This window comes from Lactuca sativa, chromosome 4 (genome assembly GCF_002870075.4).
Source record: "Lactuca sativa cultivar Salinas chromosome 4, Lsat_Salinas_v11, whole genome shotgun sequence".
In the NCBI taxonomy this organism is placed as follows: Eukaryota; Viridiplantae; Streptophyta; class Magnoliopsida; order Asterales; family Asteraceae; genus Lactuca; species Lactuca sativa.
Window position 1 is genome coordinate 4,987,915 of NC_056626.2, and position 53,144 is coordinate 5,041,058.

The 53,144-nt window shown below is 35.0% G+C and overlaps 5 protein-coding genes across 6 annotated transcripts; 2 read left to right on the forward strand and 3 right to left on the reverse strand.

Annotated features, from left to right (window-relative positions):
• The first annotated feature begins 22,850 nt into the window (after positions 1 to 22,850).
• On the forward strand, positions 22,851 to 25,435 carry LOC111906270 (uncharacterized). Of its 2 annotated transcripts, none has more exons than XM_023902031.3 (4): positions 22,851 to 23,600; positions 24,126 to 24,557; positions 24,649 to 24,946; positions 25,032 to 25,238. In XM_023902031.3, exons 1-4 carry the CDS (start codon positions 23,115 to 23,117, stop codon positions 25,034 to 25,036), a joined length of 1,221 nt encoding a protein of 406 aa, XP_023757799.1. In that variant the 5' UTR covers positions 22,851 to 23,114; the 3' UTR covers positions 25,037 to 25,238. The 2 variants fall into 2 exon arrangements, with proteins under 2 accessions (XP_023757799.1, XP_023757798.1); XM_023902030.3 differs by having other exon boundaries at positions 22,859 to 23,600; positions 25,018 to 25,435.
• A 1,471-nt stretch (positions 25,436 to 26,906) lies between these two features.
• LOC111906268 (remorin 1.4) lies at positions 26,907 to 29,013 on the reverse strand. Its single transcript, XM_023902029.3, has 3 exons — positions 27,765 to 29,013; positions 27,569 to 27,650; positions 26,907 to 27,391 (listed from the first exon to the last, which is right to left on the reverse strand). Exons 1-3 carry the CDS (start codon positions 28,430 to 28,432, stop codon positions 27,182 to 27,184), a joined length of 960 nt encoding a protein of 319 aa, XP_023757797.1. The 5' UTR covers positions 28,433 to 29,013; the 3' UTR covers positions 26,907 to 27,181.
• A 7,060-nt stretch (positions 29,014 to 36,073) lies between these two features.
• Positions 36,074 to 37,827, reverse strand: LOC111906267 (uncharacterized). Its single transcript, XM_023902028.3, has 5 exons — positions 37,268 to 37,827; positions 36,813 to 36,969; positions 36,663 to 36,713; positions 36,478 to 36,570; positions 36,074 to 36,406 (listed from the first exon to the last, which is right to left on the reverse strand). The coding sequence occupies exons 1-5, from the start codon at positions 37,450 to 37,452 to the stop codon at positions 36,329 to 36,331; spliced, it is 564 nt and encodes a 187-aa protein (XP_023757796.1). The 5' UTR covers positions 37,453 to 37,827; the 3' UTR covers positions 36,074 to 36,328.
• Positions 37,828 to 44,990: 7,163 nt separating this feature from the next.
• On the reverse strand, positions 44,991 to 45,941 carry LOC128133356 (elongator complex protein 4-like). Its single transcript, XM_052770750.1, has 5 exons — positions 45,809 to 45,941; positions 45,488 to 45,714; positions 45,278 to 45,385; positions 45,139 to 45,233; positions 44,991 to 45,042 (listed from the first exon to the last, which is right to left on the reverse strand). The coding sequence occupies exons 1-5, from the start codon at positions 45,939 to 45,941 to the stop codon at positions 44,991 to 44,993; spliced, it is 615 nt and encodes a 204-aa protein (XP_052626710.1).
• Positions 45,942 to 48,445: 2,504 nt separating this feature from the next.
• Positions 48,446 to 50,227, forward strand: LOC111906273 (uncharacterized). The gene has a single exon (XM_023902035.1). The coding sequence runs from the start codon at positions 48,446 to 48,448 to the stop codon at positions 50,225 to 50,227; it is 1,782 nt and encodes a 593-aa protein (XP_023757803.1).
• Positions 50,228 to 53,144: the final 2,917 nt, after the last annotated feature.

The following is a 53,144-nucleotide window of genomic DNA, read 5'->3' on the forward strand; positions in this document are numbered from 1 at the left end:
TATCGATCATCACTAGCACACGAGTTGAGGTTTACAACCTATCGTGTTGACATTATTTTGTTTCTGTGTTGTTCCGATTGAGTTAATTATGCATGTGAGTTCTATGAGTTCTCATTTTGAACGCATAAAAGGCAAAGCACCTTAATCAATGAAAGGTACATTGATAGGAAAGGGTGAGCTGCTTAACTGCTTGGAAGACATGGTGGGCAGTTGTGCTACCATAAGGCAAGAAATCAAGATTAAGAAAGATCGGTCCATATGAGTTTGAATTTGTCGTAAACCTTAGTTTCAACAAATTCACATGGATAGGAACACATACACCGCTCAAATCTAAGTGTCATAAGATTTCCTCCTTCATGAAAATGATTGTGAGGAAATGCTTTCACTAAGAAAGATTTAAGAAGATAGTGATTGTAAAATTGCATTCTCGAATTAGATTATGGATACGGTATCCCTTTCCATAATTTGAATTGTGAGGTTTGGCAATTAGTCTTAATTATTTAGACACACATATGAACTATCGAAGGCAAAGGTGTATAAGTTCATGAAACCTTGATAAAAGATTATCAAAGCACTAAGTATTAGAAACATGAACTTAAGAAATTCAATAAGCATTGTTTTTCTGAAAGTTAAGATGTTTATGAATACATGTCGAAGTTAGTGGGAGCATAAGTGTTATGTTTTATAATAATCATCATGATAGTGGGAGCATAAATGTTATGATTGTATGATTATTAAGGCACGTATTGCAAGATGGCAATATTAATTATAGAAAACAAGAGTTATAACTTCCAAAGTAGTAAGGGTTATAAAGTTGTTTTGCTATACTTAAGGGAGAGAATATTATGCTTCATTTCAAATCTAAAGGTTTAGGTTGAGAAATGTTAATAAATTTAGTCAAAGGTACATATTGTGTTCTTAAAATTTCGATTATGATTACGGCATTCCTCTTCACAATTCGAATTTTGAGAACATAGAAAATAAAACATTATGCGTCGTGTCCCATACGCTTCGGGTATAGGATCGATTGCAAATGCTTTAATGTTTGACCATTCTAAAATTTTCCAAATGTCTAGCGCATTTAGAGTGAAAATGGACTAGAATCGGTTTTGACTAAAATAATTAAACAACTATCAAAGGACAATCCAAAGTTCGACAAGGATTAGTCGCTTGTGACTAGTTGGAAGTATAGTATTGGAATATATGGAAATGTTTCCATATTGGATGGACCATATCGACATCATTACGAATAGATAAGATTCTATTAAGAATGAGTTGTCATATGGAACATATGGAAGTGTGTCTATATTGGGAATTGAATATTGAAAATCTATGTCTAGATTAGAAACTCTTATGCAAAAGGATGTTCAAAGGAATGTACTTTGAGTGAGAGACATCATATCTAAGGAATTGTCTTGTAACAATCTCCGATAGAAGACTTTGTAATATCATTGGCAATAGTCTTTGTGACTTTGGTGCAGTGATATTACGAACGGATCATTGCATAAAGTGTAAGAATCTAGCATATTTTATAAGTAACAAGAATTTGATATTCTCACACTTATGAAAAAGGATTTGGAGTTGTGAAATGAGAATGATTGGAAATGTGTTCAATTTGATCTATTTCACAAAGTAAGAACCATAGGTAAACATTGTGTGCATGCTAGGAGCATGGGACAAGTGTTGTAATTCAAGTAAGAAGTTGATTACCCGAAACGACAAATAATGAGTAATCAATATGGTGATAAATAAAAAGTGTTTTATTTATGCTCAAAGGGTTGAGGCCATATGGAATTAGTATTATTCTTGTGTTTCACATTTGCATGTTTTGACTTCCAGAATAATTGAGTTTATTAAGAATAATCGAATTATTCAAACGGGCCACAGTCGTTCATATGTTGGAAGTAGATATGAATGAAGACTGTCGTGAATTGGTGTGTGGATTGTCTAAAAGAGTATTAGACATAAGCAAATGTTTGCTGCAATGTTCATGTGTGCTTATGAATATGATTTGAGCATTGGATTAAACCCACGCTCACTTGGATCACTCCATGGATTGTATCACGAGTGATTGGTGAGACGATAACATCTTATATTCTTGAAACTGAGATGTGTGAGTTGTATCTTGCAAATCGGTTGCACATTGATAATATGTAAACGCACTAGTAACTTGGTGTTATAAAACATATTGTTGTGTGTGATTCGGTGAGTGAGTGCAAGCAAGCATTGTATCAAGGTTTATCCGTTCCTTTTATCCAAAGTAGGATAAAAGCGATATCTGTGGGCCCCTCGATGGCTTAGTGATGACAAACATAAATGCTCGGCCGGGCTAGGGCTAATTTGATTTGTTCAATTAGTCAGTCGTCATAAATCGGAAATCGATATATAGTACAAAGAGAATGATTTGATATCATATCTCATATGATATCTAGAATGGAGGAATATATGATCTCTTATCTAAGGACACGCGTATCTGATATGATCAGAGTTGACAGCGACTTTGGAAAGCTACGATTGCAGATCAGGATCTGAAGTCATACGCATAATAGTTGTTAGACTTATCCAAGTGGGAGACTGTTGGATTAGTGTCTAAGTCCATAACTATTTTGGTATGTACTTGACCCGATGGTGCATGGTCCTTTTGGGTTGCCTTCACCAAAGCAACTTGATTGGAGAAATAAATAGAGAGAGAGGTTATTATGATTTATTAATATGTTATAAGAATAATATATTAAAGGAGAAATCATATTTGTTTAATTAATATTGGTCAATAATTAACTAAGAATTAATTTTGTGATCAAATGTAATTAATTAAACTAGAGGGGCTGAATTGTAATTATGTGATAGTTGCAATATAGGGAAATGGTTATCCTTGTTGAAGGATGGACGAATTCAAGGATAAGGATATCCTTAAAATCGTCCAAGGTCCAAAAGATAGGGATTTTCAAGGCTTATCTTATGGTTGCTTGATGGGCAAGTAACTAGATAAGGATAAGGACTGAAACCCTAATCCTAACCCTATATAAAGACCCCAAGGCTCATGAATTCGTCTAAGCCTTCCCAAGAGGTCCTAGAAACGAATTCAATACCTCCCCTCTCTCCTTATACCTTCTCCGTTTGCTCTTGGTGTTTGTAAGCCATTAGAGGAGTGACACTTGTGACTTTAAGCCTTCCAAAGTCAATTCAAGGAGGAATTGGGATTGTTATTGCTACATAACAATCAAGGTAACATTATAAACCTATTCTCATGTTAATATGATTATTTGAATGCTAGAATTAGGGTTTATAGTCTTGGATTCAAAGCATGTACAATAGAGAAACCTAGATCCAAGCATTAGGATTTGTATGAGCACATAGGATGTCTTATGACCAAAACCCATCAGCAAGAGCATATTCATCACCAACCAAGTCATCACCACCGCCACTCTCAACACCAACTTTCTCCCCACCACCAATGTCCTTGCCATCACCCATGCCACCACCAGCACCCCCAACAACACAATCATCAACACCAACGACAACACCATGGGTATCCTCTCCAACGACATTTTCACCAGCAACCTCATTACCATCACCTACCATACCCTCGGGGTGCATTCAGATCCAGAAAAAGCACAAAGCTCTCGAACCCCTTGGATGTCCAAATCTCCTAACCCCAGAAGCGAAGCGTGATCCATGCGAGAAAATGATAGAAGAGCCTCATTCACACTCACAACATGACCAGAGGAAGGGGAGCTAGCAACAAGGTTTTCAGGCCCAGCGCTTTCCAGAGTGTTGCGGACAGACTTCTCCCCAGCAATGAAAGCAGAGTGACAAATGAGACTCACGGCACTTGTAAAGTCTGGATGTTCAATTAGCTTGTCAACAAATCGCACAAGACCCACCCGTAGTAGCCAATCCAAGTCACGATGTGTAGCATCAGAACACGCCTGTAGTGCAGCAATCAGTCAGTCACGATCAGCAACATCCCGCTCGAGACTCTCGACTTGGATCATCAAACCTTCATTAACCTGAGTAAGAGAGTCAACTTTCGCCTCCAAGGCATACCTGACCTCCTCCACAGCAGCCTTCTCGGTGGCAAGAAGATGATACCTCTATTCTGAACGTTGAAGGTCATCACCAAGCTCAGAAACACGATGCCCCAATTTAGTCACGCGAGAATCGAACCCAGCATGTGCAACCTCCATCTCTCCAAGAAATTGGATGCATCGCGCACCTGCAACAAGATAAAACATGGCCTGCGCAGCAGCATAAGACATATTGTAAGAAAGAGCAGGGCTCACCATGGCCTCCATGTCCGCAACGGCAGCCGGAGGAAAAGCATGTCGGGAAAACTCCACAACATTAGCACGCACGGAGAGGCGAGACTCGTTATGAAAGCTCCAGGTAGTAACAAATGGGGAAGGCCCAGAAGAACCTTCGCCAACGCCCCCACCTGGAGAAATGCGAGCTTGTCCTGGATCACTAGGACCCTTTGAAGGCGGGGAGTTAACAGGAGTAGAAGAAACAACTTGAACAAGAGCAACAAGCTGTTTAGACGACCCACCGACCCCTTCGGACTGTTGAACGTCACCATCAGGGATCACAACAACGGCCGTCGGCGCTAAAGAAATAGAGTTCAGAAGGCGGGAGAAACTGCGCCTGGTCTGGACCCGTTTGGTGACATTAGGCACATCGGTAACTGCCTCCCCCATAGCCAAGACAACCTTTCTTTTAGCATGCATACGTCGAGCATCAGAGATGATACCATCCTTGTTGTACTCGTTGTCCTCAGCAGAGGAGCGGTGAGCACCACCCAGCGTCATGAAGTTCGAAATAGGACGAGCGGCCAAAGGGTTCCCCTTAGCAGATGACGAACCCTCCCCAACCACCGGAGGAACGAGCATGGCGGCGGTTAAAGCAAGTTGATCTAGCCGACGAGGGGGGGAGGCGTTCGTCCAAGTCTACCTCCCGACATTCCAACTTCTCCCGGTAGTGCTTCCGCAGGACCTCGTCCATGGATAAGGGGGATTCGACACCTGAAAATGTTAGAATATAAGGAGATACATCAAAACATAAAGAGCCTAAAATAGTAAAACCCTAACCCCAACGAGCACACCTAGGAAAATGAAGAAGAAGCAAAACGCAAGTACTTACCATCGACGTCGCAAAAGAAAACCACCATTTTGGCACGGCGCCTCCAGGAAGGGCTCATCCCCACAGCGGATAGCATAGCTTAAGAATAGTCCTCGGGAGACACCTGGACACTCTACAGAAAATCAACAACACCCTGATTATGGGGAAACAGCTTGGGAATAGTGTCAGAGAAGGTGTTAGCACTGTAACGACCGCTGTCGGCTAAGCCCTGCTTCACCCATAACCATTTGTCCAACCAATTTTTTGGCGTTTGCCTATCAGGAACCAGGGTGTTCCATCCCCGCTGGACATAAAATGTGCACTTATCACCGGTACAGCAAAACCTGAAGAAATACTTGAACACGAAATAGTCGGGGAGGTAACCATTGGCACGACAGATCATTTCGAACGCCACCACCTTATTCACAGCATTCGGAGTCAGCATTTGAACACTACAGCCGTCCTTTTGAAGGAACTCCTCTTGGAATTCAGTTAACGGGAGACGAAGACCAGCGTCTAGGGTTTCTGATAAACCCCAACTTTTCCGAGAGAGGGGGATGTGATAGAAGAACCGTGCGATGGGAACTCCACACCGTCCAAAGGAGTGAGACCATAGGTACACTCAAGCAGTTGATACTTATTTGCAGAAGGAAGAATTCCTGGGGGACTCGCCATAAGAGAAAAGAGAGGAAGACAGACTTGGGGAAGAAGAGCAATAAAGGAAAGGAAGCGTAATAAACGCCCTTATAAGAGAACAGAAACGGCGGGATATTCAAAATGTCTGACACAATGACGTACCCATTGGCCATCATGAGCGGTCACATCGTCGTTAAAACTGAAACGTCGGGAAAATAGGGAGTCAACACGTGTAAAGCAGTTAAGTACAGAACATCGTAACTAGCATTGCAACGCTACGACTACCGGACTGGGGTGCTTGATGACGTGCCTCAACTGGCACGGAAAAGTCACGCCTGGCCAAGGAACCCAGGGCACTGATAGAACCAGGCTCAGTGCCTGCCAGCGCCCCTAAAGAGCAGGGCATTCGGGTGAAAGGCTTGCGCTCGCTAGCACCCCTAAAGAGCTGGGTGCTCAGGTGTAAGGCTCGCACCTGCCAGGGAAGCTCCCAATACCAAGACAAAAGATACAGTCAGGCGACAAGTCACAGGATCAGACCATTACCGTCGGAGCCAATGATAGCGCTCTGATAGATAGAGGCGCATAATCCTCCAATCAGCGCCTCTAACCTTGTCTCATCAGAAGCGATCCTGTCTCGTACGGACAGACAGGGTCGCTAGGTATAAAAGGGCACGCTTAGGAGCTCAAAGGATAAGCTATCTTCTTCCAGTAACAATCACACAAACCCTAAATCCTATCTAACTTGACCGTCGGAGCGTCTTTCTGGGAGCCTCCTCCCGGGAAATGGTTGACGGCCTTTCTTTCTTGTGATCTTGCAGAAATCACTCGGTACCCATTAGAAGAGCTCAGAGGGGATTAGTAGCAAGGTCGCATCAGCAGGCATATCTGGGTGCCCGACCTACCCCTTCGGTCTTATCGACCGGATACGGGGTCTATTTCACCCCTACCGCCACCACATAATATCATAGCATACTAGCACATAAATCATAACAGATAGTGTCATAACAGATAATTATCACAAAGAAAATCATCTAACTATAAACAACTACTAGTGGGCCGGCATTGACGCCTTCGACCCACTTTTTTACAGGAAGGTAACTCACCTCACACTGCTGAAGTTCACTACAGGAAATCCTTAGCTGTTGTCCTGGCAACTCCTTGAGCTATCATTACCAAAATATCACTCGATTAGAAAATGGGTTCCAAACCATGATCCATAATCCTTACTTGGGGACCGTTTCACCCCCGACCCATCAAGGCCCAAATTATAAAATCCATCAATGGCCCAATTTTCCAACTTGGGCCTAAACCTTTACATGAAAACACCCTTTAGAACCCATTATGTACTTCATAACCCTACAGGGGTCAACCTTGGTCAAAGTCAAGTCAAGGTCAAAGTCAACATCCAAGTCAAAGTCAAAGTCAACACTCCGAGTTAACTCAACTCGTCGAGTTGTCATTCAACTCGGCGAGTTCCCATAAACCACATAATCGTGATACTACGAATCAACTCATCGAGTTATTTCCTTTTCAACAGAATCAGGATATACTCACATCAACTCACTGAGTTCCTTTGTGAACTCGTCGAGTTCTTCAGTCTGTTAAGCATTCTTAATGCATTAAGCCATTTCCCTCGAATCCAACAGCTCCAAACCTCAGGTTCTTTCCGTTATAATGTTTAGAAGGGTAAAGTTGGTCTTCATCCATTAAACCCCCCTAAACTCCTACTATAACCCACCAACATACAGATCTGATGTCCCAAGGTGGACAAATCATGTAAAGTTTCCACCTTTACGTTCATGCATGTTAGAAACATCCTCAAATGTCCATTTTTGGCTTCACAATGGACATATTGCATGAATGGGACATGGAGGCCATTAAAGTTTGCAACTTTAAGCCTCAATAGGCCATCTAGGGGTTAGATTTATCCCAATAACCCCTGGAAACATCTTCTCTTCGGACCATTTGATCAAAGCCCCAAAACTCAAGCTAAAACTTCAAGAAAAGAGATCTAGTAAGCTATAGGTTAAGGTGATGACTTTATACCTCAAAGATGCAGCTCTTGATGAAGGGTTTCTGGATCTAGAGTCACTCCTCCAAGCTAGGTGCTTCCCTCTTCAAGTCTCCTTCAAGAATCACCAACAAATACTCCTTATGAACTCATAACACTCAAAAGTGGCCTTAGGGTCTCGAGGTTAGGGTTTTGGATGATGGAGGCTGGAAATGAGACCGAACCCTAGAACTTAAGTTTTTTAAATAGGGTGCAAAACCCCGAATTTAGGGTTTCTCAAACCGCGACCAACTCGTCGAGTTGGTCCCCTCCAACTCGTTGAGTTGATCTTCGAAAATGCGTGTGACTCATAATTCCTACACGTTGAGTTTATGCCTTAAACGCGACGAGTTGACTTTTTAGAAATAAGGTTTTATTTTCCATAATTAGCCTTCTAGATTCCGGGTGTTACACTCCTTGTTTCGGTCAAGATGGTATAACCAAGAATACATAGTTTTAAACAGAAGCTCTCCCACCCAAACATTAAGCCAAAATCGTTTAGTACTTCCATCTTTCACCCTTTTCCTTAGACACGAAAGAGGGATAATTCGCCGTTCATGCATGAAATTTATCTTACCAATAATACGAGCCCAAAACATCAGCCCCCACTAATCCGAGAGAAATTAAAATTCCTCCCACCCTCTTGGCACACATGAATCGTAGAAATAAACCTGGACCAAAGAGCATCTTCCTCGTTAACATATCACCATCTCCTCTTTTGTAACTAATCAAAATTTAAAGCCTCAAGACTTCCAATACTAATCCCACCTTTGACTTTTGAAGTCACAACTTGATTCTAAGAAGTCCATGGGATCTTATGAATACTACCATCTGACACCCAAAAGAAATTATAACGAAGTTGTTCTAACTTCTTAATCCGAACCAACATCCAAAATAGAGAAAGATAATAAATACCCAACGACCCTAACACCGACCAAAACCAACCTTCCACCGATAAATAGCATACTAACTTTCCAACGAGACAGTCTTTTCTTACACTTCTCTATAATTGGCTCCCATCCTTTTAGTCTCAACATACTAGTCCCCATGGTATACCCAAGTATACAAAATGAAGCTTCTCTGACTTACACCCTGTAACAACGGCCACACTTTGAACTGGACAATAATCTATTTCTACACCAAACACACTAGGTTTGTGAATGTTCAACTTAAGACCAAACACGTAATGAAAGCAAGACAACAAACTAACAGAGCCCATAACATTATCCCGAGACCACTCCTCATATATAAAGTCTTTGTATGTTGGGACCAATCATATTTATACTTAAAATATTATAGTGTCTATTAAAATTTAGGAAGAATTTTACATATGTTAGTCTTAAACATCAAAATATTATATTTATCCAATCTAATTTATAAATATCATATGATCTTTACAGGTGTAATAATAACTAATTAAATTTTAATATTATATCTTTATTATTAATATATTTTTTATGTTATACTAGTACATATATATTCTAATGCAACACACAATAACCATGAGTTTTTTATTTTCATAATTTGTCTCTAATCAACATTCTTAATTCATTCTTCTTTGATAAATCTTCGACGATGACAACTTCACATTGGGTCATTCGTGAACCGGCTGAATGATTGTATTTCGTACCAATAATGAAAGCTTATAAGAAATTAGAGTTTTGACTTTTGAGAACTTGGAATGACTGACGTGTTTGTTGCTGCGTAGGCGGATGATTAAGAAGACAATGAACGATGTTTTGATGATTTCAATTGTAAAATAGCTTTGAATATAGGAAGTGGATGCGTGATAGAAACGATTGTGCGATTGTGGGTAATGATATTTTTTTTTTCTTGCACAAACACCCTCAAAAAATCATATTAATTACAATATTACCAACGTAACTATCCAGTAATTAGATCCAGTGCTTCGGTTCGTTCATGACATTTGATACGTCCCTTTCTTTTAAATCTAGTGAAACACGTTATTTATAACTAAAATAAAACAATATTTGAAAAAAGAAGGTATGCTTGTCACGCCGTCGTTTTAGCATGCGGGAAACAACAAATAAATTAACAAAAATAACTAACCAATGATTGATTTATTTATTTCTTATTTAAATTGTATATGTTGCAACTTGCAAGTAGCTCAATTGAATAATGTTATACTTGGATCTTAATTTTAGTCACGGACGGACCTACATGATGAACATGAACCGATATCCATGATCCGCCATTTTATGGTAGTTTTATATTTTCATCTCTTGAATACTTATATCTGTCTCATAAACGATATTTAAGACTCTATTATTGGATGAAAGTTTAAGTGTAAAAACTATAAACTAATAACAAGATCCACCTTAAAAGATTTAATTATAACTTATACATATAAACCTTATTATTTTTATGGACTTTTTGTCTCAAGATCCATCGTTTTCTTCAGAGTCAAGAAGTCATGTAACATCCAATGTGGCATATATTTTTTTATAATATTAATGTCAATGTCATTGCATTTTAATGATTTTGAATATATTAATCATTATTATTTATCCTTTTGATTTCTACTTTATCCTTATTGGTTAATGTTTCTATCGATTTGAAAGAGTGGGTCAAAATTATCCAAATACATAAAACATTCAAAGAGTAGGATTATTATAATAACAAATCATATATAAAAGTTGTAAATTTTGTGTTTAATAAAACTAAAGGGTAAATTTTGTGTTTAGTAAAATTAAAGGTTCTATAGAGAATCATAACTAACAAGGAACCAAGAAACAAATCGTGAGCGTCGGAAATCATAATGATCAACGGCCAAGGAAATAGATGTACACTTTATATTGGACGTACACATACCGGATTATACCAAAAAATTCACCTCTTTTTTTCGTATAAAATTTAGGCCACATTTTTTATCAAAAAAAACGAATATACCGTTGTTCTCGATTTTTTGTCCTTTTTCCATAGAGATCCATATTGATATATAACAACTAAACTTTTTTTTTCGAAAAAAAAAATCACTTCATATTGTTAGTTTTTTCAATGTTTAAGTTTATTTTTATCAAAAAAAATAATTATACAAAAAATATTAATTTTTTGTACTCTATTAATAAACATCAACACCGATTACAAAAAAACCATCGAACAATGTAGATTCGCACTTTGAATCTAAACTGTAAATATTTTAATTTTTAACATTTACAATGTGCAAAAGCTCAAACAATTCATATGCGCATTGTGAATCTGACTTACTATTATGAACACTATGAATCTGAGAAGGTTAAAAAAAAAAAAAAAAAAAAAAAAAAACCTCGATCGTTGTAGATTGACACTGTAAATCTAAACTATAAATATTTTAATTTTTAACATTCACAATGTGAAAAAGCTTCGATCAATTCAAATTCGCACTATAAATCTGACTTACTATTATGCACACTGTGAATATGAGAAGGTTCACAATATGAATCTGAACAGGTTCACAATGTGAATCTGAACTGAAATATTGTTTTTTTTTTTGCATGAATATGAATCTATGTTTAAAAAATACAAAAAAAAAACATGAATTTTGATATATTTATTAATTTTTTTCTATAAAAAAATAGACTTTAACTTTTCAACAAAGAAAATGAAGTGGGTTTTTTTGAAAAAAAAAAGTTAGTTTTTTATATATGACCATGGATCTCTTTGGAAAGTGGATAAAAATCGTGAACAACGATATACTCGGTTTTTTTTCCAATAAAAAAACATAGCCTAAAAATAATTTTAAACGAAAAAAAAAAGCGTGATTTGTTATAATCTGGTGCATGTATGTCCATTGTAAAAGTCTACAACCATTCCTTATGCCGTTGATCGCTTTAAATTTCGACGCTTTGGATTAGCTTCTTGATTAATAATGGTTCTCTATTGAACTATATATATATATATATATATATATATATATATATATATATATATATATATATATATATATATATATAGGGATCATGAGATTCAACTTCAACCATATATTTCACATCTGCCGCTCTAACCTTCCAGCGTACCGGCACGATAGACCTATTATAATCATAAATGATTATATAGTGTCGTTCATACCTTTCTCTTCCGCCATCATCCCCACCACAACCACCGCCACCGCCACAACCACTACCACCACCTTTGACACCAGCTAAGTTGACCCCACCACTGTCACCTCCGTCACTTATACTACCGTCACCTCTATCACAACCACCTCTTTTGCCACCAACTATTAGAATCATTTATGATTACTCAGTTTATGAATAGAAATATATGTATAATCATTTATGATTAGGCATATATGTATAATCATTTATGATTAGGCATATACGTATAAACATCCATAATCATATATGATTATACCTCTCTGTCATATAATCATTTATGATTAGGCATAACCTGCTGCCGGTACGCTGGAGCGTTAGAGCGACAATGAGAAATATGTGGTTGAGGTTGAATCTCAAGATCTCTACTATTTTTTTTTAATCTCAAGTGAGCCGTCTCATATATATATATATATATATATATATATATATATATATATATATATATATATATATATATATATAGAGAGAGAGAGAGAGAGAGAGAGTAAATTACATGAATTGTCCCTCGTGCAGGTGCCAAAAGGCACGTTCAGACCCTATTTTCAAAACTTAACTCGGTCTGTTCCTCATTACTTTAAAACTTACATGCTCCATCCCTCTAGACATAAAAATACAATTTTACCCTTATTCATTTCTTTTTTGTTTTATTTTATATTTATTTTCTATTTGTTGTTTTGTTAATTTCCTTCAATAAAAAAACACGCCCTAAATCCTAAGCATGTCGTTTCTCTCTCACCCCATTTCTTCTTTAGTTCTCTCCACCAGTATTACTACCGAATCCGACGACTTCAAGACATCTCCAGTCACTCCAGACACCTCCTGTGATGCTATCAAACCCTTACCCACCACACCTCAACCCACTTTCCCTATTCCTTTTCTCCTTTTGTCCTCATTAAAACCAGGTCATCGGACCAAGTCACAACTCACAAGTCCACCATTCAATATTGGAGAAGAGGGAGATTCAAATTAAAGAAGCAAGTTCAAATCGAACCCAAATCATCTCCATTGACGATCCTCCTCTGCGATGTGACGATGATACGAACCCTAGATGATGCGATGATGGCGGCGCGATGGTGGGGATGGCGGCTCACAAGTGAGGATGGTGGCTCACCGGTCCAACAGAGTGCAAATTTGCAACCCCCTCTAGCAATATTCCTTGGTAACAAATCAGATTTGCAGGGTCAGTGAATCAGATATGCTTTCAATTAAAGAACCCTAAATCCTTTGCTTTCAATCAGGTCTGTATGGGATCAGATTTGCTATATCCCTGATTCTTCCTTCCTAATTTGCCTTAATATTCTTTCCTGATTTGCAAGTGGGTTTTCTGATGGAGGTTGATGGTGGTGTTAACAGTGAATGTGCACGGGTTCAATGGTGGTTTTAGTATATGTTGCTGATTCGGTGAATGGAGTGGTGGTTTGTGGTTATTTTTAGTGAAACATGTGAGCTTTAAACGGATGAGTGGGTACGGTGATGTGACATCCCCAAATTTCATGGCCAGAAAAGACCGATTTGTTTATGCTTTGTTTTATAAAATCAGAGTAATCTTTTTAAGAAAACTGTTGAGGAATTTGTTCCCAAAACAAACTATGATAAGAATTTATCAAAACATTTTTTAAATAAAATGTATTTTCATTAAATAACAAAACCTCGGGATGTCATGTTCCGATACAGACCAAAAGCATAAACAATACAATACAGACCTTACAACAGTTAGTTACAACCACTGGCCTATAATCAAAATATCTTGATAATTCATCCAACTTATGCTCTCACGCCACTACCTGTAATACAAATAAAACTGAGTGGGTCAGGCTTGGGAGTCTGGTGAGCACATAAGGTTTTCAACTCACAATAATATCATTATTATTTATAATCATCAGACAATCAATCATAAAACAATCAACCCAATTACCCATCCCCATTATTTCGATTAATTCTTAAGAATTTACCCTAAGAATCAATTATCTTTCACTCATTCATTCCTAAGGATTGACCTAAGGAATTGGCACAAAGTTCATTGATGCCCGAGGTTCATACAACAAGCACTAAATCCATAGCTGCCAAGGTACTAAGTCCATAGATACCAGTGTTTATCTACACGGTACTAAATCCATAGCTACCATCGTACTTATATAAGGCACTAAGTCCATAGCTGCCAGGATTTTTAGAGTACACCGGTGAGCATATGTTCACAACACCTACAAGTTGCGAGTCTGCTAGTGTTCCACTGGACTGTCTAGAATAGTCCGTGGTTGTCATTCATACTCTGCTGAATGACGGGGCCATCGTTTGGGTAAAGGCTTTTCTCACTTTTCACCTCTCACCCTCATCTCATCTTTCATTTAATTTTTTCAATCATACACCAACTATTTCATCTACCCATATATTACCCAACATATTTGTGGATATAAAATATATATATACAGTTTAAATCATTTAAAACATGTATAAAACATTCATTAAATATCCATCTCAAATAAACAAACAATATATATACACATAGCACGTATTTTTGTAACGCCCGTAGATCAGGGCTAGTCAATTTAGAGACGATAGGCGTCAAAAATGAACTTTTGATGAAAGATTATTTAGAATGAATAATCTTAACTAAGTTGTAGTATATGCTACAAGGATTCCTTACATATAAAGAACGCCGAAATCCGAGTTATAACGAAGAAGTTATGACATGTCGAAGTTTCGCGACAGAATCGGCATGACACAGTGCGACATAAAAAGTGAATTTACGTTAGAGTGATATTTAGCCTTAGCAATCTAAATGAAAGTCGTATAATACATTAAACCATGAGCGTGCATAAAAAGAACGCCCAAATCTGACTTCGTATGAGGAAGTTATGATTTTTCTAAGTTTCGACTTAGCGGTATGCAGCCCGAAATACTCGATTTGAGATCGAGCGGTTTTTAGCCGAAACAATCTAAACGAGAATCGAAGACCTCGTTGTTGGTATCGAAGCGATGAAAAGTTAGGCGAGAACGGACGTCAAACAAAGAAGTTATGAATTTATAACGAAGTTTTCCTGTCCGGGCCTACTAAAAATAAATAATAAAAATAAAGTCAAAATTAGCCGACGAAGTCTAAACGAAAGTTGTAGAGCGTAGTCTCACCTACGCGTGGATATAAAGAACGTCGAAAACGGAGTTCATATGAAGAAGATATGAATTTCCGAAGTTTATTAAATAATTAATATTTAAATTTAATTATAAAACCCGGTATTATCCGAAGGGGGAGTCACCGGGCATATCCGAAGTACGCCCAGTGTACAGCGAAGCATGACGACCTTCGCACTCGAGTTCTTCGGATGACGAACGCAATGACGATTTCGGACCAGTACGCCCCGCGTACTATAAATAGGATGCGAGGGTTCCGGACTTATTTGCTCATTTCTCCTCGTTTTTGTGCCGAAGCTCTGCGTGTAAACCCCTGAAGCCATTCTGACACCCCGGATCTCATATCCAAGTTAAGAAGGAAGTTTTACGCTCCCAAGATCCCGTGAAGTGCGATTCCCGAGCCGAAACTCTGCCCGCAAGAAGCCCGGTTTTTGTGGAGATCTTCCAGATCTACCGAAGAATACTACTTCTGCAAGTCGTAGTGCTGTCCGATCATCTTCTGATCAAGTGAGTGTATACTACTTTTCATAAACACGATAATAATACAAGTATGGTTTGAGTGTATTAAGTATATTGTGGTTTATACGTGTGAGTGTGTAGTTATTTTCTTCTAACACATAAATATGAAGTATTTGTTATTAAATACGTGCTATGTGTTTATATATTGTTGTTTATTTGAGATGAGTATGGAATGAATGTTTTATATAGTTTTTAAATGAGTTAAACTGTATATGTATTTTTATATCTACAAATATGTTGGGTAGAACATGGGTAGATGAGATAGTTGGTATGTGATAAAATGATGAGGTATGAAAGATGATTAAGAATGATATTAGTAGATGCACCAATTAAAGAATGTCATAAAACTAGCAGATGCGCTTGAGAATAATATCGGTAGATGCACCAAGTAGTGAATGTCGTGATCTTGGCAGATGCGCCAAATAGAGATTGTCATAACAATAGTAGATGCGCTTATAGGATAATCTTGGCAGATGCGCTTATAAGATAATGTCGGCAGATGCGCCTAAAAGAGAATGTCATAAACCTGGCAGTCGCGCCTCATAGTGTATGACGTAATCCTGGCAGAGGCGCTTAAAGGATAATGTTGGCAGATGCGCCTTATGTAGCAATGGAAGTTTGTGTAAATTCCTTAGGTCAATCCTTAGGAATGAATAAATGACGAGTAGTTGAATTCCTAGGGTAAAATCCTAAGAAAGATAATAGGGATGAGTAATTGAGTTGAGTGTTTGATGGTTGAATATAATAATTATATTATTGTGGGTTGAAAACCCTATATGCTCACCAGGCTCCCAAGCCTGACCCACTCAGTTTTCTTTGCATTACAGGTAATGGCACAAGAGTATAAATTGGTGGACTTGACGAGAGATTTTGGATTATAGGCCAGTAGTTATGAATAACTGTTGTAAGGTCTATTTTATATTGTTTATGCTTTTGGTCTGTATCGGAACATGACATCCCGAGGTTTTATTATTTAATGAAAATACATTCTCTTTGAGAAACGTTTTGATAAATGGTTATCATATTTTATTTTGGGAACAAATTCCGCAACCGTTTTCTTTAAACGATCACTCTGATTTATAAAACAAAGCATAAACAAATCGGTCTTTTCTGGCCGTGAAAATGTGGATGTCACAATTTTATAACAAATACTTCATATCTATGTGTAAGATGAAAGTAACTACACACTCACACAAATCATATATTTAATACATTCAAACAATACTTGTATTAAAATTGTGTTCATGAAAGGGACTATGCACTCACTTGATAAGACGATTATTGGATAGCACTACGGCTCTTCAACTAGTATTCTTCGATGAAACCGGGATATCTTCCAAAAACCGGGCTTCTCGTCAGGGGCGGATCTATAATGGTGCACAGGGTTGCACCGGCAACTACTAGATTTTTTCGTATTAATGTAAAAAAAAGGTTTTTTTATTATTATGCACCTATAAAGAAATGAGTTTATTATTATTGCAATTCATACATATTATCAAAAGTTAGGATGGTTAAGTTGGTCCTGCGTCCGCCCCTGCTTCTCGTGGGCAGAGCTTCGGCTTAAAACTCTTTTCTTCTCTGGATCTTCGGAGCTTCGGGACTTGCTTCGGGTATCAGGATGATACCAGGACTTCGAGGGGCTAAAAGTAGGCTTAATGATAAGAAACGTAGGAGAGAGGTTGAGAAATTAACAACCAAAACCGGTTGTCTTTGATTTCTATTTATAGGGCTGAATTTCGCTATTCATGTCGTGAACCAGGCTTGTTGTAACGCCCGTAGATCAGGGCTAGTCAATTTAGAGACGATAAGCGTCAAAAATGACTTTTTGATAGAAGATTATTTAGAATGAATAATCTTAACTAAGTTGTAGTATATGTTACAAGGATTCCGTACATAAAAAGAACGCCCAAATCTGACTTCATATGAGGAAGTTATGATTTTTTTAAAGTTTCGACTTAGCGGTATGCAGCCTGAAATACTCGATTTGAGATCGAGCGGTTTTTAGCCGAAACAATCTAAACAAGAATCGAAGATCTCGTTGTTGGTATCGAATCGATGAAAAGTTAGGCGAGAACGGACGTCAAACGAAGAAGTTATGAATTTATAACGAAGTTTTCCTGTCCGGGCCTACTAAAAATAAATATTAAAAATAAAGTCAAAATTAGCCGACGAAGTCTAAATGAAAGTTGTAGAGCGTAGTCTCACCTACGCGTGGATATAAAGAATGTCGAAAACGGAGTTCGTATGAAGAAGATATGAATTTCCGAAGTTTATTAAATAATTTGTATTTAAATTTAATCTTTAATTCGGATGTATATCCGAAGGAGTCACCGATCTGATCCGAAGTACACCCAGCGTACTGGCGTACGCCCAGCGTACTGCGAAGCACGACGCACCTCGCACTCGAGTTCTTCGGATACGTAAGCAATGACGATTCTGAGGCAATACGCCCCGCATACTCCGAGGCTCCAGCCTCCTATAAATAGGATGCGAGGGCAGCCGACTCCTTTGCTATTTTTCTCTCTTCTCTCTCCCATTTTGCATCGATTTGCGTGCCAGAAGTACCCCGAAGCCCCGGTATCATTCCCGAGCCCCGGAGATCCCGAGAAGTGCAATTCCCGAGCCGAAGCTCTGCCCGCGAGGAGTCCGGTTTTTGTGAAGATCTTCCAGATCTGCCGAAGAATACTACTTCTACAAGCCGTAGTGCAGTCCGATCATCTTCTAATCAAGTGAGTGTGTGGTTACTTTCTTCTGACGCATAAATACGAAGTATTTTATACGAAATACGTGTTATGTGTATATTTTGTTGTTATATGTGTGAATGTATATTCACTTTCTTCTACCGCATAGATATGAAGTATTTGCTATGAAGTACGTGCTAGGTGTTTATACAATGTTTATTTACTTGAGATAGATGTTGAAATAATGTTTTATACATGTTTTAAAAGATTTAAATTGTATATGTGTTTGCATCTACAAATATGTTGGGTAGAACATGGGTAGATGAAATAGTTGATGTGAGACGAAATAATAAGTATTTTTGAACTCAATGTGTTCATTAGGTATTTTTGAACTCTACGTGTTCACTTGGTGTTTGAACTCAATGTGTTCATTAGGTATTTTTGAACTAGATGTGTTCACTTGGTGTTGTTGAACTGAGTGTGTTCACTAAAGTGTTTTAGAACTAAGTATTCACCAGATGTTTTGAATTAATTGTTCACTAGGAGTGTTAGAACTAGGTGTTTGTTAAGTATGTTGAACTAAGTGTTTACCAATCGTAATTTGTGGACCTTGGCAGTGGTGGACTTTGTGTCAATTCCTTAGGTCAACCCTTAGGAATAAATGGATAAAGGATAGTTGATTCTTAGGGTAAATCCTTAAGAAATAAAGGAGATAATGGGAATGAGTATTTGGGTTGATTGTTTGATAATTCAATATAATAAATGTATTATTGTGGGTTGAAAACCCTACATGCTCACCAGGCTCCCAAGCCTGACCTACTCAGTTTTCTTTGCATTACAGGTAATGGCACAAGAGTATAAATGGGTGGACTTGACGAGAGATTTTGGACTATAGATCAGTAGTTATAAATAACTATTGTAAGGTCTATTTTATATTGTTTATGCTTTTGGTCTGTATCGGAACATGACATCCCAAATATTGTTAATTAATGAAAACGCATCTCTTGATGAAATGCTTTGATAAACTTTATTTTATCATATTTTGTTTTGGGAACAAATTCTGCAACTCTTTTAAATCAAAAGGATTTACTCTTAAATTATTTTAAAAGCATAAATGAAACCGGTCTTTTCTGGCCGTGACTTTGGGGATGCCACACTTGTTCATGTTGTGAACTTGGTCATCATCAGCTGTGTAGTCGCGACATCAGTTTGTCAGGCTCTAAAGGTGTCAATCACTGAGTTCACGCTGTGAACTCTATGTTCACGTCGTGAGTTCTGACACAGGTTGAAGTTTGTGCCCCGAACTTCAGAAATTCATATATTTCGCATATGAGCTCTGTTTTAGACGTTCTTTATATCCACGCGTAGGTGAGATTATGCTCTAAAACTTTCATTTAGACTCCGTCGGCTAGTTTTGACTTCATTTTTAATATTATATTTTTAGTAGGCCGGGACATGAAAGGTCCGTTATAAATTCATAACTTCTTCATCTGACGTCCGTTTTCATCTGTCTTTTCACCGTTGCTTTACTACCGACGAGATCTTCGATTCTCATTTAGATTGTTTCGACTAGAGATCACTCGATCTAAATATCGAGTTTTGGGTTGCATACTGCTAAGCTGAAACTTAGAAAAATAATAACTTCCCCATACAAAGTTAGATTTGGACGTTCCATATATGCACGCTCTCGGTTTAACGTATTCTACAACTTTCGTTCAGATCGTTAAGGCTAGAAATTACTTTTCGTAAATTCACTATTTACGTCCTACAGCGTCGTGTCGAATCTGTCGTGAAACTTCGACAGGTCATAACTGCTTCGTTATAACTCGGATTTCAGCGTTATTTATATGTATAGAAACCTTGTGACATATACTACAACTTGGTTAAGATTATTTATTCTAAAAACTCTTCTATCAAAAAGTCATTTTTGACGCTTATCGTCTCTAAATTGACTAGCCCGGATCTACGGACGTTACAGGTGAAGTGAGGGGTGGCGGTGGTGCAACATTTTCCGGTGGTGTTGTAGATTATCGGTTGTGGTGGTCAGGTCTTATTCAGCAAAATAGAAAAATATTAAAATAATTAAAAATATCAAAAATGTTCAAAAAGAAATGAAAAAAGGGAAAGGGCATTATAGTCTTTTTATATATCAAAAGGGATGAAACGTGCAAAATTAAACTAATAAGGGATGAATCGTGCAACTTTTAACGACAAGATGGACGGTCTGAGTTAATTTTTGAAAATAGGGACTGAACATTTTGGCACCTGCATGAGGGACGATTCGTGTAATTTATATATATATATATATATATATATATATATATATATATATATATATATATATATATATATATATATATATATATATATATATATATATATATATATATATATATACCAAAGAACCAATCTAAAGCGTCAGAATTTAAAGCGATCAACGACAAAATGAAGGGTTATAGACTTTTATAATGGAAGCATATACACCGAATTATGATAAAACAAAAGGCTATAACTAGATTTCAAGTTTCAACAACAAATAATCGTTAAGTATTAACCCTAAGTCCCTAATTTAACAAAGTTAATTGGTAATTTCTAATTTTTCAAACATAATGACAAAAAATTGGAATTTGAATTAATCTAAATACATCATAGGATTGAGTATTTTTTATACTCACTTGTTTCATTGTGACGGAGGAGTTGAGGAGGAGGTCGGCGGAATTCTCCCTCCGGCAGAGGAGACGACAATTGAGAAGACGACTAAGGGATGCGTGCGATGAAGTTTGACTGTCGACGATAGGAGGAGAAACCTAAGACGAGTCGACAATTGAGAAGTCGACAATCACAGAAGTATTAGAGTTCACGTCCATTTTTTTCCAATAAACTAATTAGGCTTAATACCACTTTGAATAAACTAGTTGGTGTGGACTTAAAATTCTTGAACAATTTGGGCTAGTTTGTATTTTGAACCTTTTAGAAATAACCTGAATTTTTTTAGGATAGCCCAACTTTTTTTCTGATATAAAACTGCAACATAAAACGAATTTTTCTGAAAAAATTAACACTACTAATTTTTTTTAAAAGGGTATCCCAAAATACCCCGAGATCTATAGTGGATCTGTCATTGGTTTCAAAGAAGGGGAAGATATACATATAGAGGGGTATGCTTGACAGACTCCCAACACGTCTAAACCTTTCTAAAAAGGGTTTAGAAATCCATTCTTTAACCTACCCTATTTGCTCGTTGGGGATAGAGTCTTCGAAACACATTTTCTTTCGTTGTGAGCTCGCTGTTAGGATTTGGAGTTTGGTTGCCAAATGGTGCAACATTAGCTTCCCTAATACTGTGGCCATTAAGGAACGAGTATCTTGGACTGAAAACTTGACGAGATCGACACATACCAAACAACGATTGGAAGTGAGTACGTTGACTACTTGGTGGTTCATTTGGAGGTTTCGAAACAATGTTGCGTTTGATTCTTGCAAAATACAGAAGTTCACAATCTTTGATAGTATTATTTTATTTTCCTTTGTTTAATTTAAGTTTAGACTTTCTAATATTCTTTTTTGGAATGATCGGATTCAAAACTCTCAGTAATTCTTTCCTTATAGTTAACGTTTTGTTAGATTGTGAATATATAGTTTTGTTGCCCTCCAAAACAAAAATAACACAATAGATATTTGTTGATAAAGATAAACCAACCATATCCAACCTAGAGGTGGCAATCGTGTCGGATTCGTGTCGTGTCGAAACACTAAACAGGTTGAAAGTGCACGACCCTAACCCGACCCATTTAATTAACGTGTCGTGTCGTGTCAACCCGTTTATTTTCGTGTCGAGTTCGTGTCGAGTTTTGGGTTAGGGCTATACCTTGAAATATGTCGTGTCATGTAAGGTTAAAAGATTGAGCATGTTGAAAAAGTAGGAGTTGGGTAGGCGGAAAGGAAAAACTAATAGTTTGGAGGCAGAATAGATGAAGTCATAGCAAGTTCAGATGACAAAACTAAAAGAGTGGGAATTGGGGAGGCGGATGATAAGGTCATGAGGATGTGAGAGTGATGAAAGAGACTGTGTAGTTTGGGAAAGATTGGAAAAACTGAAATGAAGTCTTGATCTAGACGGCTAAGTCATTTCAACATTACAGAACAATTCAATTCGAAGGTTTTCTTTTGCTTATGGTTTTGGTTTTGTATCTTTCTAGATTATTTAAATAATTCAAAAAATGTGCATATAAATAAACGGGTCATTTTTGAGTCATATTCGAGTTGAAATTCTCAACCATAATCTTTCTCATTTAATTTTCGTGTCGTGTCAACCCGTTTATTTAAACGGGTTGAAATATTTTACTCAAATCTGTTTATTTCGTGTCGGATTCGTGTCGTGTCAATTTTTGTCGTCTCTAATCCAACCCCTATTAAACCTAACTTGAAAATTTATTCGAATTTTAATCAAATATCTGCCGCGTGTAATCTCTTATGTCGTAGTATCCAAAATAAAATAAAATCATATACGTTCATTGTTGAATATAAAGAAGATTTAATGACACTGATAAAGAGGGATAACTGCCTAACGCTATACAAGAATCTTTATCACAATTATCCGACCAACATAGTAAATTTTATGTTACCCCCTTTTAGTCGGTGTCATAAAAGATCAAAACCCTATTAAAAAATTGCATCTTCAAGATCAAGACAATTGCCACTTTCCCAAATAGAATCCAAATTATTAAACTACCCCAAAGAAATGGGCAATCTGCGTTTCCTCCCTGATTTGACCATTTTCAATCCTTTTAAGTTCCCCATGGTTCCAATTGCACCATCTGAACCCTGCAAACCACCTACCATTTTCACACACTATTCGTATTTGCTCCATCAATCCGGCGTCTGCAAATGTCAGATCAACCCGCAACTCCAATAGAACAAGAATCGGAAGAACAACAAACCCAAATCAGAACTCCCCTCTTAAAAGCAGACCCAATCCAAATATTATACGAAGAAAATGAGGAACAAGAAGAAGAAGAATCAAGTATTTATTTGGATGAAGACCTTCAAGAATTGGATTTTTATCTGTTATTATTGGGTTTCAATCAAACAACTATGTTGAGATTTGGGATTTCATGGGTAACGTTTTTGACGATTGGGGTTGTGCTTCCTGTTACTGTACTTTTGATGAGCACCAACTGTTTGAGATGTGATCTCTACCAAGTTAAAGCCTTTGAGCTTGTCGTTGTATCTTCACACGCTTGTCTAGCAGCCGCTGCTTTGCTTTGCCTTTCACATAATCTCAGAAAATATGGGATTCGAAAGTTTCTGTTTGTCGATCAGTACAATGGCCATGTTCAAAGATTTTCAAGGGACTATGTTCACAAGATCTCTGTAAGTGAAAATACTGTTTTTTCGTTGCAAACTAATGTACATCAACAAATGACAGTTTTTTTTGGAAGAAAATTAGGTAATTCGTTCTTTATACTAAAAACTTTAGTCACTTCAGATAATGATACAAATTGGAGGAGGACGAAAGGCCCCTGTTGGTCCCTCCCTGGCTCTGTCATCATGTCATAGCTCTTGCAGACAACACAACAATGGTTTTTATGTATTTTCTTGATACTTGAGAAAAACGATTTGTTAATAGTTTTCTTGATACTTGAGAAAATGATTTTGATAATAATTAGGTGAATATGAGAATCTTTGGGCATGGAGTTTGATACCTTGCTTATCTGTTCCTGAATCTTTTCTTCTTTATTACAAGATTATGAAAAAATATTGAGGGGAAGATTTGTATATCTTTATTACTTGCTGGTATTGTGCAATAGTTTTTTTAACAAAATCTCAAATTCAAAATGCATCATTTTTGGATGGATTGTGATGTCATAATGAAAAATGTTGTAATGATAATTTCAGGAAGCTAAACGTGCGCTAGTTTTGTGGGTTCTTCCATGTCTTTTCCTAAAGATAGTCCGTGAAGTTATCCGGATGATGTACATGCATCATGAGTCTTGGTGGAAATCCTGTGGCATTTTGGTTGCTTTGACTTTTCCATGGATGTATGTGACTGTGATCTTTTTATCATCATGTTTGGTGTTCCATTTGGTTTGCAATCTGCAAATCATCCACTTTGATGACTACGGAAACCTTTTGGAAAGAGAAACCGATGTTTTGGTATTTATAGAAGAGCATGCGCGATTACGTCATCATTTGTCAAAGATAAGTCATAGGTTCCGGATTTACCTTCTTCTTGTCTTCATAGTTGTCACTTCAAGCCAGTTTGCAACTCTGTTCCAAATCACAGGGTTCAGTAACAAAGTCACATTCATAAATGGTGGTGATTTTGCTGTAAGTAGTGTTAAACAGATTGATTTGTTTGTTATATGTACTTATATTTAAATTACAACACTGTATTGTTTTTTTTTTTTTTGGTGGACAGGTTTCTTCGATTGCACAGGTGGTGGGTGTGATTCTGTGTTTGAATGCTGCAGCAAAGATTTCACACAGAGCACAAGGCGTTGCAGCATTAGCAAGCAGATGGCATGCATTAGCATCATGTGGTCCAGATGATAGTTCTCACATGAGGATGAGTTTTTCAAATCAAATGGGAAGTTCAAATGGATTATTAAGATCTGTTTCTTCAGAAGCTGATATGGAAGCCATGAATTACACTCCCCTTCCTACAAACGAACAACTCACCTCTTATTTATCTTCCTACCACAGACGACAAGCCTTTCGTAAGTTTCTTCTTATTTTGTACTATATTTTAATTTAATAAATGAAAATATGATACTGAACTTCTGTGCAGTTATGTATCTACAGAATAATCCAGGTGGCATTACTTTATATGGTTGGACAGTTGACCGAAGTCTTATAAACACAATCTTCTTCATTGAGTTGTCACTTGTTCTCTTTGTGCTTGGAAGAACTACTGTATTCATCTCAAGTGATGGCTTATCTTGATTTTCTTGTGCAATTTACAAGAGTTTTGACTTTTCACAATGAAAACCGGGACTTTCTTTATGTGTATATGAGGTGCTTTTGTATAGTTTGGCTTTGGTGTTGTTTTGGGGTTTGAAGTTTGAACATTGAACAAGATATTCTTTATGGTTTACAAAAACCATTAATTAGCATATAACGAATACTATAATCCCCATTCAACTGGGATTTCTAAACATTTGTAAATCAATATACGATGCTAAAATTTGCATCAATTTGGTATGGTACCCAGTTGCGCATACAGATTGTGCAAGGGGTTATATGTAACTGGACATTTGTCAAAGGGGTTATGTTCAACTAGTCATTAGTTGAGGGGGTTTCTTGCTGCTAACCATGAGTTTGACGTCATGTTGTCAACCAAATAATTTGAACCTTAAACCAGCTACCTTTTCGTCATCACCAAAAGGTTGTCATTTCAGACTGCTCTTTTCTTTATTAATCGATTACATGTTAAGACGGATTTGGTCCATAAGTTATTTATAATTATTAGTGCTTTAGCTTATAACCAGCTTAATGTTGTATTTGTTTCTAATGAAAAGAAATTAGATGTATAATCAAAAAATAATAAAGAAAAACGTGTAGAAAAAAAATGCTAAAATTGTAATATATGAAAACATTTAACAAGTTAAATTATCAAATATATAAAAAAAAAATATTACTAAAACATGAACAAAACGAAAATATAATTAGTAATTACCCATACAAGTCATTTTCCCATAAATATTTTATACTTTATGACTTATTTTTGAACAAGCTTGATGAAAATTTTCTTTTTTAGTCATATAATATGGGTGGGTAACCAAAACATATTTGTTCGGATATATCACAGGCACCTATATCATATATCCTTTTATAGCATGTTTTATTTGATGCTTAGTTGGCATATTTTGTCCATATGATTGTCTATTCTTATTCTATTTTAATATTAATAAAAATTTAAAATCTGCATTTTGTTTTCTTCATCCATGTGTTTTCTTCATTTTTGTATTGTGTTTGCTGTTTGGACCATGATAAATGTTAATGGGAAGAAAATAATAATTTTTTGTCCCATCAATATAGAATAAAGATTAGCTCCAAATATTTAATATTGCGCAAAGGATGTGAACGTCTTTTTCATTCACATCACCCAAGATGGCTCAAAAAAAAAGTGTGGAGGATCAATGGATTATACACCAATCATAGTATTATATATGTAACAAACCAAACGCGAACTTACACATTCTCCTATTTTTACAACTAGGGCGAGCCTTTGGAGATACAATGAATGATACTCCATTTTTCCTTTTACCAGTTATTTGTGTTTTTTAACCTAGAAAACTGTCATTCATAAAGATGTCGCTTTCCATGCATATTATGCAAAAAGGGATTAGATTCTTGTTTGGATTTTTGTAAAGTACGAGTAGAATTTATTAATCTTTATCTACTTTATTTCAAATAAGTATTCTGTTTATGTTTGTTGTTTACATCTTGATTCAAGTTCTATAGTTGGCTTCTATATATTGTTTGATAACATTTGTTTCAACAGAATTCACGATGGATGGTCTAATAATTATGCTTCAGATATATATAAATCTAAGTGGATGTGTGTTCGCTATCACATTTATGCATAATAGATATATAATGTACTGTGTACATGTGGGTGCATTTGCTACTAGGATTACATAGTGACCCTACACGTAGTATGAAGAAAGCGGCATCTATGAAAAATGTTAAAAGCCAATGTCGCCTCTGCGTACTGCGATGATTCTTGACGATGAATTGAACACAAAGTACTCAAGTACCTTTTTTACAAAAAAGAAAAGAATAAAAAAAAAGTCTCATTTTTTACATATTTGAAAAGCTCAATAACATCGAAACAAAAGATTTGACAAAAGAAACAACCCTTGCATATAACAAGATGAGAAAATATTTTGAAGCGGAAATTGAATGATAAATACAAGAATACTGAAATCTTATATATCCAGCACCAACTGCTACCAGCAACAAGTAGGAAACTTAATGGAGAAAGAAGAGGGCAAGTGACCAGTTCTCCTTATATAATCCGCTGTTTCACTCGTTTTTACAGCTTTTTCATTCAAAATAGCCTCAGCGTTTGCTCGTTTCTCCTCTGCTATCCTTCTTGTTGAAGCAAGTTTGTTCGTATACTTCTCTTGTGCCCGAGATTTCAATCTTTCCGCCTTAGCCTAACCCACAATTTAAAACAAACCTTTTCAAATTAAAACATATTAGACAGTCTCATTGCAAAAACTTGTTATGTCATGTCCTTTATCCTAAACCAATAATTGACTTTATCTAAATCAAAAAAAAAAAAAATCATCTAAACTGTTTGGCTAAAAAAATAAAAACCATGTAACTATTACCTCCATTCTTTTCATCTCCATCTCGGCTTTTCTCTTTTCATGATTCTCCCAAGCTTCTATCTTCACCTCTTCACGCTTAAACCTACAATCAACAACCAAAAAACGCATGTGCTTAATTTAGGAGCTAGGGTGTTTGGATGTGCCTTATTAAAAAGCAAGGACATGATATCAAACAAGCATGCATTATCATAATCACCTTGCCATGTATTTTGCACGTTCAGCTTCATCCCAAGCCATAGCCCGGGTTTCAAGAGGATTCATCTTAGAATCTTGACACGGGTTTCTATTTTCAACAACATTTTCACCATTTGTTTCTTCGGTTTCTCTCCTAAACCTTGTGGTTGCACCCGTGTCAGGTTTTGGGACAGGTGCAACCGCAGGTATTATTGTGAATGGCCTAACAGGAGTCGAGGAGCCTGAGGGTGCAGGGCTGTGTTTAGCCGGGGTTGTGGCTCGAACCGGTGTGGCAGATCTTGAAGGCTCTTGGCTAGCCATTGGGGTCATTTCGGTCCCCATGTCTCTCACACAAATTGAGCTAACATACATTGAATCTCCAAGATCGACTTTTTTTGTTTCAATCGTTCCATGTTCTTCATCTTCACTACTTGGGTAATCTTTTTTGGGAACTGGTGCTATCAGTCTTCTATCATCTGCATTGGAATCACGTGGCTCGATGTTGGATTGACTCTTATCTACACCTCTTGACAAATTAACTAACCATTTTTGGGCATCGTCCCATTTTGATGGTGTTGGTTTGCCTAGAGCGGTTCGATGGTGGTGTGAACCACGATTTGACCCGTTTCCTTTCTGAATCTCCTGAGGTGATGCAAGATGCAAGCAATCCTTATCTTCTATGGACTTCATAATCACGTATATATGTTGATCAAAGATTAAGTTTTGTTAACTCAATACACCTCTAGCTTACTCTTTATTCTGGATCCGCATCAAGTCCTCTCTCATTCCCACATCCGATATTGGAAAATTCAATATTTAAGTAAACTAGTTACACAGATCTAAGCATGCGGAGGCTAAAAAGGATAAAAATCAAACTAAATCAGTGGAGTGGAACGAGGGCTTATGGGCTTCATGATTTTAACTTCAAAACACCAAATTGGCAAATTCAATGATGATAAACTATCATACTATTCAAGCATAGCAGAAAGGAAGAAATTGGAACTATTGTATGCGGATAAGGTGTTTGAGAAAATTACTAACAGAAAAAATGAACTCCGAAATGAATAGAGTGTAACCCAACTCAACTCGGCTTAAATATAAGATTATAAATGCCAAAGAATGATGAGTGCATACTCATGTACTGTAACACGTACTAGAGAGAAAGATTGTGTAACTAAGCTTCTATGAAAAACAGAGGGTCCAGATGGATGAAAAGGAAGCAGAGAATACAACCTTGAAGCACCCTCAAAAGTTTTTGAGATTTGCAAGATTATAATATAATATAAATAGTATATATTAATATTTCGATAGAAAAATTAAGATCTGATTCATTAAACTACATGAAAAAACTTCCAACAAATATTATATATATATATATATATATATATATATATATATATATATATATATATATATATATATATATATATATATATATATATATATATATATATATATATATATATTGATGTTATACATTAAAGAAGGTTAAATATTATAATATAACTGATTAACTAAAAACAAATTGGAATTCAATACAATAACAAAAATTTATGATTAACCAGAAAACAAACCCAACTCAAAGCAATATTAAAACTCAATCTTTGTGATAGACCAATTATGAGAAAATAAAAATGAACTGGAATCAATAAACATTAAATCTTGTTGGTGAATAAAGGAAGAAGGTGGATGAGTATATTTAGGTTCTTTGATATCCAAACATAATAAAATTTTGGGATGTACAAGAAACAAATGGAGATAAAGCAAAGCCATGTTGAAACTTGAAACAATAGTAAACACCAAATCTTTAGTAAAAAAAAAAAAAAAAAAAAAAAAAAAAAAAAAAAAAAAAAAAGTCATCAGCATCAGTTGATGATAATTGATAAATCTTTTATCTATTTTAGGAGTTACATGTGGAGGTATAAAAAGTGTTGAACATCAGCATATAAGTTGTAACATATTCCTTGGAATTATGAATTACAGTAATACATCTATCTGCATTAAAACTGAAGTCGGTTCTGAAATTTATCACAAGTTTGTCAAAGGGTCACGTGACGATTGATGAAACCAAGGAAGTAAATGATGTATAGAAGGTGTAGATTTGGGTTTGGCAGTTTAACGGTAACTTTGAGTGGTCCAAAGGATGGAGTGACACGTGGACGGACCTGATTAATAGACCTATCAAAGTGTGGGACAGATATATATTTCACATGGGTTGTCATTTGTGATGGATTTGAGGAATGTGTGTCCAAAATGAAGGGTATGGGTCCTTCTAAATTCCAAAAGACTGTTTTCTTCACTATTTTTCACTATTTAAGATGGGGATGGGGTTATTGGGGGTGGGTGGGTGGATAGAGTCTGATGGGGAAAGTAGTCCATAAGGTGGGGTGCAAGTAGACCATAAATTACAAGCCTAATACTAACTGCACTTTGTACTTATATATATTCAAGACAATGACAAATCTTGCTTAAATCATTAAGTTTGTTTAAAAAAAATTATATGGCCATCAGTTTTGCAGCCGTGAAAAAGGAATATCTGTTGTGAAATGCTTAAAATGATATCGAATGATAGTGTTCACTGCGGAATTCATTGTGTGAAATTATTCACATTTTTATAAAAACCGTGATTTTTTTTTTACAAAAACCAAAATATATGGTGTAAGTTTTACACAAACTCACATATTGTTCACAAATTCATTGTTAAAAAGAAGTTTTACAAAAAAAACTAAAATAAAATAAATAACATAATATATGTTGTAAAAATATGGAAAAATGAACAAAAAGCATCGTATTTATTAAGTGCCCATTTGCAAGGCCGAAACCCATTTTTAAACGGGTCCTCCAAAATTAATGATTATAGATGAGTTTTTCTTTATTTTTGGAAAAAACTTAATTATTTTGCCTAAATTTGTTTTTTTATTTCTCTCTATATTCACGACATTTATTAATATGGTTTAAGTTTTTATATCAAACTCTGATTTAAGGCCTTTTCCTGAAAATAGTCAGCAATGTATGATATTTATTTAATTCTAATTAGATGTGAAAATTTGATCCAATTACAAGTAATGAATTGATTTGATTATAATTTGTCTCTAACAAAGTCAAATGAATAAAACTCAAAATTGAGCTAAAAACAAAATGATCAAATGGGATGAAACCTGAATTGGTGGGAAGTTGTCTACATTGTATTTAAGTTATAGTTAAATATGAGAAATAACCATATATTTAGCCCAAATTTATTATTATGACAAGGTATATTAAATTAATAATATCAACCTTCTTTTAAAGTATTCATGGGCAAAAACAAGTTAACAACCAATGGCCTAAATCGTTGTTATAATTCTGTTGTTGTAACGTGGAGAAATTTGAAAATGACTTGCTAATATAAGCAAAATTTAGAATTTTGGTTGGATACGTAATACGTTGATATCTACTATAATAAATGAAAATGACTTTGTCACATGTCCTTCTCTCATAAAATTAGCCACATGTCATTTTGTCATAATTTGAGATATATTTATTTTCCACTTGTCATTACTTTAATTTTCATTTTCAATATATCATTAATTTACTTTCCATAAATTAAACCTACCATAATAATTATCAAATTTTAAATTTTAAATTTCAAATTTCAAATTCAATTCCAAATAAATTTACAGTTTAAACCTTTATGTTTAATATTTTGTTATAATTAACTCATTTAGTATACACTAAACACATAATTTTAATTAATTTATTCTTTGCATGTCTTTTTCTCATAATTTTCATTTATTTCAATTTCAAATTCAAATAAAATTTATATTTAATCGTTCGTACTTAACATTTTGTTTTAATCAACTTGTATATTATACGGGTCTCACAACTAGTTAATTCAAATAACTCTATATTATAACACCGGTCTAAACCGTTTATTAAAAAATAAATCATTATTTTTATTCGCATCGGTTTTGTAATTATATATAAATTAAGTAATAACGACAAAAGATAGTATAGATCAACATCTTTTAACTTGGATTAAAGTTTTACCCGTCATCATCAAAACTCAACCTGGATCATTTATCATCCACTTGATGTTTTAATTTGGAACAATTAATTAACTTTTGCTAGAAGATACAAAAATAACTACTTATAACTTAATATATTTTGCACATGCATGTGTAGGATCGAAGCATGTGACTTAGGGACTCTAGGACGGAAGAACTGTTATTCCAACAGTTGTTTTTTGTCAAATTTTCCTCTAATTTAATATATAGATTTTTAAAAGAGCCCTTGCCTTTGTGGAGACAAATAAGACTCAAACAGATATAACGCTTTATAAGCCATATCACTTCGACGATGTGAGATACGTTAAAGATTATTATATACTAGGTGAATGCCCGCGCGTTGCGCAGAAACACCTATATAGTTGAAGTGTTTACAAATATATGATTTTTTAAATATAACAATAACGTTGTTGTTAAATTTGATATAATAATTTGTATATACTAAATTGTTATAATATACTAATTATTTTGAATTATATGATAATATATACATTTACTATAACTTCATAATCTCAATCGTTTGAATGACTTCTACCCGCGACTTAGACATGAATAAAATTAAATATAATATATGATTTAATGTTATATATAGTTGTTTTTATTGTTAATTAATTTTTTTAAATTTATTTTGCTTAATGTTTTAATTTATATCATTATAATTATTTAAAACATCAAACATTGTTTTTTTATTTTAAAGCTAACAATATAATCATTTATATAGAGTTGTTTTTAACTATTGTTATTGTAAGTTATTTTAAGTTACTTAATTGGAAACTTTTAACAATTATAAAAATATATTTAAGAAATATTTTAGATAAATTGAAATTACAATTTAGTTTTTGCTTTTATAACTACAATTCATCACTTTTAACTATTTACAAAATATTCTCTAGTTTTTTTTAAATGGAACTGAAATTTATATTTTAGTTGACATTGTAATGCGCAGAAACACCTATATAGTTGAAGTCTTTACAAATATATATTTTTTAAAATATAACACTAACGTTGTTGTTAAATTTGATATAATAATTCATATATTAATTTGATATAATATATTGATTATTTTGAATTATATGATAATATATAAATCTATTATAACATCATAATCTCAATCATTTGAATGACTTCTACTAGCGAGTTACACATCAATAAATTTAAATATTATATATGGTTTAATATTATTTATAGTTGTTATATTTAACTAATTTTTTAAATTTTATTTGCTTAATGTTTTAATTTCTATCATTATAATTATTTAAAACATCAAACATTATTTTTTGATTATAAAGGTAACATTATAATCATTTATATAGAGTTATTTTTAACTATTGTTATTATAAGTTATTTTAAGTTACTTATTTTAAAATTTTTAACGATTATATAAATATATTTAGGGAATATTTTAGTTAAACTGATATTACAATTTAGTTTTTGCATTTATCACTATAATTTATCACTTTTAACTATTTATAAAATATTATTTGGTTTTTTTAGTGGAACTAAAATTTATATTTAAGTTGACACTGTAATGTTATATTTAAATTAACAATTTAAGTATTTTGTCAAAACTATTCAAAAATTATAGTTTTAAACTTATAATGGTTTACATGCAACAACATTTTAAATCTAATAAATTAAGTATAATATGTTAAAATTTATAGACATAACTTTATAAATAAAAGTAAAGATATTATTTTAAAATTGAAATTTAGTCTATTTATGATTACACTTTAGGTTTGATATTTATTTAACCTTATTAACCAACTTACAATCATTATTAGAAAGACACTACAATTTATCACTTTTAACGATTTATAAAATAATCTTTGGGTTGTTTAAGTTAAATAAAATTTATATTTAAGTTGAGCCTATAATGTTATATTTTAATTAATAATTTGATTATTTTATACAAATTATTCAAAAATTATACCTTTAAAATGATAATGGTTTACATCCAACAATATATTAAAACTAATAAATTAAGTATAATATGTTAAAAGTTAAAAAACATAATTTTATAAGTAGAATTAAAGATATTATTTTAATATTGAAATTTAGTTTATATATGAATACACTTTAGATTTGATATTTATTTAACCTAATTACCAAATTATAATTATTATTATAAGAAAATTGAAAAGTCATGGGAGTTTCAAATGAATGTGGTGAAAGGAAAAAGAATGGGGGTTTCAAATGCATGAGATTCAAGAAAAAATGTTAGCTTTATAAGTATGTATGATAAGTTAACCGATAGTTATTTCTATGGTCATTAAGATCTCATTTTTTATCATTTTAAAATCATATAAAATAAAAACAATCGATCACGTTAGGATATATCTTAAGTAATATATATTGGAATCTTAGGATCTCGACTATGATATTAAGATGTTAACCTGATCCGATCTCATATTTTTATTCTTTATTATATAGGCAAGGTTTAAAAATTCATCTATTTAACTTGAAATCAAGCATCATATCTTGCAAGAACTTTCATAAAACATCATCATTTCATTCATTCATTTCGAATTAGGCAGAATATCGTGACACTCATGTCATTCTCTTTGTATTTATGTGTTTAGTTGTACTTGATCTTGATGATCTTGTTTCTCTTTTTTTAAGATGATTTATTTCTAATTTTTGTTGTTTACACCAATAAGAAATGTAATTCATGCTTAAAAAGTTAAAGTTAACTCCATCTTCGATGTCTTAATCAATATCATGTCATAATGACTATTGTAGAGACTAAGACCGTGTGAGCAAATTTGAAGACTACTTCATTTTGGTAGAATATTATAATTTTCATCCGAACTTTTTTTTTGGAATAACAATTTTGATCCGATCTTACGATCACAACTTAGACAAAATCTCGATCTTAACATCATTATTATTCAAGTAAAAGTTAATTAAAATACTTGTCTTAACTCTTAAAATATCATATTGTATATTAGTATAAGGACAGTTTCTTTTTCCTTGAAAATTCTAACAAAATATTTTAAGTACTTGGAAACTCAGGATCTATAATGAAGTTTTGGAAAAAATAGTTGAGATAAGTGAAGAAGGAAGTGTGAAAATGGTTTTCTAATAATTAGTATCTATAAGACAAAGAAATTAAACAAAATTGTTATTTAAAATAAAATTTAAGCCGTTAAACACCTAGGTTTAAAATAAAAAATAAAAAATATATATAAAAAGAAAAAAAAACATTTTCATTTTAATATTATTATTATTATTATTATTATTATTATTATTATTATTATTATTATTTTGAAAAAGGCAGAGAACAAATCAATTGTCAAAACTCGGACCTATCATTTGTTTCAGGCCCTAAATATGAAATGAGTTCAAGAACTCTGCTTTACTTTAAATCTTTAATATAGTTTTCTCAAACAATTGGGCGGCTCCATATGTGTTGGACCAAAGAGGCGACAAACCACAATCCAGTGATACAAAAATCGATTTTTTAAACCGAGCAGGGTGTTCTTTTCTTCTGTAAAATAGCAAAACCAGTTTAAGAAAAAAAAAATGGTTAGAAAAATCTAAATATAACTCTTTTAATAGTTTTCTAACTTCTCTACCGACTAACTTTCATCTAAGAAGAAATGTGACAGGTGAAGATTTTACTTAAGAAATTGATTGATAAGAAGAAATATGTTTCAAGATCAATTGCTTTAATTCTTCCCAACTACCAATCGGTCTTCTCAAAGATTAAGATAATAAAATTAAATTACAAAAAGTCATTTAAGAAAGAAAAAAAAAAATAGTTTTTTTTTATCATATTTGTGAATAACTCATTATATTCTATCTCTCGGCAGTCAATGATATGTTTACCGGCTAAATTATCAAATATATAAACAATTGCAAGTCCTTTTTGTTATTTATTGTCAAAAAAGCTGTTAAAAAAAGCCATAGTTTAATAGTTTATGAGCCTATAGGTAACATTATTACAAATTAGTCGTAGATAATATGTAAAAAATACTATAATAATTGATAAATATACATTTTAATATTTTAAATTTAAATAATTCGACTATCCACACAGGAATATATATATATACTTCTAATCATTTGATCTATAACCTTCTTTTATTATAACATCCTTTTATTAAATAATAAAATACATCAAAGATCATCTGATTATTACAACTTCAAACAAAACATCCTGTATTATTAGAGTTGATTATCTAATTCTGTTTATTTTATGTCAAATAATTCACGTTCAAGCACCCCAAAACACTTGTTAATAATAAATACATCATAAATCGACCATTATGTAATATGTTTCCATCGCTAAAACAAGACAGAGCATTGGCATCTAATTTCTTTAAAAAAGTCCAACAACATAATCCTTTCACCACATCATATATACTCTCAAACAACAAATTAAATGGTCACTAAAAGCACATCTACATAAAAAGAGTGTCATTTTACATATAACAAGATTAAAAAATAAAAAAACACCATCTCACATTCACATTTTGATTTTCACTACTATGGAATTGGAATCATTCATTCAAGATGCATATATTATATATATTACCAGAGCTCAAGCAGAACTACCAGAATAAGAGATCAAGTAAATGATTGTTGCTGTCATCGTGCCCAGCAACCCACCAGCAATAACCTACGAAAAGTATGTAAATAAAGATGAATCTTCACATAAAAATGACGAATATACCCTTTATGAAAACAGACCTGAGGAGGGGTGTGCCCAAGAAGTTCACGTAAAGGTATGCTCTCAGCTAAAGGATGTTCAGCTGGAAGTTCGTATACGATTTGATTCAAAACCTAAATTTTTTCCAATTTTACACATAAAGAGATGATATCTTTATACCATAATAATTCATAAAAATTTAATTTTTATAAGAAATCAAACAAACCTCTGCTTGACGCCCAGCTTGCAATCTTACACCAGTTGCATCATACATTACCTGACACAAATTTCCAATTTGAAAATAATTATCAAACCGACAACCATACAATAGAACAGTAGAAACGATGAAGAGGAAGAGAGAGATGATAATTCATACAATACAAGCTATGATGAGTGCAGTTGCGAAGGAAGAACCACCAAGGCCATCTTGTAAACCAACAGCAACCGCAAGAGCAGTGACTGTTGCAGAATGGGATGAAGGCATGCCACCAGATCCGATGAGTTGCTTAAGATCCCAACGATGTTCCCTAAACCTGCATATCTACCAAATCGATATAAGAGACTCTTAGCTTCTGTTTCTTTTTCACGAACACGAATAAATCGGGTAACTTATTCATCACGAATTAACAAAGTAGGTGATTCATGACGTAAAGCTGAGCTCACAGTCTCGGATAACAACAAACGAGTCTCTATCAACTCGCTAGATACGAAAACCAAGATTGGCGGATTAAACAAGCAACCGAATAGACAAAGATCATCATCCAGACGTAGTTTTCGCATACAATTAAAACTAGATTCGGGCCTGAATGATCGAAATTAACTAAACCGTACCAGGTGGTGAAGACCTTAATGGACTGCGCAAGAGCGAAAGCAGCGAGTGCAGAGAGTAAAGCATAGTTCATATAAACAGGCCGCGAAGATGAGGAAGAAGTGAACGACGGTGAGGTTGGGACTGAATTGTGGGATGTCGGCAACCATGAAGATGATGAAATTGCCAATTCACCTACTGGTCTCATCTCTGTATGAAGGTGGGTGGGTGGGTGGAAATCAGAAATTGATGATTTCGAATCGAAATTTGGGGAATTGGGTATTGGAAAACGTAAGGAAATATGAGGAAATAAGAAGCAAAGTTAATGTTTTTGGTTTAATTGTTGTGGGCAGAGGAAGAATCTTGAAGATGCTCTTTTTCCCTCTCTTTGAATTAAATAATCATTTGGAACCCTAATTCTCTAATGTCATAGAATATGCTATTGTTATTTCTTTTAGATACCTTCACATCAATAATTCACGACAAAAGCTTGTACGATGTGGTTGTATATGAGTATATCTATACTTATATCCTTTTGTGTTAATAGGAAAAACAATATTTGAACCTTGGCTTTCAATATCCGGTTTGGATTCAAAATAAACTCATTATTTAACTAAATTTTAGAAATCCAAATTGGCTTTAAGTTTTTCAAAGTGGTTTCGATTTGAGTACTTGGAGATCATACCTAACGAAATATTTTGGGTTTTGTATAATGCAAAATATTACAAAAACTCAACCAAAAGTAATAAAAATAAAATGATGACTATATAGGCAACAAAACTACAACCATACAGAGTTGATAAAAACTCAAGGTTAAGGAGTCAATCTAGTTGTTGTATGATAAAAAGTGAAATCTTGACAATTGACTTGACTTGGCTATTCTGGAACCAGCAATGTTCTCACTTTGCCAAATTCGAAGAAAAAAAAGATATATGATCCCACTATTACTGTAAAGGAAAGATAAAAAATTATAGAATGTCTATGAGCCCTATGACCTTTCACTCCTGAAATGTGCCTTAATGCAAGGCTATATCTAGGGATTTTGAAACCTAAGATCTTTATTTTTTATATTCGGGAACTTAATTTTAATCAAAGCGCCTTATCTTTCTGATCAAGTAGGTTTGAGCAAAGGCCATAACTATTATGATCATTGCCAAAAACACCGCAATTGACAAATCCACCTTAGCCTTGGGTAGTTGAGATTTTTAGGGAGAGCAAGGCCATCATTTTCACTAAAGTCGTTGAACTGGATTCCATCTAAAAAATATGATTAGTTCATCTATATAAATGGATAGTTTTCAACTAGCTGAAGGCAAACGACATAATGAACCCACCCACAGTAGGGAAGCATTTATTCTGGGTGTAGGAAGGAAAGGTTAATGGACCAAAAACTTCAATAAGAAGGAAATGTTAATGGACCAAAAACTTCAATCAATCCTATTGCATTGTAAAATCTCTTATCGAAGGCATTAGAAGTTCAACATATAGTGACAACGCAAAGCGATAGTGACAACGCCAAGCGATGGAGTCTGTTTCAACAACTCCTCGTGAAGACGAAGGTCTACAATAAGACTTTGTAACTCTAAATTTATTAAAAGAAGAAGGATTGTAGGAGACTTATTAATATTTTCTTAATTTGTTTCATTACTGTTAATGTATTTATCATTATCAATAAAAAAAAATTGTTGATTCGATGAAATGTTGTTGAGAGATTATGCATATATCAATGATACATAGAAATTCATCCATATATGTTTTTTCAACGAAAAATTTAACTATTATTCAATATTTTTATTTTTATTATTTTGAAAAAATTTGGGATGATTCTGCAATATTATTTTTTATTATTATTATTCTTGGTGTTACTCTTTTTATTCATTATTGTTATTTCATATTTGATTATGTTTCTTTTATCAATCTTATGTTTTATTTCTTCTTCTATTACTGAATAATTTGTCTAACCTGTAGATCAAATATGATTGAGTGATTCATGAACTATTTGATTGTTGATTATAAAATTCTTTTTTGTTTGAGTTTTATTTGATTCATATATTTCTCTCCGTATAAATAATGGAATTTTATTTCCTTTTAAAATGTCTCTTATTAATTGTTTTATAAAGAAAATGTTTTTGTTTCTTTCTTTTTTTTACTTTTTTTTTTAAATCTTTGAGCTCTAAAATTTAATTTCTGATTTCGACTTTATAGTTTATACCTTTGAAAATAAGTTAAAAAGGCAGCTGTTTTGAGGAAGACCAATATGATATCCTGCTTCCATTCCAAAAATTGTTAAAAAAAACAAAACAAAACAAAAATCAGAATTCTCTTATTGCTTTAGATCTCTATTAGAATCATAGAGTCCTAGTTTAGATCTTTACCAAAGTTTCAATTGAAAAGGATATATGATTTTTATCTTAAAAAAATATTCTTAACAAATTATTAGGGAGTTTTATTTTGGAGAATTGAGGATCATTGGAGCTGCATTTTAGATAAATTCCTATATTCCAATCTTGGAAATTCCCATACCATTTCCAAGATTGTAGTGATAAAATACGGACAATATTCTTAGCTATTCTCAATAAAGGTAATTTAATATATTTTCTAAAAACTGATTGACCTAGTAACAAAACAACTCTTGTTTTGTGTCCATGTGGAATGTTCTCCAAAAATTCCATTATGTCATCATGGTTATTTTATGTGTGTGTGTGTGCGAGTGAGTGCGAAGCGGACGGGGGATTGTTTATTTAAAATTTCAAAATTCAACTTTTCACCTAACCAAACTTTATTATTAAGAAAAAATGATTAGGTCATATATAGGAAAAGGAAAATCTTCTTTTATTTTTCCAAAAAAAAAAAAGGAATGAGAATGTCCTTGATATGGTCCCTAAAAAAACCAATTCAGGCCTTTGAGTGCATAGTATATTCTATTCTTCCAATGTATTGTAAGATTATATTTATAACACACTTATATGCTTTTATACAATACATTATCGTTTTTTAAAATTTTAATATGTATTTAATTTTTTATAAGAATTTGATGAACAAAAAACAAAGTTTATATTTATAACTAATTAATATATAACAAAATATTATAAGTATTAAATATTACATTTAAATTATAATTAGTAGGTAAAAATAAACTAGAAATGTATAAATATATAAACAAAATGACTAAAACCGAAAACGCAAAGTTCATCTCCATTTTGAGAGATGAATAATATAACACCACATTTGGTGTAATACTATTCATATAGATAAGCACGAAGCAAGCACGAAGCCCTGCTGGTCTACCATAGGAGGTCCCACAAGCCAAGAGGGGTGACCACTACCAAAGCATCTTCCAATTAGCTTGCAGGTAGGGGGAGTGTCACTGATATTTTGTTTGTTAGTCATGTCGTGACCATTATCCCCTGCAGGTTGTCCTTGTTGTTGGGAGGGGGACAACTTTTGGGTCGTATGTAATTCTCTGTCATTTTGGTCCAGGCTGTGAGTATAAGTAGGCCTTATTGCTCTCCTTTATTTTCTAGCTAAGAATTGTGTAAAGAACTTGTTTCTTCTTGGAGATACCCAGATCTCGAAAACTGGGATTATCAATACAAATTTGAATCATTTCAGTCTTTTCTGTGTTTCTTTCATTGTCTCTTATATAGATCCACCTTGGATCTATCAATTGGTATCAGAGCATGGTTGCTCCATAGAAGAATGTTCCAGCAGATAAGAGGTTAGAGACAGTAGAAGAAAACCTAGGAAGAATCTTGGATGAACAACAACAACAGAAATTGGTAAACCAACAGCAAGCTAGAGCGATTGAAGACAACAAGATCATGCAGAATGAGATGATGAGAAAGCTGGATGCTCTGCTAGGGAAGCTGGAGAAGATGGATCGTGGGAAGGGAATGGAGACGCCTAACTCAGGAACACTTACTCTGGGGTCTAACTCACAAAATAACAATAGTGGCCCAGGAGGCAGCGGAAGCGGCGGTTCCGGCGGTCCAGGCTGCGATGGTCCAGAATTGGTTTTTGGTTCGTTTGATGGAGCGAACCAAGGGAGAGGGCGCTTTGAGTACAAACATTGGAAAGTGGACATGACCACATTTGATGGTACCGATCCGAATGGGTGGATACTATAAGCTGAACGCTATTTCGCGATTTACCAGCTTGTGAATGAAGAAAAGGTGGAAGCGGCGGTTCTAAGCCTCAACGGGGATGCGCTCGCATGGTACCGATGGTCTAATAAACAGAAACCAATTGAGACTTGGGAGGAGATGAAGGTCTTGTTCTTGCAGAAGTTCCGATCAATTCAGGGAGGAGATTTGTTCGAACAATGGGCTTCAATTGAACAGACAGGTACCACTGGCGACTACATACAACGTTTCATCGATTTGTCGGTGTCCCTGGATGAAGAGATACCGAAGAGGGTAGCCATGGTGATAGGTGCATTTTATGCACCTATTTTGCATGTTTATTTCCGTCTTTTTATAGCATTCTACTTCATAATTCTTGCATTTAGTTGATTATTAGGGCAATTACATATTTCATTAAGAATGTCACTACTAGAAAAAAGGCCTTTTACGACGCTCATTGCGCGTCGTAAAACGCTCAGACGACGCGTAAATGTGTGTCAAGGAAGGCCCTGTCATAAAGAGAGACGATGCGCTTTTGCGCGTCGTCTATAGACGACGCGCATTTACGACGCGCATTTACGACGCGCGGTTACGACACGCAATGCGTATCAAGGATGGCCCTGTCATAAAGGAAGACGACACGCATTCGCGTGTCGTAACCTTACGACGCGCGTGTTAATGACACGCAATGCGTATCAAGAAAGCCCCTGTCAAGAAAGGCCATGTCATAAATGAAGATGACATACATTTTTGCGTATCGTAAATTTAAATGTTTAAAAAAAAACAATTTATATATTTATTAATTTTTAAATTAAATTTTCATTTAATTTCTTATAACAGAAATAAAATACCATATACAAAAAATACAATCCATTGCATAATATAAAATAAATTGCACAAATTATAATGTCATACAAAGAATCATTCAAATGTTAAACAAAAATAATACATTGCTAACATGTGTTATACATTCCTATAAAACTAACAAATAATCATACAACTTTGTTTCTTACTGGAAAGGAATGTCGAACATGATTACAAGTCTCCCTTAGTCTTGATTATAATCAAATGTATCTTTAATTCTTTATATAAATGAAGCTTAAATGATGTCTTTAAATAATGAACACAATAAATGTTGTAAACCTTTTGAGGCCCCATAACATCAGGATCTGAGTTTTCTATTTCAACTGCAGGACTACCATTAGTTTAAGGATCACTTTTTGGACGCTTTTTCTTCTGCATACATTAACAAACATGTTAACTTTCAAGAAATATATTTTGTTTTTAGGCTCATAGTGGCATGCATATAGCTGAGGTGAGAGAAAGGTATACATACAGCTAGTAAGACATCCAGACTATCCATAACAGGTGGTTTCAAATTTTCATAATCAACTGCATTGTAAGATAACATGAACACAAGAAAGGTAATCAAAGGTTAAAATATTACATATTTACATGTTAAAAGTGTAAAGAAAAGATGATGTGGTTACACTACTTACCATCAGAATTTAAGAGGTCGCTACTTAATGTGTGTCCTACTTGTGCCATAGAAATCAACTACAATCACCACACACACCGAAAAGGGTCATGTATACAGAAATGGTGGATAGAAGAGAAAGAAGATAAAGCTAAAAAAACTACCTGCATTGTAGTAATAAACTCTTTGAAGCCAAGAAAGCCTTGTCGTCTAGAATCTGCAATTGCCCATACCTTAAGAAGTAGTATGAACAGGCGTAGAGAAATAGTTAGGACAGATTGGGATTAAAAGAGTAGAAAAGCAGAAAGAGAACTATAAGCTAACTTCTGTGCCCTTATGAGCACACTTAGCAATCAAATTAATGATCAAAACTTGAGGAGGTAAAACACTATCTAAAAAATAAATAATCATTTATTTAGAGAGTTGAATGCAAAAAATAGTAACATACTCTTATTGATTTGTTCTAAAATCAAGAAATTCCTATGGTTTTGGTCCTAAGAAAGTTGAAATGACTATTTTTCCCTTTTACTTTTAATTAATAAAATATTAAAACAAATATGAAAAAACAAAAAAAAATAAATTAAAAGGGCAAAACAGTCATTTCAAATCTTTCAGGGACCAAAACCAATTTTGTAGTTTTCTCAACAAAAAATAGTAATTTTTATCATTTAAACCTTCAATTCAAAAACACTTAACCTCTATTGAGCATCACTTCTAGGTAGAAGGGTAAAATGGTCATTTACTCAATAAATAACCAGTCTATATGTTCATTCATTACTTTCAAGAGACAAATATCATTTATCCATCCAGAAATTTAACAGAAAAAAATTAAAAAAAGAAAAAAAAAAAAAAAAAAAAGGAAGAAAGCTCTTACCTGTTATGCAAAGGACCATACCATTAAGCAACAACCATCCCTCATGGCCATTCCTTGAGAAGAATTGATAGATATAATGTGGAGATATTGCCTTGAAAATAGAAGGGTAATGATATATGATGTTGTAAATTCCAATAAAAGGAGTAGTCAATGTCCATGCACTCATAATAGGTGAGAACAAAAAGCTCGCTCTTGCAGTTCCAAATTTTTGAACCAAAAAACAGAACAACAAGAACTAATGCAGACAGAGCTTCCACTAGAGCTGAAAAGTAAAAAAAACATAAAAAAATATGACAAGATCTTTATAAATGTAGTTGAATAAACAAAAATCAGAGGAATGATGCACAGATGATGATGAAGCAGAGACAAATAAGAAAGTAGATTCAAAGAAGAAAGGATGGTTTTCATCCAGTTCCAAAGGTTAGTTTATAACTCGTATTTTTTTTTTCATTTTTAGCATTTTTAATGGTCATTTAGTCTCGTTTAGATGGTCTATTCAGTCTAGAAAGGCAACACTCCTTATGTTGTAACAGAGTTGGAAAGTCAATAAATCTTGCCAAGGTATAAAAAAATATTAAAAATTGAATCTTGGCATACAAAAAACAAAAAAATAATATGTGAAATGTTGTGTGCATAATCTGGTAAATATATATATCATCAAGGATATTAATTATTATTTATTAAAATCAAATAAATCATTTTAAAAGCAAAAAGTAGGCTACTTACCACATTTTCTGGAAGAGATGTTGTAACAGACTTTCCAATATCTGATGCAGCCATAAGTTCATCAGGAGGAGGCTTTTCATTAAAGACATCCCTACCCTTGGTTGCATCATCAGGTTCCTCTGGTTCTCTTCGGCTATTTTTATTTTTATAACATATGAACAATCATAAATATATGATTTTACTTTTACACAAAATAAATATATATATATATATATATATATATATATATATATATATATACCTGAACAAATAGATTCTGTGTTGCATAGCTTGTGAGGCCTTTAATTGATCCCTGCGTACAAGTAAATGTACATGTCTTGCATATTTAGTCAAATATATTGCTTCCTCAGTTCCTGTATCACCTCCTCCAACAACAGCAAGAACTTCACCCTTAAAAATTGGTGAAGCTCCATCACAGATTGCACAGGCACTAATTCCCCTACTCCAAAACTCATCTTCACGAGGTAATTTAAGCGTTTTGGCAGTCGCCCCTGTAGCTCCATCACAGATTGCACCGCCTATTTGATATCCCTCGAACACTACAGGCTTCAAAATGATTGGATAGCAATTCTTCCTATACTTGTGATATTTCCATCATACCTGATTAGAATTATGAAAATTAGGTGTAAGAGTCAATGAAGAAGACCACTTTTAAGTTTAATAAGATCAATCCACTACTAATAATAACATCAGTACTTTGGAAATTGAGATATGAACTTTGAACAACTATCTCGGAATCCATCAAGATTTGAACAATCTAAAAGGCTAAAACACTCCACACGGTTTCCCATCTGCATCACATTATCACAACACAAAAGATGTTTACTTTTTATACTAAAAATCCCCACAATGGATAAAAAGATACAAAATTACCTCGCTCCTCGTTATGTTGCTTATTTTCCCCAAGGTACTTCTTATATTGCCAAGCAATCCGCAAATCCTTCTACAAGCTCATAAAAAGGCAGAATTTACATTAATACAGTTGTAGTTGTAAAGAGAAAGATGCATGTTCCTAAGGGCAAAATAGGAAAAAGTAAAGTAGTACCTGTTCTGCATCAGTGTTACGAGATTTGTCATCTTTGGGGACTAAAGTAATTGGCAAGGTTCCAAGAAAGGCTCTAGGGTTTTTGATTGGGCTTGCATAAAGAACAGGTTGGTTGTGTACTAGTCCCTGAGACATGAAAGTCCTTAACAAAAGCATATGATGAGGTGCTTCAGTGTCTTCCATGATCATTACCAGACTTCCTAAATGGAATCCCCCACCTAAAATCTCTAGATATTACAGAAACAATTCATCCATTAGGAAATTGTTGTCATACTTGTTCTGATGCTTTAATAAAATATAAAAAGGGGGTATTGGGATTACTATCAAGATCCGGTATGCCTGATGAAAGAAAGATTGTTCCATTTGGTCCATACTTGAGACCAGGGACAGAAGAGGTAGGTGCAGCTGGAAAGTTCTTTGAGAAACTGCTTGTCCGGACTTTGCCAGTAGCCATAAATATCGAACAGTTTTTTAATCCTCCTGAGAAATAAGAACAAACAGATCAAACAGGTAAACAACATATATAATGATTTTGGAGTAAATGATTTTATTAATAATCATATATAATGTTTGTAGAATACTTGAACAGCATCATTTTTGGAAGGAAACTACCAAAGCAGATATGCAATCTATTCCACAACGCTCATTAGTGTACACTAGAAGTTCTCCAAACAGGATTTGAAGATAAATTAATTTAGAACTCTCTGAACCATAGTCCGCGTGAACTCCATGGAAATCAGCGTCTTCGTGATTCCGAAGGAACGAGACAAGATCGATTCTAGCTTTGCCCAAAAACCCTAGCTTCCGTGGCCCTGTGAGCATTCATTGACAAACGAGACCCTAACCCTTTGATCATGGTGACCAGAAACCCTTCAATTTCAATTGGAACTGAAACCCAAGTTCCAGAAATAGTTGATTTTGTTGCCCTGTGAATGTAAAGTGTTCAATTTCTTGTGAGAAATGAAGCAATAAGGATCGATCTATGGAGGATGTGGGTCGTAATTTGAAGGATGAAAAAAACCCTAATTTGAGGATGTGGGTCGATTTCCGGTATGTAAAGCCGACGGGGTGCTTATAAAAAGCTTTGAGAAGCAACTGAGCCAGTGTTCTTATCAAAAGCTTTGAGAAGCCTCATAAGTCGTAACAACGATAGGTGCATTCTTCATGTTTCTTTCTCTTTTCGTCTCTGCCTCAGAGGGAGACTAGGGCTTGAAATTTCTTGATCTTCAGAGAGACATTAGAGCAGAGATCCGATGAGACGATTAACAAGTAAGGTCAGGAGTAGGGGAGAAGCGGATTGGAGAGGAGGGAGAGGAGAGAATCGATTGTGAAGATGAAAGATAGAAAAAAGGTAGAAAAGAACAAGGCAGGTTTTCAAAATTTTGGGGATTTCATTTCCCCCTATCTACTAAACGAACGCGCGTTCATTAAAATTATCAAGCGACACTCACAGACGACGTGCGCTTAAGATACGGTGCCCTCCGTGTTTTTATTTTTTTTCTTATAACACTAAATTAAGGGCACGCAATAATGCGTGACCTAAATCCTTAAATTTTTTGAAGAGATGACACTTTTTTAATGTCGATCTCTTTTGCGTAACATAGATCAATGAGCGTCGTGGTTTGCGCGTCGTAAAAGGCTGTTTTTCTAGTAGTGTGTCTGGTACTTCACTATTTTTGATTTATTTTGCAGGCATTATAGAGCATGGAACGTGGATCTTGGATGCATGGATGCTTGGATGCTTGGAGCGTAGAGCTTTGGAACATGAAGAGAAGATGAACAGGTCATTCCATGGCAGAAAACATAAAGATGGAGTCAACAGTGAAGACTTTTTGGAATTTTAGCAAAAAGCATGGGTCATGCCAAAAACACATGGTCAAGACAAATGGTCATGCCAAAAACACATGGGCAAAAGGCATGGCCATACCAAAAACGCATGGCCTTATGGCAAGTCACATGAACTTTAATAAAAGAGGAGGAGACGTCATTTTGAAGGAAAGAACGGTTTTGGGAGCAGTTTCTGGCGATCTAGGGCAATTTTGGGAGAATTCTTGGAGCTTTTGAGAAGACTTAATCATTGCAAACATTTGGATTTCATTTTTGTAAGGATTACACATTCCAATTCCATCTTTATTCTTGTTTGATTTGTTCTTAGCCATGTGTGGCTAAGAAACCCTAGTTTCTAGTTCTTGTTCAAAACATGTTGATTGCTTGACTTGAAGCATATGATTTGATGTTTGATTTGTGATTCTATTCTAGTGATTATGTTTTTGTTTAAACTAGAATCCTTGAATTTGATTTGTGTTTGATTGGCCACTCTCATGAATTAAATTTTTGTGCAGTTAATTAACTTTTAGGGCACCTAATCGTTCTATTAAGTTAATAATTGGTAACAAGCAATAAGTTTTCTTATTGTAAAACATATATCACATGTTTTCACACTTCCGCGTGTATGAGAAGAAATGAACATCGTTGGGAAGCTTGTACAAAACTTAATGCAGTTTTTCAATACAATCTAAGAGAGTGTTTAGGTTGAATTAGTAAAGCTAGGTCTAGTCAAAGAGCGTGTTTTGGTTAGATAATTTGGCAAGCGAGAGGTGTTAGAGCGTGTTAATATCTTTCAGTACCAACTTAGAATAGCAATCATGAATTACATCAAGTCATAATCAAGTTGAACAGCAACATTGAGAACTAGAACTGGAAGCACTTTTACAATTTGCTTACAAATCTGTTTTATTTTGTGCATGTTTTTAAAGTAGATTGTTATTTTCATTATTTGACTTTTGCAAACAAAACCCCCATTTGTGACCAAAGTACCTTGTGCAAAAAGGTATAGACTTTTGTCCCGTGTCTCTGTGGTTCGACCCTGCTTGCCTTGTACTACTTTTCAGCGCATTAAAGCAGTGTATTTGGAGTCTATTGTACCCCTTCATTTGTTGGGTTTGACACCCCTAACACATGGCGATCTTCAAAAGGGGCCTCAAACCAAACATCAGAAAGGAACTGCGGATGTGGACTCCCGAACAGTTGGGCCGCGCTATGGACCTAGCCCAACAGATTGAAGAAAAAAATCAACCCAACAGTAACAGCGGGTTTGGGACAACTGGACCCAGAAGCTCCACTACCTTGTCTTCAAGAGGTAACATCGTTACTTCTTATTCCCCTAACACTTCCACTACCGTTAAAAACCCTAGTGCGTGGAAACGCAACTTAGGTGAAATACGACCATTAACGGAAGCTCAAATCAACGAGAAACGAGCCAAGGGTCTATGCTACAAGTGTGATGAAAAGTGGAACAAAAGCCACAAGTGCAAGTCTCAAATCAACGTTATCTTGGTGGAAGAGGAAGACCCCCACCTGGAACATGATCCTTCACCTGACGAAGGGCTAGACCAGGAAGCTCGACTGGAGTCAACGGAGGTGAACAATACGGTGGAAGTCTCTCTTAATTCGATAGTCGGATTAACTTCGCCCAAAACCATGAAGCTAACAGGAAGGGTTTGGGATAAACCCGGAATTACTCTCATCGACCCGGGGGCAACTCATAATTTTATAGCCTCAAGGGTAGTGGAAGAATTGGGAATTGCAATCACGGATACTAAACCATACGGAGTTAGGATGGGTACAGGAGATAGCGAAGCGGGAAGAGGGGTATGCAAGGGAATACTGTTGCAGCTCCAGGAAGTTGATATTGTTGAAGAGTTCCTTCCTTTAAGACTTGGAAGCGCGGATGTCATCTTAGGGATGAAGTGGCTAGAAATGTTGGGTACCACCCAAACCAACTGGAAGGAGCAGACTATCGAATTCGAAGTGGGGGGTCAAATGGTGAGATTGAAGGGGGAAGCTGCTTTGGGAAAATCTCGTGTCACTCTAAGAACACTGGAAAGGGAACTCAAGAGAGAAGGAGCAGGGATGGTGGTGGAATTTTGTAACACCGAGACCGAGATGCATAGTGAGGTACCTCTTTTATTAACTCAAATCCTCCATAAATTCAAATGTATTTTTCAAGAACCCAAGGAGCTACCGCCTAGGCGTCATCTTGAACACCAGATAGTCCTAAAAGACGGCACCCCACCGGTTAGTGTTCGTCCCTACCGGTATCCCCACTACCAAAAAGACAAGATTGAGCGTTTGATTCAAGAAATGTTGACTACGGGGGTTATTCAAGTCAGTAACAGCCCCTATTCGAGTCCGGTGATTTTGGTCAAAAAGAAGGACGGGTCTTGGCGGTTCTGCGTGGACTACCGGGCATTAAATCGGGCAACCGTTCCCGATAAATTCCCCATTCTGGTGATTAACGAGTTATTAGACGAACTACATGGGTCTGTTATTTTCAGCAAATTGGATCTCCGATCTGGATACCATCATATTCGGGTTCGGACACAGGACATACCCAAGACCGTTTTCCGCACACATGATGGGGATTACGAATTCAAAGTAATGTCTTTCAGGCTTACAAATGCCCCGGCGACCTTCCAGTCCTTAATGAATGATATATTTCACCCGTATCTGAGAAAATTCATTTTGGTTTTCTTTGATGACATCCTCATCTACAGCCCCAGTGAAGATCTTCATCAAAACCACCTCAATTTGGCCTTCGAGGTATTACAAAAAAATCAATTGTTCCTCAACCAAAAGAAATGCACATTTGGGCAACGAAAAGTCTCATACTTGGGCCATGAGATATCCGCCCAGGGAGTGGCTGCTGAAGCTTCCAAGGTTCAGGCGATGCTGGACTAGCCCACTCCGAGAAACATACGGGAATTGAGGGGATTTCTCGGACTCACGGGTTACTACCGCAAATTTGTTAAGGGATACGCGGAAATCGCCACTCCCTTAACGGACCAACTTAGAAAGGACTGTTATTGCTGGAACGAGGCGGCTACCAAGGCATTCCAACAACTCAAGACAGCTATGACCACCGTGCTCGTATTAGCTATGCATGACTTCAAGAAACTGTTCATTGTGGAAACGGATGCCTCAGGGTATGGGCTAGGTGCGGTGTTGATGCAGGAAAACAGACCAATCGCTTACTATAGTAGCACATTGGGAATCAAAGCTCGGAGTAAGTCAATCTATGAAAAGGAGTTGATGGCTATCGTAAAAGCAGTGCTCAAATGGAGGCCTTATTTGATGGGGAGGAGGTTCTTGGTGCGAACCGACCAGCTAAGTTTAAAATACATCTTGGAGCAGCGGGTTATCGGAAGCGATTATCAGAAATGGGTGACAAAGTTGATGGGATTCACATTTGACATCCAATGCCGCCGGGGGGCTAGCAATAGAGTGATAAATGCTCTATCACGCAAGAGTCCAATTACTACTTGCAACACCATGACAGTGGGAGTGTGGCAATTCTGGGACAAGATCAAGGAAGAAATAACACAAGACAAAATGATTTCCCAGGTGAAGAAGGAGGTTTTGGAAGACCCAAACAGACACAAAGGGTTCTTTCTCTTTCAAGAGAACCTGTTATACAAAAACAGGCTAGTGATCCCAACCAAGTCCGCCCTCATCCCACTTGTAATCAAGGAATTTCACGATTCACCCATAGGTGGGCACTCGGGGGAGAAGAAAACGTACGAACGAGTTTCGAAGGATGTATTCTGGAAGGGTATGCGAGCTTCCATCCTGGAGTATGTCAAAAATTGTGAGGTTTGTCAAAGACACAAAAACCTCACAACCTCACCCGCTGGGCTACTCCAGCCAATTCCCTTACCGGCGCAAACATGGGACGAAGTAACAATGGATTTCATAGAAGGACTACCAAGATCCGATGGTTGGGATACAATTTGGGTGGTGGTGGATAGGTTGAGCAAATATGCTCACTTCATCCCTGTAACATCCCCAATTTCACGGCCAGAAAAGACCGATTTGTTTATGCTTTGTTTTATAAAATCAGAGTAAATCCTTTTGATTAAAAGAGTTGTGGAATTTGTTCCCAAAACAAAATATGATAAAATTTATCAAAACGTTTCTCAAAGAGAATGTATTTTTATTAAATAATAAAACCTCGGGATGTCATGTTCGATACAGACCAAAAGCATAAACAATATAAAATAGACCTTACAACAGTTATTTGTAACTACTGATCTATAATCCAAAATCTCTCATCAAGTCCACCAATTTATACTCTTGTGTCATTACCTGTAATGCAAAGAAAACTGAGTGGGTCAGGCTTGGGAGCATGATGAGCATATAGGGTTTTCATCCCACAATAATACATTTATTATATTCAATTATCAAACAATCAACCCAAATACTCATTCCCATTATCTCCTTGATTTCTTAAGGATTTACCCTAAGAATCAACTATCCTCTATCCATTTATTCCTAAGGATTGACCTAAGGAATTGACACAAAGTCCACCACTGCCAAGGTCCACAAATTACGACTGGTAGACACTTAGTTCAACATACTTAACAAACACCTAGTTCTAATACTCCTAGTGAACAATTAATTCAAAACATCTGGTGAATACTTAGTTCTAAAACACTTAGTGAGCACACTCAGTTCAACAATACCAAGTGAACACATAGAGTTCTAAAATACCTAATGAACACATTGAGTCCAAAAATACCAAGTGAACACATACAGTTCTAAAATACCTAATGAACACATTGAGTCCAAACACCAAGTGAACACATAGAGTTCTAAAATACCTAATGAACACATTGAGTCCAAACACCAAGTGAACACATAGAGTTCTAAAATACCTAATGAACACATTAAGTCCAAACACCAAGTGAACACATAGAGTTCTAAAATGCCTAATGAACACATTGAGTCCAAACACCAAGTGAACACATAGAGTTCTAAAATGCCTAATGAACACATTGAGTCCAAACACCAAGTGAACACATAGAGTTCTAAAATACCTAATGAACACATTGAGTCCAAACACCAAGTGAACACATAGAGTTCTAAAATACCTAATGAACACATTGAGTCCAAACACCAAGTGAGCACATAGAGTTCAAAAATACCTAATGAACACATTGAGTTCAAAAATACTTATTATTTCGTCTCACATCAACTATTTCATCTACCCATGTTCTACCCAACATATTTGTAGATGCAAACACATATACAGTTTAAATATTTTAAAACATGTATAACACATTATTTCAACATTTATCTCAAGTAAATAAACAATATATAAACACCTAGCACATACTTCATATCTATGCGGTAGAAGAAAGTGAATATACATTCACACATATAACAACAAAATATACACATAACACGTATTTCGTATAAAATACTTCGTATTTATGCGTTAGAAGAAAGTAACCACACACTCACTTGGTTAGACGATGCTCGGACAGCACTATAGCTCTAAAAGTAGTATTCTTCGGTGAAACCGGGACATCTTCACACACCAGGTTTCTCACGGACAGAGCTTCAGCTCGGAAACTCTTTTCTTCTCGGGATCTTCGGGCTTCGGGACTTGCTTCGGGTCTCGGGGTTGATACCGGGGCTTCGGGGGGTTAAAATAGGGCTTAGAGGGTGTATCGGGAGTGGGAGAGAAGGGATGGAGCAACCATAGTCGGCTGGCCCTTCAAATCTATTTATAGGGCAAATTTGGCCCTCGCCGCGTCGTGGCACCCTTTTTCCACGTCGTGGGCTTGGTCGTCACTGCATACGTCATTGCAAGTTG

Excerpts from the sequence above, each read along its gene's own strand:
- LOC111906267 (XM_023902028.3), bottom strand. The coding sequence starts at position 37,452 with ATGAGACCAGTAGGTGAATTGGCAATTTCATCATCTTCATGGTTGCCG. Across the intron at positions 36,714-36,812 it reads CACTCATCATAGCTTGTATT|GTAATGTATGATGCAACTGG; the intron begins GTATGAATTATC and ends AATTTGTGTCAG. Across the intron at positions 36,571-36,662 it reads AAGCTGGGCGTCAAGCAGAG|GTTTTGAATCAAATCGTATA; the intron begins GTTTGTTTGATT and ends GAAAAAATTTAG.
- LOC111906268 (XM_023902029.3), bottom strand. The coding sequence starts at position 28,432 with ATGAAGTCCATAGAAGATAAGGATTGCTTGCATCTTGCATCACCTCAG. Across the intron at positions 27,651-27,764 it reads CGTGCAAAATACATGGCAAG|GTTTAAGCGTGAAGAGGTGA; the intron begins GTGATTATGATA and ends TGTTGATTGTAG. Across the intron at positions 27,392-27,568 it reads TGGAGATGAAAAGAATGGAG|GCTAAGGCGGAAAGATTGAA; the intron begins GTAATAGTTACA and ends ATTGTGGGTTAG.
- LOC111906273 (XM_023902035.1), top strand. The coding sequence starts at position 48,446 with ATGGCGATCTTCAAAAGGGGCCTCAAACCAAACATCAGAAAGGAACTG.
- LOC111906270 (XM_023902030.3), top strand. The coding sequence starts at position 23,115 with ATGTCAGATCAACCCGCAACTCCAATAGAACAAGAATCGGAAGAACAA. Across the intron at positions 24,558-24,648 it reads TAAATGGTGGTGATTTTGCT|GTTTCTTCGATTGCACAGGT; the intron begins GTAAGTAGTGTT and ends TTTGGTGGACAG. Across the intron at positions 24,947-25,017 it reads CCACAGACGACAAGCCTTTC|TTATGTATCTACAGAATAAT; the intron begins GTAAGTTTCTTC and ends ACTTCTGTGCAG.
- LOC128133356 (XM_052770750.1), bottom strand. The coding sequence starts at position 45,941 with ATGGCTACTGGCAAAGTCCGGACAAGCAGTTTCTCAAAGAACTTTCCA. Across the intron at positions 45,386-45,487 it reads GTAACACTGATGCAGAACAG|AAGGATTTGCGGATTGCTTG; the intron begins GTACTACTTTAC and ends ATGAGCTTGTAG. Across the intron at positions 45,043-45,138 it reads TTCATATCTCAATTTCCAAA|GTATGATGGAAATATCACAA; the intron begins GTACTGATGTTA and ends AATTCTAATCAG.